We start from the raw sequence: 63,445 nt of genomic DNA, 5'->3' as shown, positions 1-63,445 counted from the left end.
TCCATTTAATTTATATTGTTGATAACATGGTGTGTGGTGTCACACAGAAGATCATGTTATCAGTTCCTTATAAATTATAAATAGTAGATCACAACCAAGATGGATTGGGACAAACCATTGGAATGGTTGTAGTGTAATTTGGTATTAGTTATCTTGACTATAAAATTACACTGGTACACTATGTGTGTATTGAGTAGGACCATTTGAGGCTATTCCTTTTATACTGACTGCATAGAAGAACATAACATCTGTTATTATGGATGTGTGTACTCTTAATCCCGATATAATAACAAGCGCATATACTTAGTATTTATTTCTTTAATTTATCAATGGGTGAGATTTATTCGTTAAATCAATAGGCCCGATAAGTTGAGAAATAATATTATTTATATGGTGTGTTATTGATTATAGAAGGAAACTGTGTCCTAGTTATCTAAGTTGATGATGTCCCCTTGAGGAGCTCATAAGGATTGTCATGTAAACCCTGCAGGTGGACTTAGTCCGACATGATAATAAAGTTGAGTGGTGCTACTCTTGGAGCTAGATATTAATTAATTGAGTTGTCAGTAACTCGTTTAATTAATGGACATTCGATATCTTAAACACAGGGAGATTAATGCACTCATGATAAAAAAGAGCACATAATGTAATATGGGATTGGTGTGGTAGTTCAATAATAACTCTTTAATGAGTTATTATTGATGAACTTAAGTTGGGTGTTCGGGTTGAACATAGGAAGCTCAAGCTCATCGGGAGGCCAAACCAATTCCTCCTCTCGGTCCCTGTTGTAGCCTTTATAAAGTCTTATATCCACCAAGTCTACTTCTTACCCAAGTAATGGGTCGGACACATCCTTGCTTGGTGCAAGGGGGTTGGCCAAGCATTAGCTTAGAGCCCAAGAAGTGGTCGGCCAAAACATGGCTTGGTGCCCAAGCTAAGGGCCAACCACTAGGATTAAAAGGGATTTTATTTTTATTAAAATCTTTTCTTTTATAGTCATCTACATGATTTTAAAAGAGAGTTTTAAATTTTAAAATTCTTCCTTTTATAGCTATCTACAAAGGGATTAAAAGAGATATTTTAATTTTGTTAAAATCTATCCTTATTTGTAGTATTTAAAAAAGAGATTTTAATTTTAATAAAAGTTTTATTTTTTGTAATCATGATTTAAAAGAAAAGTTTTAATTTTAATCTTTCCTTTTTTTTTGTAGTCATCTACAATGTTTAAAAGAGAGAGATTAATTTAAAAATTTTTCTTTTGTAACCATCACAATAGGAAATTTAAAAGAGAGAGATTTTAATTATTATTAAAATTTTCTTTTTTACCATGACCAAGGATTATAAAAGAGAGGTAGATGGTGCCTTATGGGGTAACACACAACCTAAGTCTCCTTTTCTATTCCTTGGTGGCCGACCCTTTTTCTCCCTTTCTCCCTTTCTCCCTTGAGGCCGGTGGCACCTCTCTTCATCCTTGGCGGTCGGTTGTTTGGTGGAGAAGAAGAAGGAGGAGGCCTCTTCACCTTGTTTTCTTCCTTAGGGTCGGTGGCACATCAAATGACATCTTCTTGTGGCCGGTTGCTTGGAGAGGAAGAAGAAGAGAAGGAAGTTTCCTATTTTGGTTTCCCTTGGTGGCCGAATTTCTTGGAGGAGAAGAAGTTGTTTGGGTGGATTTCATCTTGGTAGATCGTCGCCCACACGACGTCCAAGAGGAGGAAAGGAATACAACAAAAGATCAAGAGGTCTTTGTTTACAAAGAAAGGTATAACTAGTTCTTAATTTCGCAGCAAAACTAGTTTTTCTTTGTATGGATCATCAAATACCAACACAAGAGGCTAACAATTTCGTGTTCCGTTTTTTGTTTTTCGATTTAGTGTTTAGATCTTGTACTTCTATTGAGATCTTTGTAGTTAAACCTAGGGTTACTGTAAGAAGTTTAAATATCCAATTTCTTTGAAAGGCTTTGTCTAGGAAGTGGTGGATGATCTCATACCCAAGAAGGCCAAGTGTCTTGCCATGTTTAACCTGGAAGTCAATCCTTGAAATAGATATTTAATCAACTTCTGTAACATGGGATGAACTTGGATTAATAATGTTAAGTATCGTTTGCAATCCAAGTTTTAACTACTGAAGAACACATGAGTTGAACTTGAAGTAAAAATGTTAAGTTTCATTTTCAATTCAAGTTTAACGCATGAGGAACACATAGGTTATTAGGAAAGGCTTGTGCTTGTACAAATTTTTGTATAGGGGAAGCAGAATGGAATTCCGAGTAGCATCTCCACTGAAAATTTGATTTTCTGGCAAAAAGTTGAGACAACTGTCCAAAATTCATTTAAGGTTGGCCTGCCCAAAATGACGTTGTATGCTGATGGCGCATCTACCATGATGAAGGTTGAATGGTGCATCATCATTAGGGGCTCCTCCCCTAAGGATATGACCATCTTGATCTGACTGAGCGGTTGGACCTCGTTGCCTATAAATTCGTACAGAGGCGTCATCATAGGTTGGAGCTCATTTTTTTCTATCTGTAGCTGCTCGATCGCCTTCTTAAAGATAATGTTGACTGAGCTGCCTGTGTCAACAAAGGTACGATGTATATTATAATTGGTTATAACAATCTTAATAATTAAAGCATCGCCATGGGGTATTTACACCCCTTCCAAATCCTTGGGCCCAAAACTAATCTCGGGCCTTTGTGCCTGCTCCTGGCTGTAATTGTTAGAGTGTATTCTAAAAACCTAGCTTTTTGTAAACATTTATTTTAAAATAAAGAATCACATTGGTCAAATGCCTACATTTATATGCTAAGTGTAGTTGTTCAATTAATTTATATTTTAGATAACATGGTGTGTGGTGTCACATATAGAAGATCATGTTATCAATTCATTATAAATTATAAACAGTAGCTCACGACTAAGATGAAAAGGAACAAACCATTGGAATAATAGTAGTGTAATTTGGTATTAATTTATCTTAACTAAACAATTACACTAGTACACTCTGAGTGTATTGAGCAAGACCATTTAAAGTAAGTTTTTTTTATACTAACTACATAAAAGAACAAGACCTTTGTTATTATGGAAGTGTGTGCTCTTAATCATGATATAATAACAAGCACATATACTCAATATTCATTTCTTAAATTTATCAAAGAGTGTGATTTAGTTTGATAAATCAATAGGTTCCATAAGTTGGGAAATGATATTATTTATATGGTGTGTTGTTGATTATAAAATGAAACTGTATCCTAGTAATCTAGGTTGATGATGTCCCCAAGAAGAGCTCATAAGGATTGTCATATAAACCCTGCAGGTGGACTTAGTCCGACATGACGATGAAGTTGAGTGGTACTACTCTTGGAGCTAGATATTAATTAAGTGAGTTGTCAGTAACTCATTTAATTAGTGGACATTCTATATCTTAAACACAGGGAGACTAACACACTCATGATAAGAAGGAGCTCATATAGTAATATGGGATTGGTGCGGTAGTTCAATAATAACTCTTTAGTGGTATAAATTATTATTGATGAACTCGAGTTGAGTGTTCGGGCGCGAACACGGGAAGCTCAAGTTCATCGGGAGACCAAAACCAATTTCTCCTCTCGGTCCCTGTCGTAGCCTCTTATTTATAAAGTCTTATACCCATCCATACTCATCTTCTTACCCACCTTAAGGTGCCCGACCAAGCCTAGCTTGGAGCTCAAGCTAGGGCGGGCCAAACCAAGGTGAGTTGGTGACCGGCCTTAGCTTGAACTCAAGCTTAGGTGGTCGGCCAAAATAAATTAAAAGGATTTTATTTTTAAAATCTTTCCTTATGTGGAAGCCATGATTTTTAAAGAGTGTTTAAAATTTAAATCTTTCCTTTTATAGTTTTCTACAAAATATTAAGAGAAAGGTTTGATATATTTCCTTATTTGTAGTTAAAAGGAAGATTTTAATTTTTGACAAAACTTTCCTTTTTTATAATCATCCTCATGATTTTAAAAAGAGAGTTTTAAAATTAAATCTTTCCTTTTATAGCTTTCTACAAAAGATTAAGAGAAAGATATGCTATCTTTCCTTATTTGTAGTTAAAAGGAAGATTTTAATTTTAGAGAAAACTTTCATTTTTGTAAATCATCCACATGTTTTAATAGAGAGATTTTAATTTATAAAAGTTTCCTTTTATAACCAACCATGAAGGGAATTTTTAAAGAGAAATTTTTATTTTAAAAATTTTCGGAAACAAATTAGAAACTTTTAATTTTATGTTTAAAACTTTCCTTGTTTGGAGGAATTGAGGTGGCCAACCACATTGATAGAGAAAAGGAAATTTATAACCATCCTCATGATTTTAAAAAGAGAGTTTTAAAATTAAATCTTTCCTTTTTTAGCTTTCTACAAAAGATTAAGAGAAAGATTTGCTATCTTTCCTTATTTGTAGTTAAAAGGAAGATTTTAATTTTAGAGAAAACTTTCATTTTTGTAAATCATCCACATGTTTTAATAGAGAGATTTTAATTTATAAAAGTTTCCTTTTATAACTAACCATGAAGGGAATTTTTAAAGAGAAATTTTTATTTTAAAAATTTCTAGAAATAAATTAGGAAGTTTTAATTTTGTGTTTTAAACTTTCCTTATTTGGAGGAATTGAGGTGGCCGACCACATTGATAGAGAAAAGGAAAAAAAATTTTAATCAATTAAATTTTCCTTTCTATGGAAAATAAAATAAGGAAGTTTTTATTAAAACTTTCCTTATTTGCCAAGACCAAGGAATATAAAAGAGAGGGTAGAGGTGTCTCACCTCATAACAATATACACATCTAGTATTCCTCTCTTCTCTTCCTTATGGTGGTCGGCCCTCCCTCTTTTCTTCCTCTTCCCCTTTTCTTCTTCCTTAGCCGGCGGCATCAACTCTCTAGGAGACCCTTGGCGGCCGGATTTTGCTTGGAGAAGAAATAGAGAAAGGAGGATTTGTTTCTTTGCATCCCTTGGAGTTTAGTTGGTGGCCAAAGTTCTTCAACTCAAGGAGTTTGTTGTTGGCTGAAACTTGCTTAGAGAAGGAGACTCACACAACGCCCGAAATAAGAAGAGGAATACAACAGAAGATCGTGAGGTCTATAAGCTATAAAAGGTATAACTAATTATTAGTTTCCGCATCATAACTAGTTCATCATTTTTATTTAGATCTTGAAATACCAAACACAAGAGGCTAATGAATCTAGGTAATTGAATTTATGTTTTTCGATTTTGTGTTTCTTTTGTTTTTCGAACTTGTGATTCGATTGTTCTTTTTGGTTAAACCTAGGGTTACTATAAGGAAATTAAATATTAAATTTTGTTGAAAGGCTTTGTTTAGGAGATGGTGGATGCTCCCATACCCAAAAAGGTCTAGTGTCTCGCCATGTTTAACCTGGAAGTCGATCTTTGAAATTAATATTTAATTGAATTTGTAACATAGGTAGATTTGGATCAATAATGTTAAGCATCGTTTGCGATCCAAGTCTTAACCACTAAGAACATATAAGCTGAATTTGGAATCAAAAATGTTAAGTTCTGTTTGTGATTCCAAATTTAATTTCTAAAGAACACAATAGGTTGTTAGGAATGGTTCAGGACTTGTACAAATTTTTTATATAGGGGAACCGGTACGATATTCCGAGTAGCAACCTATAGTAGCCAACGACGTAAATCTTCAGTTGGCGAGCATGTGACTTTCTCGCCTAGATGGAGTTTCTATCGGTCGGGCCTCCTGCAATCATAACAATATCTCCCCGAGCTGTATTATTGCAGTTTCCATCTTACCATGTCAAGGGGCATTCTTGTTCTACTCGGGAGGGGACTTGACATGGTTATCTTGCTGTTGCAACGTTTGTCGACACCGTTTGGCACCTTGGTAGTCTCTTCGGGGTGACCTGTTCCGCCTCTGGTAACGCCGACGATGAGGAGACGACAAGCGCTAGCGAAATCCTTGGTTATTCTCCCGATGCTTCTCTTGATTGTAGTGATAATAATCTTGAGTGTTATATGTCTCTAACCGATGGTAAGTACAGAACTTGGGAGCCCAGCATGGGGGCTTAGGGAATCGTGTCCGCTTGGCTCCCACGTGATGGACAACATGAGGTTGCGGCTCATGAAGATGCGATTGGGGCCCTGCTCGGGGTCCTTTGTGTGGAAGAGGAGGGGGAGGAGCTCGACGCTAAAGACTGAGTGCTGGTGTGGTGACCTCTTTCTTCCAAGTGGATTGGACTTCTTCTATATTATTAATATACTTGGTTTCCCTTCCAAGAAAATGGTCGAAGTCCCTTGGGGGCTTGTTTTTTTTTGGAACAAAAAAACTCACCATCGATGAGCCCTTGAGAGAAGACTCTTACCAAAATTTCTAGAGTGGTAGAAGAAACATTCATGGCCACTTAGTTAAAATTTTTGATATAGGACTTTAGCGTCTCCTTGGGCCCCTGTTTGAGGGAGAATATGCTGAGTGTGGTTTTATGGTACCGACGACTACTGGCGATGTAGTGAAGGAATACCTTGAGGAAATTCTTGAAGCAGCAGATGGATTCAGTTGGGAGCCGATTAACCATCTTTATGCCGAGCTGGAGAGAGTTGTAAGAAACACTCAACATTTTACGCCATCTGTGTACTGGTGTAGGATAGCTGTGTTTTCAAACTTAAGGAGGTGGTCCTATGGGTCTATTGCCCCTTCATATTTCCCTATCGTCAAGAGTCGGAAGTGACTTGACAATTTGTCGTCCAGTATTTCCTGGGAGAATGACATGCTAATCCGTTCGGGAGAGCCACTAGGAATCAGAGCCTTTCACTTTTGTGGATCTCGAATAGGAGCATCTCCTGAAGATGATGTTTGAGGTCTTTCTGCTCTGCCCATCTCCTCGAAAGGCATGCCATATAATATCTAATGATATGCAACCGAGGATGGTGGCATAGGAAGCAAACTAATTAGTTGTGCAGGTGCTTACATGAAGCCAGTCATTGGTGGAAGAGGGATCAGTTGGAACCCAATTGGACTTTCTACCCGAGTCTCTCGTTCGGTATGAGGGCCCATCATCGATACAGCTGGGTCGTGCGGCAGAGGACTGATAGCTGCAACTTGTTGTTGTTGTTGTTGTTGCACTAACTTTTGTGCTCAGGTTACTATTAGCAACTCCAAATCTTCCTATGACAAAGTTGTTGGGACCGTTGGGCCGGCTAGAAGGGGGGTTGAATGACCCCTGCACAATTAAAACAAAAAAACCTTTCTCGGACTTAAAAAAACATTTACATAAATAAAATTAGAAATAAACCAAAAAGACGAGGTTCACAGATTTACTTGGTTACAACCGGGAAAGTTGTTAATCCAAGGAAGTTAATGTGCACACTAAAGATCTCCTTCAAGTGGACAAGCCTCTTTACAGCAATGAAGCACAAAAAATGAGAAGCTAAATGAAAACTAAAGTGTGTACAAGTGTTGTTTGGAAGGATGCTTGTTGATTTTTGCTTCTTAGACCAAGGCTATATTTATAACCTTGGTCGGGGTGTCTGAAGCACAAAAAATGATAAGCTAAATGAAACTAAAGTGTGTACAAGTGTTGTTTGCAAGGATGCTTGTTGATTTTAGCTTCTTAGACCAAGGCTATATTTATAGCCTTGGTCGGGCCACCTGGAAGAGTTCCAGGCACCTGGAGGGGGATAAAATTTTATCCCCTCTGCAACGAATCACGGTCAAACGTGATCTGGATAGAATCGGGTACCGGGCGCCCGGAATCGCTCTGAGCGCCCGGAGCCTTAAAGTCAACACAGTTGACTTTTTCGATCCGGGCCCTTTGCTTCGATTTTGCTCGCCTCGGCCCAGATCTTCTGCTTCGGCTTCGCTTGCTTGGGTGATCTCGGCCATCCGGAATAGGGCTTACCCGAACCCAATTTCCGACCTTCTCGAGCAACCTTCCGCTCCCGCATCTCATCCCTCGGAAACACCGCGCGCCTCCTTCTCGTCCGCCCGCGTACTCTTCCGCAGCACCTCGTCCCTCAGACACACCGAGCCCGTCGGCTTTCTCCCGTGTCGTCCTTCTCGCTGGCTACGTCTTTTGCTCGACTTCTTATGCTCCTAAGCTCCTGTACACTTAGACACAAGGTTAAAACACCACAGGACCAAACTTAACTTGTTTGATCACATCAAAATAACATTGGGGTTCCAACAATCTCCCCCTTTTTAATGTAAGCAACTCAATTAAGCTAGGGTAAAAGATATAAAGTTAAAACAATAAATTCTATAATAAAAAATAATATTTAATTTGAAAAAGAATCTACCTCCCCCTAGACTTAATTTTTTCCTTCTCCCTCTTTGATCACACAAAAATGGGGTACCAAGAAAAATCTAAGGGTAACTTTTATAAAAATTTGAATTTCTAAAAAAAAAATTCTAAGTAAACTCTGATTTAAAAATATTTATAACAATTTTGATAGTGCTAATAATGCAATAATTTTAGAAACATTTTCTAAGTAAAAATATTTTCTAAAAAATGAAAGTTTCCTGAGTTAAACATTTTTCAAGTATTAATTTTTGTAGAAAGTTTAGTGGAGTAAATCTTGAAAAAATTTCTAAGTAACAAAATTTCTAAGGAAAATTTTCTAAGTTTAAAACATGTTATTGGTAAAGCAAAAGAAAAAACTTTAAGACTTTAAGAAAGAAAATAAGAAGTTAAAACATTTTTGCATAGAAAAATTTAGAGTTTTTCAAAAAACATTGAACAACTATTCAAAACACTATCTAATTTCAATTTTAATACTTTATCAGTTAGTTAATTAAACATTTTATTTCAATATTTGACTTCCAAGCTGTGGCGAGACACTAGGCCTTCTTAGTTATTGGATCATCCACTTCTCGACAAAGTCTCATAAGGAAATTAGATGTTTAATGTACTGTCTGAAAGCCCTAAGTCCAATTTAAATTTTTTAATTAAGACAAGACTTTGGAAACCAATAAAGGTTCCTTCCAACTGAATTAATTAGAAATTTCTTAGGGATATATTTCTTTGAAATATTTCTAATTTGTCCTTTATGATATTTAAAATACCAGTTTAAATTATATCTTCTAATATTTGTGATATATGTGCATGAATGATTTTTCAAGTCTTTTATTTATTTATTTTTTTTGTAGATTGTCATTTTCTAACTTTAAGTTATCAAAATCTTCAAATGGGCAGGACTTTGCTAGAATTACTTTTAGTTTTTAAATTTCTTTTTCTAATTTACAACAATCTTTAAATAATAATTTTATGAATTTAAATATTTTATCGGGAGGAAGAGATCGTACCCGACTTACTTTGTCGATCTCGTTGTCCATGGCTCCCCCTGAACTGTTGCTTTCTTTCGATGTTGCTCCCCCTTCATCGATACTCTCGATGCTCATTTCGGAAGAGTTTTCTTTGCATTCATCTTGATGACTTGCCATCAACGTAAGCCCAGAGAATGCCTCAACTTCCAATTCGGACGACGTTTCGTCCTATGTCGCCTTTAAAGTCTTGTACTTGTTCATTTAGACATGCTTCTTTCCTTTGTCCTTATCCTTGTTCCTTAGCTTAGGGCAGTTGTTCTTAACGTACCCTTCTTCGTTGCAGTGATAGCATTTAATTATCCTTTTCTTTCTATCCTGCGGATGGTTAACTTTTCTTGATTTAAACAATTTTTTAAAATGTCTTACCATCATTGTCGTTTCTTCATCCTCGAGAGAAGATTCTGATTCTTGTTCATCCATCCTTGCCTTAAGGGCAATGTTGTGCGTCAGTTCCTTCTTCATATCTGCACATTTTGACTCATGGATTTCAAAAGTTGAAAACAACTATTCTAAGGTAACAATTTCTAGATCCTTAGAGATATAGTAGACATCTACTAATGATACCCATTTCATATGTCTAGGGAATGCATTAAATGCGTACCTTAGCGAATCTCGGTTACTTACATTTTCTTCGAGATTCGAAAGTCCGGTGATTAGCTCCTTGATCATCGAGTGAAGGTGGGCTATAGTTCCGTTTTCTTCAAATCGAAGGTTGGTGAGTTGATTGCGAAGTAGGTCCCGTCTCACAAGTTTCGCCTTCGAAGTTCCCTCGTGTAGTTCCAAGAATTTCTTCCAGAGCTCCTTTGTAGACTTGTAAGCTCCGATCCGGTTGACTTCTTGTGGCGGTAGTACACTCAGCAGATGAAATTTTGCCCTGCCGTTTCCCACGTAGTCGTCTTGTTCCTTCTTTATCCATTGATATTTTTCCTTGCCCTTGGGTGCTTCAAAACCAAATTCCATTATTAATGATAAATCAAAATCAGTTTTGAAAAATGCCTCCATTCTCTTTTTCCAACTCGCTAACTCCCCCTCGAACTTTGATGGGCAGATGCTCGGTCCAGCCATCGTCTTTGCTTTGATCAGTAGTTAGTTCTCCTAAAACATCCTAGCTCTGATACCACTTGTTGGGACCGTTGGGCCGGCTAGAAGGGGGGTTGAATAACCCCTGTACAATTAAAATAAAAAATATCTTTCTCAGACTTAAAAGAACACTTGCATAAATAAAATCAGAAATAAACCACAAAGACGAGGCTCACAGATTTACTTGGTTACAACCGGGAAGGTTGTTAATCCAAGAAAGTTAACACACACACTAAAGATCTCCTTCAGGCGTAGAAGCCTCTTTATAACAATGAAGCACAAAAAATGAGAAGCTAAATAAAAACTAAAGTGTGTATAAGTGTTGTTTGCAAGGATGCTTGTTGATTTTAACTTCTTGGACCAAGGCTATATTTATAGCCTTGGTTGGGGCGCCTGGAAGGGTTCCAGGCACCTGGAGGGAGAAAAAACTTTATCCCCTCAGTAACGGATCGTGGTCAAACGTGATCTGGATAGAATCGGGTGTTGGGAGCTTAGAATCGCTCCGAGCGCCCAGAGCCTTAAAGTTAACACGGTTGACTTTTTCCGATCCGGGCCCTCTGCCCCGGTTTTGTTCGCCTCAATCCAGATCTTTCGCTCTGGATCTGCTCGCTTAGGTGATCTCGGTCATCCGGAATAGGGCTCACCCGAACTCAATTTCTGACCTTCTCGAGCAACCTTCTGCTCCGGCATCTCGTCCCTCCGAAACACCGCACACCTCCTTCTAGTCCGCCCGCGTACTCTTCCGCAGCACCTCGTCTCTCAGACGCACCGAGCCCGTCGGCTCTCTCCCGTGTCGTCCTTCTCGCTAACTGCGTCTTTTGCTCGACTTCTTGTGCTAAGTTTTTGCACACTTAGACACAAGGTTAAAATATCATATGACCTAACTTAACTTGTTTGATCACATCAAAACAACCTTAGAATTCCAACAAAGGTGACTATTGTGAATCGTCCAGTCTCATCCATCTCTGCATAATAAATTTAGGTGAAGTTCCAACAGACGATGCCAACTTTGATCTTGTCTGAAAGTCATGGAGATGACGCGCTGAGTAGATGACTCTGTTGTTGACTGGGAGAAGACTCTGGACGGAGAAGAAATGACACTTGGCACTCCTCCGGGGCACTTCTTCCTGTGCACATTGCAAAGAGAGTAAAGGAAAGTGTTAAAGCGAGAACCAGGGAGGGGGTCCCTGACGCAGGAACTCTGATGCTCAAGTCAATACTGTGGCCAAGCGAAAAGTAGAGAATAAGATGAATAGGCATTTTTTACGTATCTTGCCAACAAAGAGACCCCCGTTTTATGCTGTCTCTCATAACCTTTGCAATTAATGAGGCGACAGTGAATATTTGTTGTTAGAAATGTTGAGTAATGAAAGATGTACAGTCTGGAGGATGTGCAGTTATCCTCCGAGGAATCTTTGGTTACATGTATATGAACGATCTTCTATAACCTCCGCAATAAATGACGCGGCTGAGAATATTTGCTATCAATTACTGGAAGGCATATAACCATGCTCATACGAAGGTTCCACTGTGGGTATAACGGAATATTCCTTGACAAGTAGCTGTTTATTTTTTTGTTGGGTTATTGTGATTCTTTGACAATGTTGTCCCCTAGAGATAGTCCACTGGCATAATAGCCGACTTGCTGTATGATGGGAGATTGACAATAGAAATGAGGAACTAAGTCCTTTCAGTATGACCCGCTCTTAGACTGAGAATTGTCTTAATGCTGAAAGATAGAGAACTATGCCGTGTAAAGCCGACCGACCCTTGGGCCGCCCGGCTATATGCGGAGAGTTGGCGTATTGATGCAAGGAAATTATGCCCTGTATACCCGACTAGCCCTTGGGCTGACTGACCATATGTTGAAAGTTGGGTCTTGTATGCCCATAGAAGCGGGGAGCTGGGCCTTGTATGCCCAACCGTTGCTGGAGCTTACCAGGTTTATTATGTGTATCTTAGCATTGAGGTTTGGAGCACTGAGTCACTTAAGTCCGACCGATTTTGAGGTTGACCGATTCCATACTGATTGTCTTAGCTTTTGAGGAATAAGAAGCTGAGTCTCAGTGAAAGTGATTTGGCTATCTATTTAAATTTCGATCTTGATTGTCATCTCATTCAATCTTGTTAGTCATGATCGTCACTTTAACTTTCATCTCACTACTAAGTCCACTCATAACACATCGTGTCACACCTACATAATCACAAAGACCATCCTCTTTAAAGATTCATTAGACGTGTTCATATATGTTGGCGAGTAAACATTAGTACACAGCCGATTTCATCTTCCACAGCGACCTTCTATGTTGCTTTGCTCAAAAATGCAGTTGAAGTTCTCGTGCAAATTAAATCTAGAAATACTTTTGAATTTATATTTTGCATGTTAAGAATCAGAATATAATTCTCTCCTCTCTTATTTTTCTCCCGCTTTAACCTTCATCTTACTAATCCTGACACTGCTCCAGCCATCACCATTGGCCCTCATCTTCATCAACCGCAACCATAATCAATTGCACTCGTTTTTATCGAGTGCCATCACGCCCGAGCCCATGGGCAGAACTCTTCCAAACTTGAATCTCCTAGAGGTGAGTGCAAAGACAGGGTTTCTGTACGAATCCGTGAAGGAAAGCTCTATTCTGCCCAGAAGAAAGATATCGGGAATCTATATATATATATATTTCTCTCATCTTCATCTGATTTCATCCGGGTAAACCAGCTGTGATAATTGTAAAACCCTCCCATACGTTATTTATTTATTTATTTTGGTTGGATTTGCAACACGACAGGAGTTGGTACAACTGAATAGGAGTGAGATTTAAATGGCTCCAAAAGTGGTCCGGCGATCTCCGCAGAAGTCGAGCCTGAAACACGCGGAGACAAACGAGCAGAGCGGAGCCATCCCTCCGAATCCAAATCTGCACCCGGATCCACGCCGAAGCCGAGAGCGACGTAACCAGTCGCTGACACCAAGGCGAGCACCGAGCGGGTCAGAGATAAAGAGAAAAAATGAGAAAAGAATGCCACCCAACAAACACAGATGGAGATAGCGCGTCGTCGCGTCCCCATCGCTCCAGTTGGCCTGCCCAGCCTCCCTATTCTATCCTCCATTCCTACTGCTCCTCTTCCTGCCGCTGCCGCCGCGAAACACGCACTACCTCCTCTCCAACCCACCACCCATGCCCACACTGCACTGCTGCCATCCCCTTGCCTGCTCTGCCTGCCACACCGCCACTGAGCCAATGCCGCTCTCGACGCCCGCGCCCGTTGCCCACTTGCCCCCACAGCAACAGATCCCGTCCGTTGCGGGGCACACCGACTACGCTCACTGCGATGTAATTACACCATACAGCTTTTGCCAAAATAAAAGTAAAGCTGATTAGTAGGGAGCTAAACTAAGCCCCATCGCTGCCTGCAAAAACAAAAAGGGCAGCATCCCATCACGCCCACGTAGGCAGGACGATGGCGAAGCGATGGTTCTTCTTCTCGCCGTGACAAGCTTGGCTGACGAAGCATCGCACGAAAGAAAGTAACGCGCCACTCTCCAGGAGGCAACTGCCAGCGGTCATGTCAGATCCCCTTCCCCTCCCCCTCTATGATTTGGCCTGTTCCTTTTCAGCTTTTGTGAGCGAGTGGACTAAAGCGATCGCCTTCTCATTTTTTGGGTTGCTTTGTCTTTTACCTCGTGCGGTCAAAAGTTAGTGTTGTCATGTTTTAATATATATATGTTTTTAATGGTCGAAGATGATTACAAAAAATCCTACAGAAATCTCAGACGCAGTGAACCTTTTAACTCTGATTGGAAAACCTCCTCTTTGGAGTTTACTACTATTTTGTAATTAAAAAGACTGGAGAAGAAGAAGGGGGCACAGCTAGCTACCTCATCGACACAATATGGAGATGGATCATAAAGGGTAGGGCTCCAGTAGCTCGTAAACGCACGAGAATGGCATCACATTCCTCTTTGACGTCAACACCCCGACACAGTTCTTACACCTCCCCACTGTCTTTTGTCGTCCTACGTGACTAGTCTTTTAGTCCCTGTCCTCTTCCTCGCCCACCTTTCGTCTTTTTTTTCTTCCCCACTCGCGTGCGCTCCTTTTGCGCGGCTGTCGCACCTCCTTCCCCTACCCTTCGCCTTTCCTTCCACTATATTTTATCCTACGGACCACCTTCTGCTCATTTGGTGAAAATTCATTCCGCTTCCTTGCATCTCGCTGTCTCTGCTGCTGCTACTGCTGCTGCTGCGGCGTGAAGAGCTCTGCTTTGGTTCTCAGTATCATCGGAAGGCCGCCGTAAGACTTCAATGATTCCTTTTCTTTGGTGTGTTTTGACTTGTTCTATTCCTATAACTCTGCATGCCTTGCGCCATCCGTTTAGTCTAGAAATTTATCAGACAAATCTATAAGCTGCTTTGGATGTATGGTCTACCAAAAGCTTCGTCTTTTCTTTGAGACAAAAAAATGTTGGAATGAACAATCTTTGATTTGGACAATTGTATGTTTCTGTGCCATTCCGAACTAATTTGTTATGTCTCCTCTAAACAAGTTTGGATGCTTCTTATTGGAATCATATGCTGTAGAAAATTATAACTTGTGGCGCAGCTGAATACAAAACAACTACCGTTGAATTCTTACTGACGATCTTGATCGGGTTACTCTGTAGGATTGAGATGTTAGCATAATTATTGTGTTGTCGAACCTTGCCCAGAACAGGAAAGGGATCAAAAGACTTTTAAAAAAAAAGCACAAAGTTATGAGTTATTGGGAGAGATGGCAATGGAAGTCAGCAAATGAAGGATAGACAGCGGTGGAAGGCCGAGGAGGACGACATATTGCGTGCTTATGTAAAGCAGTATGGAGCCAGGGAGTGGCACCTCGTTTCCCAGCGCATGAACGTTGCCCTTGATCGGGACGCCAAATCCTGCTTGGAGAGGTGGAAGAACTACCTCAAGCCCGGGATCAAGAAAGGGTCGCTGACCGAGGAGGAGCAGCACCTCGTCATTCGCCTGCAGGCCAAGCACGGCAATAAGTGGAAGAAGATCGCGGCCGAGATCCCTGGGCGTACCGCCAAGCGGCTGGGCAAGTGGTGGGAGGTCTTCCGGGAGAAGCAGCAGAGGGAGCGTCGGGAGATCATCGAGAAATCCTCTGCTTCGGCCGCCGAGCCAGGCAAGTACGACCGCATCCTCGAGGGCTTTGCGGAGAAGCTAGTCAAGGAGCAGCACGTCGCGCCGCTGTTGATGGCCACCCCTTTCCTCCCACCGTGGCTCGCGAACAATGGCGCCGGCGGCCACAGACCTCCGCCACCGCCGCCGCCATCGGTTACTCTGACGCTCTCGCCGTCAGTTACGCCTCCGTCTCCCAGGCCGTGGCTTCAGGCTGAACGGGGGGCCGAAGGTAGATTGGGTTTGGGTAACTCGCAGCATGGCATCGAAGGCGGACATATCATGCCGGAGCTGGTCGAGTGCTGCAGGGAATTGGAGGACGGGCACCGGGCGTGGATGGAACACAAAAAGGAAGCAGCTTGGAGACTGAAGCGGCTGGAACTGCAGCTGGAGACGGAGAAGGCATGCAAAAGGAGGGAGAAGCTGGAGGAGATCGAGGCCAAGGTGCGGGCGCTGAGGGAGGAGCAGAAGGCGGCGCTGGAGAGAATTGAGGTAGAGTACAAGGAGCAGATTGCCGGGCTGAAGAAAGACGCGGAGGCAAAGGAGCAAAAATTAGCAGATCAGTGGGCCGCAAAGCATATGCGGCTGAGCAAGTTTCTGGAGCAGCTGAGCGGCCGCCACTGGCTTCCGGCGGAGATGAACGGTCGGTGAAGAGAGACGCCGACCTCAGAGACTAATTTTTTTACTGGTGTCTTCATTGCTCTTTCATTTGCCAAGTCCTAAATCTTATCTTTAGAAGTACTACTGTTGCTGTTTGAATCGTAATGCCATATATACTATCTTTCTATTTCATGACTAGAAGAGCGACCGGCCATCTAGTAGCTCCTGGTTCGTGGTAGGAAACTAAAGGAATCGTCTCCAAAAATTGAAACCTCCAATATCCTCATTGGTTATATTTGGCCTATCATCGTAAAAAAAACAACTCGTGAATTAGAATCTAAGATATCAAAATTAAACTAAACCTGCCGAATGAAGTGTCCTCCTTCGATTTCTGGTTCAATATTTTTGTTTACTCTGACAGAAGGGGATTTTCAGAAGAAAAAAAAAAGTAAAGAGAAAATTTCCCTTTAACAAACAGCACCAATCCAATCAAGGTAGTTAATTTTGGCTGATGCAAGATCTAATTGCTTGAGCTTTATTTTATAATAAGATTAATTAATAGGCCAAATCTTAGTGCTGAAAATTGCAACAAACTCTGCTGAGCTAATCGGAAGCTCTCCGACGGACAAATGTAAATTTAAATAATTTCAGTCTGAACTCAATTCCCCTAAGAACACAGCAGTCAATGATTATGGGAAGCGAGAGACCTGTGATATAGGAAAATGGCCAGCTTTAACTACATTAATCAGGAGTGGGAGCACCCTGGTTCAACTCCGCAAATCTCATGCCGACCCTCATGGAATGCTTCAGAAATTTCTCAGCACAGCGTTTGATGCATGTTTCTTCTTGCTTGTCGAGAGATTTCCGCTTGAAGGAGTCTACACAGTCAGTAAAGCACTTCTCGACCAGTGAATTGTACATTCTTAAACTGCATGTTCGCAAAGAATAATCAGACAGGAGACCAGTTGATCATTGATAGAACAATAAGTTGTCGAACAGTAAATGAAATATCGAAATTCAAAGGATATACGCAGCCCAGTAAGAAACAAGCAAATCATAAGGCATGAGGTGTGATAGTTGACCAATAAAATATAAACGATGGCCTGATTCTAAAAGCAACTGCCAATACACTAGTAGCAGATTGTGTTGGTGCAATCAAATACAACTTGAACCAAATAGACAAGAAGGTCTGTGATTTGATATTTGAACAATATGTTGGCACAATCCAATTGTGGGCAATATAATCGAGGTAACTTTAAGGTAGGCCAATATGTTAACATTGACTAGATAGTTAACATTAGATGATGTCCAAATAGGTTGAGGTTAAGTGTTGGCATAGAATGTCTAGACAAGTTAAGAGGACTAGATGTTTAGCATTGAAAGTCCCAAGTAGGTTAAGGATGAATAAATATTTAGCAAGTGAGGAAGTCCCAACAGGTTGTAACTAGATATCAAACCCCTAGTGATAGTACAAACTTTAGGCAAACTCCTAACAATCCCTTAGTGGTGGGTTTCAAGTTCAATGATTTGAAAATTTAGGCTTGAGTTGCTTTCCAAAAATGATATATACCATACATTTATATACCAGATATCTACAAAATATTGGTGTTGGAAGTACCAACTAATCGAACCCGATATTGATAATGGCAAATGCTTCAAAGTTAAATTGTGTTGTGATCTAACAAACTTACCTAAATGTATAGCGCAAGACCTAGTTGAGACTAGGCAACGAAATCTTGGTAAGGGGATTGAGCACGAAGTCCTAGTCAAGGGATTGAGCACGAAATCCTGGTCAAGGGATTGAGTATGAAATCCTAGTCGAGAGGATTGGACACGAAGTCCTGAGCAGGTGGACTGGGTCTTAGACTTGGCAAATCGAGGACATCAGACAGAAGTCCTGAGGGTCACGTACACCAAGCGAAAGTCTAGGCGGATCAAGGATTGGGCGTTTAGCAGAAATCCCGGAGGTCAAGGTCAGATGCTAAGCAAACGTCCAAATGAGTATTTGGCAAAAGATAATTCTCCTGAGAGGAATAGGCGATGACACGCTCCCCATTGGGGGAATAGTAAGCGTCGACTTGACCTAGAATTTCATGAGAAATCCAAAAGTCAGAACCAAACAATCCCAAGACTGTCAAATTAATTAATAAATACTATTTTATATTGTGTTAACTTTATTTTACAGGAGCTGAAATACACAAGTTAGTCTCAGGTAAACAGTGCTCAAGGCGTCTTAGAGTTGCACGGAGGAGCCTCAATGTTGCACGAAGACTCCCTGGATAGGGCGAAGGCACTCTCGCACAGATAAACTTTAAGGATAAAGTTTTCACTACGGAGAGGCACCCTGGAATGCATTGGAGATGCCTCGGAGTGCCTGGAAGGCACCCTCGCACTGATAGAAATCGTGGTAGGTGGAGGTTATCGAGTCTGAGGCGCATGGGATCAAATTTTGCATTTGAAGGCGCCTCAGATAAAGTTGGAGGCGCCCTCAACACTTTATAAAAGCAATGTTCGGCAACCACAAAGAACAATTAATTCGCTATGAGTTTTGTACTTGCACGCTGCTCCAAAAAAACTCTCCACGACAACAGAACACAAATCCGACAAACAACACCAAAACCCAACATAAACACTCAACGAGTGTGACCCTTGGAGTAGAAGTCATTACAAGCTCTAAATCAAGTAAAAACGTGTTAGCTTGGTTTTTGTTGTTCTTCTTTTACTTCTTTATTTCCACTGCTTTTCTCTATTACTTTACAATAAAGGTGAAAAAGCAACAAACGCTATTCACCCCCTCTAGCGCGCTTTTCGATCCTACACAAAATACTATGTAAAATACATAAAACCTACAAAAAAAAAACTTGAAACCTGGCCCAAGCTGGGTTTTCTCTGAAAAATTCCAGGTTCGGGTTTTTTGAAACCCCCAATACTTTAGGTCAGCTTTTAGGAAAAACACAATAAATTCCAACACTTGAAAAGTTATTAAGAGTAGAGATCCATACAACCCTCCAAAATCCACAAGATAAGAAAAATAATTGATAAAATTTATTCGATCATGAATAATTGAAATTATCAATCAAAAGTAAATGGAATATCCAATGAAATGAATCTCACATTTAGAAGAGATGGCAATGAAATGAAAATATGTTTTTTGGGCTTCCTAATTCCTACATCAAAAGGCCAGTAAACTTCTAGGTTGAAAATCACCTGATCGTCAGAACTCATAGTCAAATGAATTTCAACCTCCACTCCTGTTGAACTACAGCACCAAAATTCTAACTAATGCAGGCAAACCGAGAGCCTGCTGTGTGTGTTTAGAGCTGGTAAGGAAAGTACAAGGTATATTTCTAGAATAACAACCAAACAAATCAGCACCTGACATGTGGAACAGATATGTATAATAGCACGCCTCTGCTAGCATTAGCCAAGGAAAAGAATGCCTCTTGTTCTAGGATCCCAGCCAACTAATCCCAATTGGTAACAACTTACAGACCTCATCAGGAGACTTATACGATAACTAATATTGGATCTCTTGGCTAAATCCTAACTTCCTTTGAATTGAATGTGATTAGTAAATTCATCACACTTCAAGCTAAGTAGTGCAGTAACTATTGTTGCATTCTAGTCGTTACCAAATTCTAAAAACGAAAGGAAAAAAAGTTCAGCATCAAATTCCTTAAACACCAGTCCAACTACTGTTCCTTCATGTGTTGAGCACTATAAAAAAAATTCAACACAGAAATTGCAACAAATGACCCTCTTATGCCAAAATTCTGTCTATCGCCAAAATTCATCTTGCTACATAGTAATAGGTCACTTCAACAGTTCGTAGGATTCAGCCATAACAAACCATCAGTAAAGACAAGCGTTCAAATGCACTTTCGAGTTACTTCTTATTAATAGATAAAGTAGCAACTGACATGTACAACCTCGCCACTTGTATTGACAATTGGGAATACTTGATAGTTTAATGTGGCATCGAGAAATAAGCATAAGAAGGAAACAATTGATCAACCTAGCCGCGTATATGTTTGCCAGTTTCTAACGCGCGGAGAGGAGATAGCAAACGGAGTCGATGATGAGTGTAGCACTGCTTAAAGCATTCTGACTAACGCTTAGTTAATTTACAATCTATCCAGTAGTTCGTCCAAGTAATATTAAAAGATCGAAAAAAAGACAAAAACCAGATACATAAATGAAATTTGCAATATAGCTCGAAATACCTATCGCGGATCTGGATCTGATCAATCATGGCCGACATTCTCATCTGGTCCTCTTCGGGAAGAGAGCCTAGATCTCCGAGCATGCTCTTGTCCATCGCTTCGCTGTAAAGAGGCAGACAAAGTGGAACGGAGACGATCAGATCTTACCTGTGAGAACCCAAGCAGAGATTATTACAAACCCTAGCGGCGACACCAGGAGCAATGCAATGCCTACGAACAAAGAAAAAGGCACGAAACCAAAAGCAAAACAAGGCTTGGCTTGGTTTAGAGAACTTACTTGGCTTTTCGCCTCGCGGTTGCTCGCTCGCTCGCTGCAGAGCCGAAAGAATCCAAAAATCGAGAGGAGGCGATTTGGTTCGGTTTGGTGAAGATTTATAGGAGGGGGCGAGGGTTTGTGGTCTGACAGGCTAAACCGGTGACCGATCCGCGTTGGTTTCTTTGATTAGCACGGCCCAATCCTTGTTTACGGGTCAAAAATTCCGTTGAACCGGTTCTCGGTGGAAGAACCGAATGTTCCGGTTGCTTCCCTTCTCACAGGCGGTTCGCTGTGCGCCGTCCGCCCGGCTCGAATCGGCCGGAGTCCCGTCCCGATGAATCGATCTGTCGTCTCCACCTCCCTCTCTGCCCGGTTCTTCAGTTGATACGCAGCGGATCGAGGAGTATTACGTCGAGGAATCGACTGTTTTAGAATCGATTCTCCTCTTCGACCTTGACTCGCTGGGATGGGGAGGTGGAGGGGTTTAGGCGATTCACAGAACCGATCGGCGGAGCAGTTCCAGTTTTTGATTCTTCCCTCCAGATGCTACAGCGAATTGTATGTATAACCGGATCAATTAGTGCAAGGGTTCACAGGTTTGTTGATTAGGGCAAGGATTTGTGATACATAATTTTCTAGGGTTTATCAATTATGGTTTCAATTGTATTCTCCCCCGCTTCTTTCTTACTCTGGTTCTCTGTTGTATCAGATGTTACCGGCTCTGTTGCTTGCGCTTCATAGGATGATTGGTTCCTCTATCGCTGATTTCTTCGAGGGTAACAGGACTGTATGTCGTATAACGAATATGTTTCATTCTTCTCTTTTGTCCACCTTCTTCATCATCATAGTGTTCGAAATGCGAGCAGACACAGAGACAAAGAAGTCTCTAGTCTCTACAGGAAAGGTTCAAATTGATAGGAACCCGGGGCCTATCACGTGAAAAAATCGAAAGAGAATGGGAAAAGGGGATAGGGTGATCGCTTCAAGGGGATCGGCCTCCAATAATCAAACGAAATTGATTAATTAAAAGGGAAATTACTTGTTTCCATAATTACATAACGTCTCGTTAAATAGAGACCTAAACTACCTTTTCAAAAGAAAAGGTATAAAAGAAAAATAAAATAAAAATACATTCTCAAAAGAAAATGTCTTATTAAAACTTATATAGAAGAAAAAAGAAAAAGTCTAAAACTTATTTTAAAAAAGAAATAAAGTTAAAGGATTTATTTGAATAAACCCATTAAAGGATCTTATCATTCCACCGCCCTTCAAAACAACCTTGTCCTCAAGGTTGTTTAGCAATAAACTCTGGAACATTTTCTTGAATGGTATCATATAATTTATAAGTACTGCTCCGATTCTAACTTCGGATGCATCAGGTTCAATAACAAATTGCTTATTAGGTAGTGCAAGAACTAGTGTTGTCATCATAACCTCCTTTAAATTCTGGAATATCTTTTTTGCTTCAAGACACCATCTAAATGCATCTGTGAGACCCAGAACATCACGTAATGCCTTGATACTCTTTGAAACTAGCACCTTTGAGGGATCAGTAGCTACTCCGTTTTGGCTTACAATATGACCAAGGTATTCCACATTAGTTGTCCCAAAGCTGCACTTAGCTCTTTTCACATAAAGCGAATGCTCACGCAAAAGAGTGAGTACTTTATAAAGGTGATGCAAATGATCTTCGAATGATGAACTATAAACAAGGTTGTCATCAAAGAAATTCAAAACAAACTGATGGAGGTAAAACCTGAAGATATCATTCAGCAAACTTTGGAATGTAGAAGGTGCATTAATTAAACCGAAAGGCATGACTAAAAATTCATAATGACCATCATGAGTCTAAAAGGTTGTTTTTGGAATGTTTGGCTGATGGATTCTTATCTGATGGAAGCCTGAGCGAGGATTCAACTTTGAGAATAATGAGGAACCTCCTAATTCAAGTAGTTCATCAATGATGGGGATGAGGTACTTGTCTTTCATTATAATTTTATTGAGTGTCGGGTAATCTATACATATTCGCCAATTTTTGTCTTTCTTTTGTACAAGCAATACTAGAGAAGAATATGGAATTATACTTGGGCGAACGATACCAGCCTGAAGCATCTCTTGTACAATCTTCTCAATTTCCCCCTGTATGTAAGGGTAGCGATAAGGCCTAACATTTGCTTTAGGATCTTTTTTGATAGAGAGTTGCATGAGAAAAATAGAGCAATCTTTCTTTAATAACTGCTCTGCCTGATAACTACTGATTGGTGTGATAGTATCTTGTTTCTTGCCTCTGATGCAAACTTCTTTTCCTTGATCTTGGAAGCGCATTGTTAGTTGAGAGAAATTCCATATTATATCTCCTAATGTTTTCAACCATTGTGCTCTAAGTACAACATCACATCCATCTAGGGGAAGAAGAAAGAGATCTGTTATTAATTCATAATTGGGTAAGAAAATTTTAATGCTATTGCACTTTCCTGGACTTGTAAGTGATCTTCCATCTGCCACCTTAACATCAAATGTAGATGCTTGCTCTATTTTTTGTTTAAGCCTGCTTGCCAAGGTTGAGTCTAGAAAATTGTTGGTGCTTCCTGAATCTATAAGTATCATTACTGGTTGTTTTTTAATGAATCCTTTTACCTTCATCGTTTGCGGAGTTTGTAGTCCTTCTAAGGCATGAACTGATATTGCCATTGAATCATACTGTACTTCGTTGATATTATCTTGTGTTTCACCTTCATCGAAATCATCTTCTTCCTCAGAGTTCTCTATTGGTTCAATCATCAGTATCCTTTTTTGCTTGCATTGATGACCACGGTGCCACTTTTCATCGCAATGCCAGCATAATTCCTTTGCCATCCTTTCCTTGATCTCTTCTTTTGTCAATCTACGAGGTGTTGAATAATGTGATGGGTTTTCACGAATTACCTTGTTATTTCTTCTTCCTTCTTCATTGATCTTCTCTTCTTGTAGTCGTGCAAAGGATAAGGCAGCCTTCATGGTGCGGGGTTGATTCATTTTTACTTCTTGTCATATATCAAGGCGAAGTCCTTCAATAAAAGTGTCCAATAGTTGCTTTTCTGACCAATCACGAGTTCGATTAGAGAGTCTCTCGAATCGTCCTTGGTACTCTAGTACGGTTGAAGTCTGTTGAATTTTGGCCAATTCTCCATCAACATTCTCATAACCGGAGGGACCAAATCGATTGATGAGTTCTTCTTTGAATTCCTCCCATTTTGGAGGTCCATGGCATGCTTCAAGCCAGTCATACCATTGGATGGCATCGCCTTCGAGGTTTATAGATGCTAGTTCTACCTTTGCATTGTCCGATGTGCTGTGGAAGCAGAAATATTTTTCAGCCCTTGAAATCCATCCAATCGGATCGTTGTTCTCCCAGCGAGGAAATTCCACCTTCATACGTGGATAGTTGTGCTCTCGATCTTCATTTGAGTTTGCACCTTGGTCATATTGTTGTTGTCGAGACTGCTGATTTTTTCCCTTTTTGATTAGTATGCTTGAACTGGAATCTACTTCTAAACGATCCTTCAATTCTTGCACTATCGTGACCAACGATGCCATAGTTTTTTCGAGTTTATCCATCCTTGTCTCGTGCTTAGCTTCAAATTCCAAAGCCCATTTGGCGTCAGGATGAGATCCTCCAGTCGTCATGTCAGAGTGAATTTTCTTCTCTTGAAGTCGGGTTAAGACCATGCGCTTGTTGAAGTTGCTGCAAGATACTATAGGGCAAAGATGAAGTGAACTGCTCTGATACCAAGTTGATAGGAACCCAGGGGCCTATCACGTGAAAAAATCGAAAGAGAAAGGGAAAAGGGGATAGGGTGATCGCTTCGAGGGGATCGGCCCCAATAATCAAACGAAATTGATTAATTAAAAGGGAAATTACTTGTTTCCATAATTACATAACGTCTCTTTAAATAGAGACCTAAACTACCTTTTCAAAAGAAAAGGTATAAAAGAAAAATAAAATAAAAATACATTTTCAAAAGAAAATGTCTTATTAAAACTTATATAGAAGAAAAAAGAAAAAGTCTAAAACTTATTTTAAAAAGGAAATAAAGTTAAAGGATTTATTTGAATAGATCCATTAAAGGATCTTATCACAAATTCTAGGAAGCTTGGAGGTGAGTAGCATTTTTTTTTTTTTTTGAATTCTCATATTTGGTATCAGATTTTCTAAATACTCGTTTTTTTCTGTCGCATTAGATGTATCGGTTAGCTGTTATTGGTTTTTGTTTTCAGTATAAGCTTTCCAGTCATGCATATTGTATTCAAATAAGGATGTGTGCTAATGAGCATGCTTTAGTAGACGATGGGCTCATAAGGATTGTTTAGTTATTGTTAATTCTTTCCATTGTGTTGCTACTTTTTGTTGATCGATCCATGCAGCAAATGGCTTACTCCTTTATTTGGTTGTTTGTATGTTTCCTTTAGGAGCAAATCCATTGTATGCACAATTTCTAATCTACTAAACAGACCATATATTATTTAATTTTTGTCGATCTAAGTAGTTGAATTTTGGTTTATAAGTTTTTTCAAGAAATTTCACTGGTTGTGAATTTCAAGATTATTTGGTTATGTGTGTGCATATATGAAAAATCAAATATATATACATCTAGACATCTAATTGATTAGTCTAAAAAACTTGCACATACTATCCATGAAAGTATGTAAAGTTTAACATTTCATTCCTCAGAAAAAAAAAAAGAATTTTCTATAGTAACTTTTGCTTCTTTTTTCTTTCGTTGTTTCTTTTTCAAATCAAGAGTGAAAGCATATTAGATAAGCTTTTAAAATTCTGGTGTTATTTCACATATTTTTTGAACTGTCAAATGATTGGAGTTCTGAGATCTCAATCATCGTCATCCCTCTGTTGAGATCTATGGATAATGATATTTAAATTAATTAAATGAATTTTCATATATTAAATCAAGTTCTCAGTGTATCCCTTCATCCCTTACACCTTTCACTTTTACTGATCTTCACTAACTATAAAATTTAGTCATTGAGCGTGTTCATACCATCTTTATTTCCCGCTCCTTTTATCATATATTGAATCTATATCTAATCACTCTCAGCTTTTTTTTTTCTTTTTAAAACTGTATTGAAACTATAAAGTGCAGAGCAGATTTTCTGTATCACAGATAATGAAGTATGCTTATATCTGTCTTATGAACTTTTTATTTTTAGGCTAAGGGTATACAATGATCACAAAAAACTCTAAAACGTTTTCTTCTTTTCAATCATTCTTTATTCTCGTAATGTTATCTTGATCGATATTTCCTTGATGACTAATAGATTTAAGATATCTAAAAGCTCTATGTTATAGGAATTCTATATTCATTCATCTTAATCATTCTTTCAATCATTTTCTTATTTTTTGCAACTACATTTCATATATTCAATTTATTTTACTTAGAAGTTCCTTTTTTGCATTATGACCAATTAGCAAAATACCATCTGAAATAATATGCAACAAGTGACATTATATTAGATAATGTGAAAAACATGGGTGCTGAGCTGACTCTTGATGTAAATCAATTATACACAATTCATTTATCAAACTCGCTATGGTTCTAAATACTTGTAACTACATTATCATTCATATTCTTATCAACATAATTACTTTATAGAAGCACTGATTACACATGTAACTTAGGAAACAAAAATACTTTCTATAATCACTAATCACACATGCCTAGAAACAAAAAGAAAAAGTAGGAAAACACTATGCTACTGGAGTGAAATCTAGATATAATTTCAGTCTTTTTGTGTTGGAGTTGTATCTGCCAGCATTAGCATAAAAGAGGTGTGTTTTTCAGTTTCATTAATACCCTCAGTTTCTTAGATGTAACCACAGAATCTATTTTTTGAATATCAAGAATCCAATAAACAGTCAAATATGGACAGCTGATAACATATTTGCTGGGGTTAATGGATTTATTGAATTTTAGTCCATTAGATATAGTTCAGTCATAATATGCAAATATATGGATGATGCAGTTTGGTCAATCGGTAGCCATCTTCTGTGTGCTAAACTTGCTTATTTGTTTTTCTGCTAATTGTGATGTGGACTTTTTTGAATGACTTTTCTAGTTTTCTGAATTGTGCTTTATGGCTTCTATTATTTTTGGATATAACTTGGCCTTGAACCTTAGTCTTCAATTGTGCCTCGTTTTACTAGTTGGAAATTCTTTCTCCGTTGCTTCTAAAGTTTGTCTTAATAGTGAAGTTTAATGGGACACCTGTTAGCTTTGCAAACAAGATTTTATTTTGACAGTATAAAAGTATAAACTTGAGACCTAAAATCAGATTAATCAATGAATTCATTGTGAATACTTTTTGTATTTTCCCCTTCAGTTATTTATATCTTGTTGACTAATCTGTTTATAATTGATAATTTCATGAATTTCAAGAACTATATTTTGCTTTAATTAATCTGCAGACCGGCAGCCATCTCTCCGAAAGAATCCTCCTCGTCTGAGTGCTCTGCTGATCTACTCGAACTGGATAAGAGATCCTCTGTCCCGAAAATACCGTGTCTCTGTGTCCCAGCGTCGATCAGACGGTGTTGTTTTAATTTTAAAAAATAAAACAAACATCATTAAAAGAAAAGGATAATAATTAATAAGGGCTCCTTTTTATTTTATAGCCCTTCTTTATTTTTCTCTAAAATAAAATGTGTTTTCTAATAAATATACGGATTAATTTTAGACTTTTGTGAATACAAAACAAAAGAAATGTGCTTTTAACTCCTACCCTCACGCCTTTGCAAGAACTAACATTCCAAAAAAAAAAAAAACAGATCTCGTTCATAAAATAAAAAATGGACCTAAGAATGGACCATTTATAATTATGATTGAATCGTGATTATAATTTTTGGTTGTAATTGGTTATGATTTTTTCTTGTGTCACCGTCCTTATTAGATTATAATTTGGAGGAGGGGACGGTCGGAAGCCGTCTAGATGCCATTAGAAGTGGACAAGCGTTTAGATTGTCGAGTGCTGAATGTGGGGTAGTCTCTGGCTACCCATTCCGAACAAATTATAATTTGGTGGGGACGAATCTAGGAAGCGATCGTAATCAATTGCGATTAGATCACGATTACAATCTGATCATAATTACGAGTAATTTATTTGTATAGACCAAAAGATCTGCTCCCCTTTGCATTCTTATATCATTGGGTCGCAATTTTAATTGGACATTTCCACTGCTTTGTAGTCGCTTCATGTCAAAGTATATTAGAACCCAAGAAGTTAGTACAAAACGCTCAAGAATTTCAATAGTAAACTACAGTAGTAAATTTTCGCTCATAAAAAAAAGTTAATTTTAAAATGTGGGAATTAAAGAAAATTATAATAGTGTATATTTTTTAATATAAAAAATAATCAAAAAAATATTATTAAAATTTTAAATTATTTTTAACTATAAAAAGGAAAAAATATTAATATAATTTTATTTTAAATTTTACTAAAATTAGTTAGTAAAATGTCAACATCTTACTAAATTAGTAAGATAATAAGATTATAACTAACTTTATTTCTCTATTCCAATTAATTTACTATCAACTTTTATATGCCGCACAGAGTAAACAAAGAGAAATCTAGCGCAATGACGAGTCAAAGTTGAGCAGCTCCATCTAGTAGGACAAGCCGCCCAAGGATAATTGATCATCCTATAGTAGAATTGTTAGAATCAATCAACCGATCAAGGTTCAATCTTGATAAAAAATGGAGAAAAATGTTTAATTTTGATGACATGCCTTTATTTTTTACATGACATGCAGGTTGAATCAACGTCCCTCTATTTATCCTGCAAATGCAATCCGGATCCGAGCCTGATCCCACTTGACATTGCTCATATAGATCTCAACCCGATTCTCATTCTCTTGTACCATACGAGCGTAGTATTAAAGTACCTTCTTGCAGTCCGCATACTGGAGGCTTTGTTCCCTTTCCCTCAAGACTTTGTGGAGAAGTGTTCGGCGACGGCAATATGACAGCAAAGCGATGGATGAGAGCATGCTCAAAGATCTAGGGTCTGCTCCTGAAGAGGACCAGATGAGAATGTCGACCATGATTGATCAAATTTATATCCGCGACAGGTATTTTGAGCTATCCGTAATTTTTATTTATGTATTTGTTGTTGTCTTCTTCTCAATCTTTTACTATTACTTGAATGAAGATAGATTATAAATCAACTACACGTTGGTCAGAATGCTCTAAGCAGTGCTACACTCGCATCAACTCTATTTGGATGAAGTGTGAATAAGTTGAGATTGACTACACATTTGATAATGAAGAAGTCCAATAAGTAATTGGCAGATGAAAAGTCTAATGAGGGTTGACATTGATGAAATTCCGAAAGATGCTGACATGTAAAAAGTCTAACAAATAGTTGACTAAAAATGAAATCCAATAAGTGTCAAAAGCAAATATGTATCGATCAAAAGCAAATGGAATATCCAATGAAATGTATCTGCCATTTAAAAGAGATGGCAAAGAAATGAAAATATGTTTTTTGAGCTTCCTAATTCATACATCAAAACACCAGTAAAACTCAAAATCACCTGATCATGAGAACTCATAGTCAAATAAATTTCAACCCCCATTCCTGTTGAACTACAGCACTAAAATTCTCACTAATGCAGGCAAACCCAAAGCCTGCTGTGTGTTGCTGTATAATAGCACGCCTCTGCTAGCATTAGCCAAGGAAATGAAAGCCTCTTGTTCTAGGATCCCAGCCAACTAATCCCAATCGGTAACAACTTACAGACCTCATCAAGAGACTTATACGATAACTAATATCGAATCTCTTAGCTAAATCCTAACTTCCTTTGAATTGAATGTGATTTAGTAAATTCATCATACTTCAAGCTAAGTAATGCAGAAACTATTGTTGCATTCTAGTCGTGACCAAATTCTAAAAACGAAAGGAAAAAAAGTTCAGCATCTAATTCCTTAAAACACCAGTCCAACTACTGTTCCTTCATGTGTCAATCGCCAAAATTCATCTTGGTATTTAGTAATAGGTCACTTCAACAGTTCGTGGGATTCAGCCATAACAAACCATCAGTAATAGGTCACTTCAACAGTTCGTGCACTGAGAGCATCCACAATGATTAAATCCTACTGTAAGTTTCTTCGTTGTCACATCTGTGCCACATCAAAAGTTAAAAATTCCATACCTCTTTTCACTATCAAAAAATCTCTCAACAACTTTCTTCATGAATCCCACACTTTTCATTATATATATTTCACTATCTCTTCTTCATATTTACATTTTATATAATTAAATTTTAATTATATGAAATCGATCATGTATTTATAAAAAAAATATATTAAAAAATTTTAATTATAACCATTGAACAACGACTAAAAATTAGTCGTTGCTCAACGGTTGTGCTCACTGAAATGAGAAGTAGGTACCAGACTTTTTGATTTTTTTTAATTATTAAAAAAATAAAAAAAAATTAAAAGACGAAGAAGCGGCTCTGCAGCGGCAGAGCCGCTTCTTCATTTTAATCAAAAAAACCTCCCTCCACTATGGGAGGGAGGTTTTTCACTCAGTCCATGTCACAGTGGGAGTTCGGAAAGAGCTCCCACTGTGGTTGCTCTAAAGACTAACTCCTTGGTTCTTGTTTTAATATTCTTTTTTGCTCTTTTTATGATGTGCATAGACTCATAATTTCCAACTCTAAGTCCTGCCTCCTCATCGGCCGCTCATTTACTCAGTTTTCAGATAAAATTATTCGAAATGCCTATTGCGGATTTGGATTTGATCGATCATGACCGACATTCTCATCTAGTCCCCTTCGGGAAGAGACCTTAGATCTCCGAGCATGCTTTTGTCCACTTACCTTATTGTGGTCAAAGAATACTTTTTCACAAAGTCTCGAGGGAAGAGAAACAACCCCTCTAGTAACAAAATCCTAATACGAATCACAAAATGGTGCTTTAATACTATGCCTAAATGGAACATAAGAATGACAATCGAGTCGAGATTCAATCGGATTTAGTTTGATATGAATAGTATCTAGTGGGATTAGAACTGGATCTGGATTAGCAGGAGGTTGACTCAACTTGTATATCCTGTAAAAAATAATTTAATAAAATTGATTTAATAAAATTAATTAAATTGATTTAATAAAATTTACAAAATAATTTTTAAAACTATATATTTTTTACGTTTTTTATTATTTAATTTCAATGTTTTATCTATAAGCTATTATTTTTTTAAAAAAAGTTATTACAGAAATTTTTAATTTCGTGTTAAGATCTCGACATTATTTAATCAATTGATCCAACGTTCCTAATCACTCTAGGGCAACGACGTAATTACGTTGCTCTCGAGTCCCTCTTTCGTGTGCCACCGCTAGGGTTTGAAATCGCCTGCTATTTAATGTTCTGTGTGCCGCCGCTAGGGTTTGTAGGCATCTCTGCTTGGGTTCTCACAGGTAAGAGATCTGATCGTCTCCGTTCCAGTTTTTTGTTTTTTTTTTGCCTCTTTACGTCTCGATGTTTCCTGTGTACGTGGTTTTCTTGTACATCTGTTGAATTAAACTTCTATCCGGGTGTAGAAATGGCTCCTCCTCAGCCAAAGACCGGTCTCTTTGTGGGGCTTAACAAAGGGCACATCGTCACCCGAAGGGAGTTGCCTCCTCGACCTTCAAGCAGAAAAGGGGTATGAATTTCATTTTTTTTATTAAGCTGATATTTTGATCTCTTGATGATATTCTAAAAATTATTTTCCCTCTTCATTTGCAACTGGAAATTGATGAAGTACTCGAGCCTCAAAATTTCTTTGCGATTATCTCTCGTCAGAGTCATCATCAGTATACGTATTACTATCAAGCTATGGGTTTTAGTTCAATATAGTCTCAATTTACGATTATCTCATATTGAACATATGAGATAGTCAAGCTATGGGTTTCACCTCAAAATTTCTTTGCGATTATCTCTCGTCAGAGTCATCATCAGTATACTTATCACTACCCTTCCGTTGTAAGCCAAATTTGCATGTAATTACTTTTTATGCCAGTTTGGATGTCATATTCATTATTTGCCCAATGTTTTGAAAGTCCTCTGAGTGTATAATTCTGGCAGCTGGTTTTGTGTGTTTGCATGTTGTATGTGTTTCCATATTCATGATCGTTCTTACTTTTTCCCTTCAATATTTTTTTTCGGTTATGTTAAGATGCCCATTGAAATGTCTTATGTCACTTGTCTAATTACATTAGATTAAACCTTCAACATGTTGCTTTCTCAGATGCATTCTATTTTTTGTTTGACTAAGGCACTTTAGCATTGTTGAATTTGAAACAATTATTTTCCAGAAAACTAGCAAGCGGGTTCACTTTGTCAGGAGCTTGATCAGAGAGGTTGCCGGTTTTGCGCCATATGAGAAAAGGATCACTGAACTTTTGAAAGTTGGGAAGGACAAACGAGCCCTAAAAGTTGCAAAAAGAAAGCTTGGCACACATAAGAGGGCAAAAAAGAAAAGAGAGGAGATGGCAAATGTTCTTCGGAAGATGAGGTATTTGGTTCAATCTTGATTCCACTTGTCCGGAATTTCATTGTTTTATTTTTACCTATCTTCTTGTGTGCTAAAATCATTCTTTTACATATTTAAAATTGTTTAATGACCACAATTAATAGAATGGCTAATTGAGAGAAATAATTGTAGTTCCATGTGTTAGATGGATCTATCATCTGGTATGTATGATAAAACCTTCTAGGTGTTTAATAACCATGTACAACTGATGTGGGACATCCACAAAACACATTAATTCTATGTTTAGTTCCCATGATAAATCATGATGCGATAATTATTCTATGTTTGGTTGAATACTGAGTATTGTTTTTAAATTCAACTTAATTTTTTTTCCCCAATTATTCAAGTCAGGATTATTTAAAAAGTCCAAAAAATGCAATAGAATTTTTGGTTGCAACAAGGTTTTTTGGAAATTATTTCTTATTGCTTCCTGCAAATGCAAATCAGACATAGAAATTTAACTGAGCAAATTATAGGATACAAAATACTCTTTAATTCTAGCCATTCTGACTTCATGAATCAGCGATGCTATTTCATAAATTTATAAGAACCTTTAAATTATTTGGTGGCTAAAGTAACATTTGATGGTACCTTTTTTTTGAATACCGAGTCATTATTTCCTTGTAAACTAGCCATATATTTGCTTCCGCCTTCAATTTCTCACGATGTTTGGTTATTCAGGTCTGCTGGAGTTAGCGACAAGAAGAAATGATAGACCCTAAGCAAGGCTACAATTCAGTATTATGCTGCCGTTTTTTTTTTTCTTGTTTTTGCACTTTATTTTAGCAATTGATCTGCCTTTTCCCTTCAGAATTGTAGTCGTAGCGATTTGAAAAATCTCCTGTATGTGGTGTGCCTGACAGGTGTATCCGTTTTCAGCGTTTTTTTAGTGAACCAATTAATTAATCATTCAGCTTGTATACTTTGATTGTTTCTTTCACAAGTGCGAGGCCATAAATATAACAAACCAAGTTGAGCTGTTTGATCATTTTCTCATCTCTTTAATAAATATCTGTTAATTCATCTAGTTACATTAAGATAAATTCGTAGAGTTAAAAGACTTGTTCTTTTACTCATCTGAGTTAATTTATCTAGTTAAGAGCACTTAAGTTTTACTTTAGAGAAAATAATTTTTCTATCTCTGTCAATAGAATTAAATATATCAAAAATTTATCTATTATATTATTTATATCAATACGAATATATCGAATTTTTTTATGAAAAATAATATGTTGGGAGCATGTTTAATATTTTTAATTAATATAATTATTTATAATTATGTTTTAAATTTTTTTAGTCAATAGCTTAGTGAAAATAGCTTAGTGAAAGGATCTTCAAACATAGCACATATAGAAATATATTAAAAAATTATCTTTTTTTTATCAACAATATTTTTTATAAAATTATACTTAATTTTTATATGTTTGTATTTATTGTGATATTTGGGATATTTCGAAAAAATTATTGTAACTTGATTGTCACAATATATTATAATATGACTCATTATCCTCAATAATATTTAGATATTTCGAGAATCTTTTTAAGCAGACAGTTTCTTGCACAGATAAATTGTCACCCAATTTATATTTGTGTAGTACTTCAGACTCATATTTGATTATTAGTAACACAGATTAAGACAATAATTTGTTATCCTTTTAAGATATCTAAATATCTTTTTCATCATTTTCTAGTATCTCGATCTTGAGTTTGACTGAAAACGTCTAACTAAATCAACAATATAACTTATATAAGGACGAATATACAACATAATGTATATTAAACTACTAATGACACTGGTATATGATTTTTTCTTCAAGAGTCTTGGGATACATATATTTACTCAAAACAGTACCTCTCGATACATGTATTTCTTCAATATTACAATCTGATATGTTGAAGTGATATAGCATTTTAGAGATATAAGTTTCTTGAGACAAACTCAAAACCCTCTTTGATCGATCTATCTTTACTCCTAAGATATGTTTTATTTCTTTCAAATCTATTATATCAAATTGTGATAAAAGTCACGATTTAACTTCTATCACATATTTGTCACTTCCAGCTATTAACATATCATCAGTATATAATGATGAGATCCTCAATAATCATTTCAAAATTATAAGACAAAATAACTTTATTAAATCATATATTCTATTGTCTTGACATTTGTTTTAGCCTATATATATAAACTTTTTAAGTTTAAATATTCTATTCTTTTGACCTTCAACAATATTACCTTATGGCCGTGTCATATAGATTTCCTCGTCAAGATTATCATTAAGAAAAACTATTTTTACATCCATATGATATAATTTAATATCAAAACATGTTGTATAGCTAGGATGACATGTATTAATACAAACTTCATAACTAGAGAGAATATCTTTTTAAAATCAATACCCTCCATCTGGATTGATCCGGCGGTAAGAATAGGGGACCCACTTCCTGAAGGGTCCCATCCTGAGGACGGATGGAGGGCTGACTAAGCGGGTAATGACCGCGTTAAGCAGTTGAGCAAGTCCGAGTGGAGTCAGAGATAACCCAGCCATAGGCTTGGGTTTCCGACGCCAAGGCAGGAAGACTGAATGGCCGAGCGGGTGTCTGCCCGGCTGGAACCGAAGGGCCGAGCGGGCGGTCCGTTCGGCCAGGGAAAAGGCGAGGATACAAAAGTTAGCCGAGCGGCCTATCCGTTCGGCTCGGGATATGGGATGTCAGCAAAGACATGTCTGATGATTATGCCGTATACAAGATTTCACGATAGAGGATCTTGCCGTCACATCATGGAGAGGTTGATACAGTAGCGGTATGGCCTTATGGATGCCCTTCTGACAGACCCATACCTGGGCATGGTCAAAGCAGGTGATTGCTTTGATTGACGCGCCCAGGCTTCTTCGAGAGGTCTATATAAGGTCTCCATTTCTTCACCGGAGGTACGCGAGTCTTCATCCTGCAGCCACTTTCTTCATCTATTCCCTTGCCTGACTTGAGCGTCGGAGGGCCGTCGTCGGGACACCACCCCCCCCCCCCCGGCTCGGTTTTGTTGCAGGTTCGCCGGAGCACTCGAGGATCTAGCAGGAAGCGCCAAGTCCCCAGCGTTCGTTGACCCCTGGTTCGGACAGGATCAATTTGGCGCCGTCTGTGGGAACGCGGCTGATCTGGAACGTGAAGATGGACGACGCCGGAGAGTTCTGCTATCCTCATGACCAAGGTCAGTCTTTCCGTTATCTGTTCACGGTTAGTTATGTGATCTGTAGTAGTTCTTCGAGCTAAGGCCACCGAGCCGTTCGGCCGGGAGGATTATATACGAGTCGTTCGGCCGGGAGGTTTATATCCGAGCCAGAGGCTCGAAGATGAAGGCCCCCGAGCCATTCGGCCGGGAGGTTGATATCCGAGCCAGAGGCTCGAAGACGAAGGCCCCCGAGCCGTTCGGCCGGGAGGTTGATATACGAGTCACAGGCTCGAAGACGAAGGCCCCCGAGCCGTTCGGCCGGGAGGTTTATATCCGAGCTAGAGGCTCGAAGACGAAGGCCCCCGAGCCGTTCGGCCGGGAGGTTTATATCCGAGCCACAGGCTCGAAGACGAAGGCCCCCAAGCCGTTCGACCGGGAGGTTTATATCCGAGCCATGGCTCGAGAAGACGGCCCCAAGCCGTTCGGCCGGAGGTTTATATCGGAGCCACGGGCAAAGACCCCGAGCGTTGCAGGAAGCAAAATGTTAAAAAACGCAATTGGCATTATCGGCCGAGTGGCCTATCTCCATAATATATAAGATCCGAGCCACCGACTTAATGGCGAAGACCCCGTGCCGATCGGCCGGGCGTATAATTATACGAGCCAAATGCTCGAAGGCAAAGACCCCGTGCCGTTCGGCCGGGCATATAAATTACACGAGCCGAAGGCTCGATAAGACCCCGAGCCGTTCGGGCGAGGTGTATATTATTCGAGGCACGATCGAGGTCAAAGGCCCCGAGCCATTCGGCCGGAGGTATAGTATCCGAGCCAAGCGCTCGAAGACGAAGGCCCCGAGCCGTTCGGCCGGAGGTATAGTATCCGAGCCAAGCGCTCGATGACGAAGGCCCCGAGCCGTTCGGCCGGAGGTATAATATCCGAGCCAAGCGCTCGACGAAGAAGGCCCCGAGCCGTTCGGCCGGAGGTATAATATCCGAGCCAAGCGCTCGACGAAGAAGGCCCCGAGCCATTATATCCGAGCCACAGGCTCGAAGACGAAGGCCCCCGAGCCGATCGGCCGGGAGGTTTATATCCGAGCCACGGGCTCGAAGCCGAAGGCCCCCGAGCCGAGCAGCCGGGAGGATTATATACGAGCCAGGGGCTCGATGGCGAAGACCCCCGAGCCGAGCAGCCGGGAGGATTATATACGAGCCAGGGGCTCGATGGCGAAGACCCCCGAGCCGATCGGCCGGGAGGATTATATTCAAGCGATCATCACCGGTTTCGGACCAGTTCAGCGGACCAGCACATCATATGTCTATATCCCCCGTTCGGGGTTGAGCGGCCTTCACTGGTCACGGACCAGATTCATGATCATCTATCTCCCCCGTTCGAGGTCGAGCAGTCGTCGCGGCCAGATATCTATTCTTCCGATCGACATCATTCCGGTCGCATGCGCGGTATCGTCCGCCCGACATTTATCCGACCGATCGACATCATTCCGGTCGCACGCGCGGTATCGTCCGCCCGGCATTTATCCGACTGATCGACATCATTCCGGTCGCACGTGCGGTATAGTCCGCTCGGCATTTATCCGACCGATCGACATCATTCCGGTCGTACGCGCGGTATCGTCCGCCCGACATTTATCCGACCGATCGACATCATTCCGGTCGCACGCGCGGTATCGTCCGCCCGGCATTTATCCGACCGATCGACATCATTCCGGTCACACGCGCGGTATTGTCCGCCCGACATTTATCATACCGATCGACATCATTCCGGTCGCACGCGCGGCATCGCCCGCCCCGCATCTATCCGTCCGATCGACATCATTCCGATCGCCCGTTCAGCATCTCCGTTGTTGTGTGCCCGTTATCGTCATCGTTCGCAGAGATGTTTTTGTCCCTCGTTCGGCATCTCCGCGGTCGCACACTCAGTAGCGCTTATCCATTCAGCTTACTCGTTGTCCATCATGTCGCTCGGTCGGCATCAGGTCATTTGCCTTGGTATCATTTCTCGCAGCTTGCTCATAATCTTCATAGCCATCTAGTCAGTAGCTCTTGGTCATTTGCTCGATCGCGCCGATCGCTTTGCTCCACGTCGCCCGAGCGTCTACTCGATATCACTCAGACTTGCTCGGCGCTTGATCGATTTCTTGACATCCGGTTGGCACCATTTTTCACCGCTCGGTCGGCACTCTCGTAGCCATCTGATTGGTACTGCTTGGTCGTCCATTCGGCCGTACGCTTGAACTAGGGCACGCGCTTGACATCACTCGGTCGCTCAGCTTGCTCGACATCTCACCTGATGTTGCGTCGCTCAGCGTCAGATCAATTATCGACTTGATCCGCTCGGCATCGTTGCTATCTCATTCGACACCGTTATTATAGCGACCGCCCGCTCGGACACATAGTCCAGTCAGTCGGACTCACTGCCTCCTTCGACTAGACTTGAAGGGGAGGCAAGTGATCCGGCGGTAAGAATAGGGGACCCACTTCCTGAAGGGTCCCATCCTGAGGACGGATGGAGGGCTGACTAAGCGGGTAATGGCCGCGTTAAGCAGTTGAGCAAGTCCGAGCGGAGTCAGAGATAACCCAGCCATAGGCTTGGGTTTCCGACGCCAAGGCAGGAAGACTGAATGGCCGAGCGGGTGTCTGCCCGGCAGGAACCGAAGGGCCGAGCGGGCGGTCCGTTCGGCCAGGGAAAGGGCGAGGATACAAAAGTTAGCCGAGCGGCCTATCCGTTCGGCTCGGGATATGGGATGTCAGCAAAGGCATGTCTGATGATTATGCCGTACACAAGATTTCACGATAGAGGATCTTGCCGTTGTTGGTTGCTACTCGGAAAACCTAGAGGTTCCACTGTACAAAAATTTTGTACAAAGGTTTGAACCTTTTCCTAGCTACCATGTGTTCTTTTAAATTAAATTTTGGATCGCCTGCGGAACTTAACACGTTTGATCCAAAACTTAATCTATTTGTTCTTTTAGGTTTTGACTTGGATCTCCTGCGGAACTTAACACGTTCGACCCAAGTCTCCTTAAGTTATTAATTCCATTAAATATTAATTTCCATAAAAGGTTCCCAGTACTGACGTGGCGAGGCACATGGCCTTCTTGGATATGGGAGCAACCACCACCGACTAGACAAAACCTTTAATAGAAAGCTAATATTTAATTTCCTAAAATAACTTTAGGTTAACCAAAGAGAACAATCAAATCACGAGGAAAAGAAAGAAAACAAAAGAACACAACATTGAAAAACATATTCGAAATACTAGAACGTAAGCATCTTGTATTTGGTATTATTTCCATAAATAACTAGCATGATGCGGAAATAAAAATTACTAGTTATACCTTGTAGAAAAACCTCTTGATCTTCTACCGTATTCCTCTTCTAACCTCGGACGTTGTGTGGGCAACGATCTACCGAGATGAGAAACCACCAACCACCTTCTTCTCCTCCAAGCAAGGTTCGGCCACAAAGGAAGAACTTCACCAAAGAAGAAAACCAAAATACTAACCAAGCTCCAAGAGATGCTAGCTTTCTCTCCTTCTTCTTCTTCTTCTTCTCCAAGTAGTATCCGGCCACCACAAGAGCTCCAAGGAAGGGAGAGAGGTTCGGCCACCACAAGAGGAAGAGAGGGAGAGGATGGCCGGCCACACCAAGGAACAAAAGAGAGAGAGAAAATAATAGAGGTTGTGTCTCATGAAGGCACCCTCACCCCTTCTTTTATATTCCTTGGCCTAGGCAAATTAGGAAATTTAATTACAATAAAATTTCCTCAATTTCCTTGACATGATTTAATTTAGAAAAATAAAATAAATTTTCCAAATCAATCTTCAATGGCCGGCCACATCATTGGAGAACAAATTGGACAAGTTTTAATCAACAATTAAAACTTCCTAATTTGTTTCCGGAAATTTTAAAAAATAAAATTTCTCTTTAAAATCTCTTCATGGTTGATAAAAGGAAATTTCTATAATTTTAATTTTATCAACATGTGAATAATTTTTAAAGAAAAAATAAAACATCTCTCCAATCTACAAATAAGGAAAGAGATCTAATCTCTTTCTTTAATCTTTTATAGATCTTTTACAAGAGAGATATTTTAATTCTCTTTAAATTATATCTTCCACATAATAATAAAAATTAAAATTAAAATCCCTTTTAATTTAATTTGGCCGGCCCCCACTAGCTTGGGTTCAAGCTAGGGCCGGCCACCCAATAATATACCTAGGCCGGCCCTAGCTTGGTTCCCACCTATTGGGTGGGTATAGAAGGTGGGTATAGGTGGGTATAGAACTCTACAAATAAGAGGCTACGATAGGGACCGAGAGGAGGAATTGGTTTTGGTCTCCCGATAAAATTAAGCATCCCGTGTTCGCCCCGAACACACAACTTAATTTTATCAATGATAATTCATTCCACTAGAGAACTATCATTGAACTACCGCACCAATCCCAAATTACATTTTTGGGCTCCTTCTTATTATGAGTGTGTTAGTCTCCCTGTGTTTAAGATATCGAATGTCCACTAATTAAGTGAGTTACTGACAACTCATTTAATTAATATCTAAGTCCAAGAGTAGTACCACTCAACCTTATCGTCATGTCGGACTAAGTCCACCTGCAGGGTTTAACATGACAATCCTTATGAGCTCCTCTTGGGGACATTATCAACCTAGTATCTCTAGGACACAGTTTCCTTCTATAATCAACAACACACACTATAAGTGATATCATTTCCCAACTTATCGGGCTTATTGATTCATCGAACTAAACCTCACCCATTGATAAATTAAAGAAATAAATATCAAATATATGTGCGTGTTATTATATCAGGATTAAGAGCACACACTTCCATAATAACCGAGGTCTTTGTTTCTTTATAAAGTCAGTATAAAAGAAACGACCTCAAATGGTCCTACTCAATACACACTAAGTGTACTAGTGTAATTATACAGTCAAGATAAACTGATACCTAATTACACTACGACCTTCTAATGGTTTGTTCCTTTCCATTTTGGTCGTGAGCTACTGTTTATAATTTATAAGGTACTGATAACATTATCTTCTGCATGTGACACCACAAGCTATGTTATCTACAATATAAATTAATTGAACAACTACAAACAAATGTAGATAATTTGACCAAATGTGATTCTTTATTCAAGACAAATGTTTACAAAAGCTTAGGCTTTCAGTATACACTCCAACAGCCGTCACATCATGGAGAGGTTGATACAGTAGCGGTATGGCCTTATGGATGCCCTTCTGACAGACCCATACCTGGGCATGGTCAAAGCAGGTGATTGCTTTGATTGACGCGCCCAGGCTCCTTCGAGAGGTCTATATAAGGTCTCCATTTCTTCACCGGAGGTACGCGAGTCTTCATCCTGCAGCCACTTTCTTCATCTATTCCCTCGCCTGACTTGAGCGTCGGAGGGCCGTCGTCGGGACACCACCCCCCCGGCTCGGCTTTGTTGCAGGTTCGCCGGAGCACTCGAGGATCTAGCAGGAAGCGCCACGTCCCCAGCGTTCGTTGACCCCTGGTTCGGACAGGATCATGGATATATCATTTTGCAACTAAATGAGCTTTATATTGATTAATCGATCCATCTTCTTTCTTCTTAACTTTGAGAATCCACTTATTTCCAATAACCCTTCGACCAGGAGGAAGATCGACTAAATCTCAAACTTAATTCTTTCTCATAGACTTCATTTCTCATCCTTTGCAATTTTTTATTTTTCTCTAACTGACAATCTCAATGTTTCTTCAACTGTTCGAGATCTCTTATCGTCAACGGGAAGAATCATCATACCTCATTCTCAAAGTGAAACATTCTCCGAGAAATAATATGGCGACTACTTCTTCGTAAATTAGATTGTTGAAAAACTGACTCATTCATCGATAAATCACTCCCACTATGTTGACTAGGACCAGACATTTCTCGTGATATATGATTTGTTGATAAAGGAACATTATCCTCCTCTATCACAAATAAAGGAATTGTCTTATTAATTTCACCTCTCATTGGAAACTCAGTTTCAAGAAAAGTTGCACCTCTAGACTCTATTTCATATATGGTTTCATCTTATTGCTCACCAATGAAAATATAACACTTAGAAATATCATAATAGCTTACAAAGATACACTTCTTTACCCCCGTGTCCTAATTTTTCATATTTGTGAATTTTATTATAAACATAAGCAACTGACCCCTAAGGTTTCAGATTACTCAAATTTGGTTTTCTGCCTGTCTAACATTCATATGGAGTAAATAGAATAGATTTAGAAGACACTCGGTTAAGTATATAGGTTGCAACTAATAATACATCTCCCCAACAAGAAATTGACAAATTAGCTTGAACCATTATAGATCTAACCATATCTAGAAAAGTTTGATTTCTTTTTTCAGTAACTTCATTTTTGCTATGGAGTTCCAAAGATAGTTTGTTCTCTAATAATTCCTTTTTATTACATATTGTTTTGAACTGATCAAACAAATATTCACCTCCATGGTCAGTGCGTAAAGTTTTAGTCTTACATTCCAATTGATTCTCAACTTCGTTCAAATAACAATTGAAGTAATCTAATGTTTCAGATTTGTAAGAAATCGAATACATATGATTATAACGTATGAAATCGTCAATTATAATAAAATAAGAACTTCCATGTCTAGCTTTCACATTTATTGGACCACAAATATCCAAATGAATTAATTGCAATGATGATTCAGCTCTAATAGTCTTACGAAATGGTTTTCCGATTACTTTTCTAGTAAGACAATGCTCACATATACACAAGTAAACTTTAGTTTGAGTGTCAAACATACCCTCTTTAATTAATCTATTCATTTATTCTTGTTGTATATGTCCTAATCTAGCATGTCAAATTTTATTATTTACATTAGCATCGCTAGTAAGAGTAATGTTAGAAAAATAACCATTATTACCACAATTAATATCTAATTCTACATCAAGAATCATGAACCATTCGATATATAACCAACTCTTATTAACACAAAGTTAATTCCTAGTTTCACACAATGACTGTAAAAGTTTATACAATAACCCAAATCAAGAACACTATTAATGAAAACCAGATTCCATCGAATATCAGGAGTATACAAGTCATCATTTAAAAACAAGGTATGTCTACCACGTGGCTTGAGTTTACAAGTATAAACTCATTTGACTTCAATCCTTGCATTGTTTTCCCATATATCCATTTTTTGCTAAATATATCCAATGATACTTCACATATATAGCTCGATCACGAGCTACATGGTTCGTTGCTCATGAATCTATAATTCACAATGGATAAGAATCAGCTAACAATACTGAACTAGCAATATAATGTTCATGGAAAAAGGATAAATATATATCTATCTTTTTCGGCTCAGTACATTTCCAAGTAAAGTGACCATTCTTGCCACAATTATAGTAAGTCGGCTTACTTTTAGTTTTCTTTCAATACTTCTTTTCTTTCTTCTTGATTGGGCCTTGCCCAGTAGCACCACTACCATTTTTTCTCTTTCTCTTTCCTTCCTTAAACTATCATTTCTTATTCTTGGAACCAAATGCTCCAACAGAACCTTTAACTATAAAAGATTATCCAGAAATCCTTGCAAATTTTATTCTCTCTGTCTCCAGTTCAACATGAGGTGAGACATTAGTGGAAGTCTTGATACTTTCACTGTGAGTCAGATTCTGTTTCATTGTTTCCCAAAAATCTGGAAAGGAATGGATAACTGCCTAAACCTATTATTCATCAGTCAATATATAATCAACTGCCTTTAAATCCTGGAACATATTTTCCATTTCTCTCACATGTCGGGCCATGGTAATTATATTCATGTACTTTTTGTAGCTGTCAAACTTGATTATCAACTAATGAAGTTTGCTTAAACTAACTCCACTGTACTTTTCTCTCTAGGCAACCCAGACGACATGAGTTGATGGTAATGGCTTATATTCAAATATTAGGTCGTCTATCATTAAACTAATCAATATCCCTTAGTAGTAGAGTCATTTTTCTTCCATGCCTTGTAGGTATTAAGATCATGTTTATGCTGTAATATAAAACTATCAGTAGATTCTTCCATAAACTAATTTACAACATCTAGAACTTCTTGTTTCTCAAGAACATATTGTGTTTTGAGATGTTATAATTTATAATTATCCTCATATAGTTTTTCTCCCTTATTGAGTTCAACTATAATATTCTTAGTTGTCATGATCTAATATAAATAAATATATTATTTAGTAATTCAGTGCAATTCATATATATATATATATATATATATATATATATATAATTTATAATTGACTCAACGTTAATTTGAGTTGGTTTACAAAATTAAGTGACAACTGTATTTTTACTTATCATTCGTATGATCAAATTTAACTAATATTGATCAATTATATTACACATATTCCATCAAATGAATTAATCATTAAGTGAACAAATTATGAAATAAACTCATCATTTAAATTGAACTAATCATTCTTTTAAGACTGTTAACACAACAATTTTTTTCATAAAATATAGCACTGTTTGTACATAACAATAATTTCTACTATATTATTTTCATAAACTAAATGAGTTAATACTATTCGTACGTAACAACAATAAACAAACCTCTAATAAGCAAGATAAGCTAACTTTACTCCCACGAAAAATATACTAGTGCAATGTGCAGTACTATCCTGTTCATACCGAACTGAATTAGGACAATCTCAAGTAGAACAGGTTCAGGATTCTCTATTTGATCCACATTTGAATCTTCTTCTCAATCCTCCATAGAATCTTCAGGATTTTTTTTCTGGATTCTCCTCAAACTCTTCAGAATCCTCTTTTAGATCATCATGGTAAAATAGCTCCACACATAACTTTGAATATGAGATGCGCCCTTCATAGCACCCCCATACCTTGGGATGCCCCAACAATGATGAAATCAAAGTCTAGATCCTATAGTTATCCAGGATTGAAAACTCTTCCTATTCGAGTTTCCAGAACAATCGATCGAATTATCCAATATTTCTTTGGAGTTCGTAAACCGGGCCATACTCTGTCTCTTCAATCGACTACCTCAGCTCATTTCGTCACACATCGTGACGAGTCATCATGTATATCATCCTCGACATCTGAAATTGAAAATAACAATGTAAGTACAAAACTGATAAATCAGTAATAAAATCAATTCAATTCAATTCACACATATGCATAGAATAAACACACAAAATCCATAAACAAATAAAAATAATATATATTTTTATTTGAGGAGCTCTAATTGACTAATACACGTGGTTAATTGGAAATCATGATCCTGAGTATTAACTTAGTCCCTTGTCCTTATTAGAACTGATCTAATTCGGATGTACTATTGTTATTGTGTAACCTAAGCTCATTTAATTCAAACTCAGATCTATTCATCAAACCAAGTCATTTGATCAATTCTGACCCATTGAAGAATCCGGTCTAATTTTGATCAAATCTGACCCATCAGAATAAATCTGACTCATTTGAACAGATCTAGAAAGATCCAGTCCAATAAATCAAACTGACTCAATTCTAACCAATTTTGATTAGCCCAGATCCATTTAATTAAACCATTCTAATTAGATTCAATCTGATTTGATTGAATCAAACTGATCTGGTTAAATCAATCAATGATTTAAACTAGATTAGGATTTAAAAGGATCAACTTAATTTGGTTAAACCAATTAATAGTTTGAACTAAACCATGAATCTAATTAGATCAAATTGGTGTGGTTAAATTAATTAATAATTTAATCAAACATGGGTCTGATTGAACCATACCAGTTCAAACCAATTGAATTAGATAGATTCAATATAAATTTTTTATTTTTAAAATTTTTAAATCAGTCCCTCGTGTAATCGATTAAACTTACAAGTTTAATCGATTAAAAAAATAATCAATTAAATCTTACATCCATTTTTTCTTTGATTTAATTAAATTAAGCTTCATCATTTTTCTACTTATGCCAGGTTTTATCCGTAGTAACAAAAACAATGGCCGGTCGATCCCCAGATTTCCCACGTGGTCGTTGGCACTCACGGGCGACGGACGCCCGTCGCTACCCATCTGACCTGGTTGCCGCCTTGCCGGTGCCCACGTCAATCTCAGCGACGGAGAAATACGCGACATAGTGACTTTTTCCCAACGCGACTACTCGGTCTCTACTGCGATGTGATTGCAGGAGGGATTTCTCCTCTCGCAAGCAATAGGCTCTGATATTATCGTTGACATGATAGTAAGATAAATTTATACGAAATGAAAAGACTTATAATAATTGAAGAAAAGAATTATAAGAAAAATTTGTAGTAGGAAGAAGCGATCACAGATGAATCGAAAAACTCCTTAAAATTTCATGAATCAAAACCTTTTGCTTGGTCTAGATGTTCTCTCTTGATCCGAATTGATCATCTTTCACTGATTGACTTAGACGTCTCACGTCTTTTATATATAAAAGGCAAGCAATAATTATATTGTGCATTAAAGAGGAAGGGGGAAGGGGGAAGGTGGAAGGGAAAGGGAAAGGAGCGCCTTTTTTTCTTCTGCGCCATGAAGGGGCACTCTTAACCTTCTCAGTTCAAACAAAAATAAAAATTGTAGACCATTTGTGAATATTATAGATTCATTCAAGTAAAATAATTGTTTAGTATTATAAATATTTACATATCTATTATAATACAGAAACGTGACAACAGATCTTATGATGACCCCCATTTGATAACTATAATGATTCAACCCCTTTAGCCGAAGAAATCCCTCATAAGTCATATCAAAGTTTCGTTGAAGGCGAAAAAACAAGAAAAAATAGCAGCAGATTATGATTGATGGAAAGCTCAACGAAGTGGCTTGAAACTTGAAGGTGAAGAGGTTAATGGAATCACTTGGGAGGAACTCGAATGCTGCTGTTGCCCTTTGTCCTTGGTCCATCCTATTTTTATAGAGATGAAAGATCCTTCTTCTTCTTCTGTGATTTTTCTTGCTTCTTCCGTCAATTTCTTTCTCTGTAGTTTCTCCTCAGCATCCTTCAGAAATTTGAACTTTGGAGGCGGAGAGGAACACATCTTGATGAGCTCCTCTTCCGTCAATGGCTCAAACATAGGAGTCAGAGGAGGAGTGAAAAAAGGAGGAGAGGAGAGAGGCGTCAGGAATGGAGTGCTTGAAGTAACAAACAAATCGCTCAAGCTCTTCCCTCTTGATCCCTTCCTGCTTCTCCCGTCCTCTGATTCCAAATCCTCCTTGGTTTCCTCCTCGATGGTGAAGAGAAACCTCGGAGGACCTGCAAGACTCTGCAGCCTCTTCAGCTCTGCTTCCACTGTGCCATCTTCTTCCTCGACTGCCTTCAGCGGATTAGAGATCTCATGGGGATTGATGGCTGTGGTACTCAAGGAAGATGGATTCCTCCAGCTAAAGAGAGGAAGGAAAAGATTTTTGGCAGAGCAGCTCCTGTAGCCGCCGTCTTCCCTGCCTCTGTTTGTTCTGTTCTTCTTCTTCCGCCAAAAGAGGTAGTAGAGCTCTGCAACAAGAGCCAGGAAGAGGAAGCCTGAAACAAGGCTCAAACAGACGCCTAAATTGCTCAAACTTCGCATCTTTTTTGCCTTACAATTTCAACTCTCAAACCTACAAGAAGATGGCAACGAAAAGGAAAGCACACATTTCAACTCTCGAACTGATCGCTCACACAAATCTGGTGAAAGTAAGTAAGAAAAATCACATTTTTAGCATAAAATTACTCTTATAGACTGAGCAGCGACTGAAAGCAGATAAATATGTAGCAATAGGAAAGTCCAAACTCTCGGATTTCCGTAATCGGGCTCAGCTTTTGCTCCAAGAGAGGACAGTGCGGGGCTGCTGTATGTTCTTGGCAGCTTGTTCGCTTCCTTTGATAAGAATTCGGCAATTCCAAGAGCTGGGCCGGAATTGGATGCGGTGGTGGATTTATGACTGATCCGCATCCAATTATCGAGCGACAAGTGTAATGGGTTTTGAAATTGTCGGACAAGCATCTTTTCTTTCGTTTGCACGTTGACCGAAAGCACTCGAAATCGAGTGTTGTTTGAGTTGGTAAAGGTGCAGTGGATATATTTAATATTACTTTTTTTTAAAAAAGAAGTCTAGCAGAGATTAGAGATGTTCATTACAGTCCTCCGCCTTAATTATCTTCTCTCCTTGGTTGGATCGATAAGTGGAGATGAAGAGGAACGAACGATCGCACGTCTTCGCCGTCGCCGTTGGCCGAGATGGAAGAAAGAGAGGACGGAGAGGAGAAGAGCAGAGGAGGAAAGTTTCTTATTTTGGCAAGATAAATTAATATTCTGTACTTTATTTATTAATTATAATCCGTTACCAATAATATGAATCGATTTGTCTTCGCGTTAATGAAGCGGGTCGGAGGAATGAGCTGTTTACTTCCGACGTCGGATTCGGGCGGATGCCGCAACGCATTTTAGTTATTGGAACCTTCTTATTTGTTTCGATTCGTCCGGAAGGGAAATAGATCAGACCGACAACGCGACGCGGTGCGAAAGGAATTAATTTCGGGATTTGGGAATCGGGGAGAGGAAGCAAGAGGGGGGAAGGAAGCGATAAGGTACGAGATTTCTCCTTCCGGAATAGCTTTATCATGTTTTTCTTCTCATCGGTGATCTTTTCCGAGAGATCGTCGTTGTTTCTCGATTCCTTGATGTGTTTGCGTATCTTTCAATTACCTTCATAACGATTCTTGTTTTTTTTTTCTTTTTCTTTTTTTTTTTCTGTAAATTTGTAGCGTTTTATTTGTTTGGTTGAGATCGAGTGTTATTGTAGTTGGAATTATGAATTGGTGGTGATTTGTCCCAGTTCCTACGATGAATATTGTCATCCTCTTTCTCTTTCCTCGTTTCGAAATTCTCCGGCACATCGGATTTATTTCGGTTGAGATTGTAATTTTCTTAAACTTCACAAGGAACTGGACGAAAGGTTGCATTGATCGTATATTTTTAGATCTCCGAAGTGCTTCGGAGGGGAGAAAAGAGTAACATTATAGAGGAGACTAAATGCAGACTTTTGGTGGAAGTTTCGAACTTTGGATGTCTCTTTAACGAGGAGTAGATCCTTCTTCATGGTGATTGATATCTGTGTTAAGTTAGAAAGGTCTTTTTTTTCCTTCTTGCATCCAGCTTTGCAGAATTTGTAGTCTCGGTTCTTAATTTAGTGGTAATTTGTATTCATTAATCCTGCGTTTCTTTTCTTAGTTTACATTTTTTGCTTTGACTATATTTACCTTGTTAATCTTGTTTCCAATAGATTAAGGTTAAAATTTCATTGACATTCTTTCTCTTGGTTCTTGCATGAATGATTTCTTCTACACATGTTCATCCTATATACAATTGATTACAATGGAAACTAATATCAAGACTCATACAGTGGAGATCTTTTTAATAGATCCTTTAACCAGCGATGGCATCTTCGTTAGAACAATGGATGAAAGAGTTCAACGAAGCATCAAGGCTTTCTGAGGAAATTAGTGTTATGCTTTCTGAAAGGGGCTCTTTGCCTCCATCTGGGCCTGAGACCCAACGCCAATTGACTGCAATGAGGAGGAAGATAACAATTCTCCGGACCAGACTGGAGAACTTGGAGTCGCTTCTTTCAAAGCTTCCTAGCTTACAGCCAATGTAAGTGTTGCTGTTCCTTTCAGTGTAATATTATTCTAAAACAATACTGTATTTTTTTTTTTTCTGTATTCAGAACTTTGGTTCTCTTCCTCTCCTTCATTTAGTGTAGGTAATTTTAGAAACCGTCCCACCCCCCCTTCTCGGAAGAATATATACGAGGATGAAGATCTTTTATTTATGTTTTTATTGAATGATCCATTGTATCTGCTCATTTACAGGTTTCTTCTCTGTATGCTGCTACATTACTTACAGTCATTATTTTGCTTAATTGCAATATAATTTGCTTGATACTATACTATCCTGTGCAAGTCAAAGGTTGCATTATTTTCCCTCTATACATACAAGGCATTGTTATAGAATCTTGGAAACTAAATGGCTTTACTTTATTCACTATGAGCTGAGTTTTATCCATTGATTGCTTTTAGGAATATTACCTATTTTTTGTGCATCCTAATTGCCTTCTTAATCCAGAAAGGATAAGAAATTACATAATACCTCTTTTTTTTACATCCTAACTGCCTTCTTAATCCAGAAAGGATAAGGAATTACACAAGCGCCAAGAGATGCTATCAAATCTTAAATCTAAAGCAAATCAGATGGCATCCACGTTAAACATGTCCAACTTCGGGAACAGGTTAGCATGACATTTGTATGTCAGTTTTCTGTCTTTATAAAGATATATATTGACACCTCTCAGTTTTACCATAATAGAACCTCTGTTTCAAAATTCAATCTTTAAATTTAGTGAGTGATTAGGATTGCATGTTTGCTACCACTTGAATAATGCATTGTAGTCATTTTTTTTTACTTTAAATTAAGTAATCTGTGAAACATAGGGAGAACTTGCTTGGAGATGGTAAAAAACCAGTTGATGTGGCAACAATGGTCGCTGGGTTGGATAATCAGGGTATTGTTGGTTTGCAGAGGCAGGTTATGAGAGGTATTTTCTAGGTTTTCTTCACGTTTTAAGTCAAATTTTAATTTAACGTACTATATAATTTATCCCATTTTATAGAGCAAGACCAGGGTCTTGAACAACTGGAGGAGACTGTGTTAAGCACCAAACATATTGCATTAGCAGTTAATGAAGAGCTGGATCTGCACACAAGATTAATTGTATGTAATACTATGACTGGTATAGGCTTCTTTATTGTGCAAAATTACTGAGCAGCAGCTTCAAGAACTCAGCGTTAATTGAATGCTTTAATGATGATACAGGATGATCTGGACCAGCAAGTTGATGTAACCGACTCAAGGTTACGGGTAATTCCAACCTCTTCATGCTGTTTTTTACCAGTTCATTGACTTAACACGGCCCTTTTTAGAAGTTCACATTATTCTTTGATACTTAGGATTTGAGGCAGGAATACCTGCATTTGACTCAGAATACTTGTGAATGTATCACGTTAATTCTTTGTGGACTTCATGCAGAGAGTTCAAAAGAGACTGGCAATCCTCAACAAGCGCACAAAAGGTGGCTGTTCTTGCAAGTGTCTGCTCTTATCGGTCATCGCTATTGTAGTTCTCATTGTTGTAGTTTGGTCCCTCATCAAGTACTTGTAAAAGGGCATCAGGAATGTAATAATGCTATTTGCAAGTGTGCTACAATTCTGCTAGTGTTCTCCCCAGAGGCACTTAATCATATTTTTTTCTTCTTTATTTGTTGCACTTGCGCTTGGTGTGCTCCTGTAGGAAAGTGAGGTTTCTTATATTTGATCTGTTTGATGTAAAATTGATCTAAAATTTGAAGCAACACCTTTTCCACATTAACAGGTATTGGAGCTTATTGTAGTATATATGTTGTTGCTTCCTTTCATCCATCGTATTAGAATTTACATTATGGGATTTGTTAATTGCAGCAGAGTCTTCCTTAGTGAGTGATAGGTTAACTCATGTCAGTACTTATAAATTCAAAATAATATTGGCTGTGTTATCAGTTTTTTTTAACACACACATTTGAGTTTAAAAGCTGATCAAAAGTTGGCAAGAACTAGCTCGTTGTATCCATCATTTGAGTTCATAATAAATTAAAAGCTGTTCCATGTTTACTCAGTTTATAGTCTCGATGCATTGTACAAGGAGGGAGTACTCATCTATTAGCTGCATTTCTTTTAGCAAGAGTTATTGCATTAGGAAGATAGCCAGGCGGATTCGTTGTTAATTATCAACACTCTCCACCAAATTTGTTGTTAATCCCAACCCCAGTTTGAGATCGACGACGCTGTTCTCCAGCGGCGCCGGCAAGTTCAAGTCCAAGACCACTCCCCTCATCCCTTCCCGCTCCACCGCCGCCGCCTCCGCGCCGCGCTCAAACAACGACGACGACGGCACCCTGTGGCGTCGCATGTGTCCGCCCAGCGCCTGGCCGACGGCGAACTCGAGCCCGCAGACGGAGCACTCGTGGCTCCTCGGCTTCTCCGCCTCGTCGCCTGCGGCGACCAGCCGCGGCTTCTTGTGGCTCGCGCGGTGGCCCCCCAGCGCCTGGTACGACGGGAACCGGCGGCTGCACGTCTTGCACTCGAACACGCGACTCTCGTCGCCGGCCCCTCCTTCGCCGCCACCGCCGCCGCCGCCGCGAGATAAGAGCATGAGGATGCCGGCCATGTCGATGCTATCGATCCCGGCTTCTCCTCCGAACCGATACGACGATCTCTTCATGGCAAAATAATAGTTAAATTGCAGATGAAATCCAAGAATTATAATGTCACAAAGTCATTAATTATAGGCCTAGTAGAGTCGTGGTCGTGGATGAGACTCCAATTCCTTTTTACCCCTCAATGTTTGGGACACAGATCGAGCAAGAACAAAATTGTAGATGGATAAATTGAGATTGACATTCTGGAAACTTTTATGGATGAGAATGGAATTGGATGAGTGACGGAGTTGACACGAAGTTAAAGACAGGTGTGTTCGCTGCGGCAGCAATGGAATGAGACAGCGATCGAGTGAGCAGCAGAAGAAGGCTGTTGCTATTGTTTATATATACTTTGTACTTGGAGTCTTCAACTAGGAACACAACTGCTACTGTCCTACAATCCTACTGCCTAGGATATATATATATAAATAATATCATAAAATTAAGTAATTGATAAAGAAAATTATGAAATCCAACGGTTTAGGATCTGATTAAATATACAAGGGCTTAATTAACACTCGATTTACAGAACAATTGATGAATTTATGATAATCCAATTGAGTTTTTTAAAAAATTAAGACTTTCGAGTCTTAAGTTAGGCTGCAAGCTAGGGCTAATTGAAGATCAAATAATTAATTTAAGCCAATATAGGCTTTGATTTTAATCACTGGTGTGGTAATGCCCTTCATAAAAGGGTGTTTAATTATAATCAGTGTTTATGCCTTGTCTTCTCACCTGGACCTACCAGAATTTTCTTAACTTTCTTGTTTTAATTTATATTTAAAAACAACTTAATTTTGTGAAAAATTATATATATAATATATATCCAATAAAAGTTGGAAATTAAATAAAATTAATTTAGCATCACGTTCTAAATATAAAATGACATGGAATAACCCCCGGTGATGCACTGATGAAGTCCTTCACTAAATAATCAAGAGACTGTTGATGGCCGATAAAAAATAATATTTATGGAATCAGACCGATCACTCTCAAACAATTAAAATACCTCATGCCAATTAAAAAATTAAATATTAATAATACTAGGATAGAATGGGTAACAGTAGTTAGTAATACTGTGGAAAATTACTTGTCACTGTACTGAGTAGGAAATTAATAATAATTTATCGGGGTGGATTTTTTTCTTTCAGAATTTAAAACTGAAGCACGACGATATACGTTCTAATTAAATAAAGAGATACAGGCAAATTTTCATTTTTACTTAGTTTTTGAGTGGACTGAGAATAATCAACGTGTAAATAATAAACTCACCACGCACAGCTCTTAACTTCGGCTACTCAATTAATTTAAGGAAGCGTAGAAAAAAAATCTAAAACAAGGAAGAGAAAAAAGCGTTTAGGTAATCTTTAATTTGAAGTCACCGGAAATGTGAGGAATACGATGGGGCATTAAATTTAGAGAGACGACTGAAACAGTGGCGTTCATTGAAATCTAAGACCAAAAATCTAGAAGGATGCATACAACTTCATACAAGGGACAAGATGCATGTCAAAATGACTACCTTCTCACGTAAATATAATCGATAGGGAGTCCTTTCACTGTCAAGGTGAGAGTACAAGACATTTGTAGTTGATCCGATTCGAAATCGGAGGAAATGATTCAGCAAAGTAATCGCGGCCAAGGCCAAGTACTTTCGACCGGTTAGATACCAATCAGGTTGGGCTTCTTTCAAGTCTGTCTGTGGCGGGTCGGGATTCCTTCAAGTCAAGCCTCAATAAGGTCGGGCTTCAATCAAGTTGAGCTTCCTTCATATGAAAGTCCCTAAAAAGAGAGAGAAAATTGAATTGTTTACCTTAATATTATAACGGATTACCTTTAAATACAAGAGTGAAAGAATGAACTCGATTCCCAAAAGACATACCTTTTTCCCTTTTAACGGAGAAGACACACCTCTTATCTCTTGACTGAGAGACACATCTTTTTTTTTGATAGTGGAATTTCAAATAATGACGAACTAAATTTTCATGTGACTCGGATGAATTTGACTCGAGATCTTCTAGTGGGGTTGATTTGACTCGAGCTCAATTTAATCGGACCCGAGCTTGTCTTGATGGAATAGGAGCTTAGTTTGATCGCATCCAAACTCATACTTCCAACTCAATTTGACTTTCGACTTTTGACTTAATAGTTATCCACAAGAAAGAATAGATGCTTTGTGGAAGAATAGGGTGCCCAGCAGCAGTTAGCATTGCTGAGATGGGGATGTAAATTGACACTATGTTTGTGGAAGAGTAGGTTGTGATGGTAAGAGTTTATTGATTGGTTCGGCCGAACCAGTTGGGGCCGATTGAGGTGGATCGGTCAGATCAATCAAACTAAGTAAAGTGGGTTAGTTTTATCCTCTTCAAAAAAGGGAGGGTGGAGAGATGGGGATGTAGTTGCTGTACTGACTGGCTGTAGACTGCATTCCGCTCTGCAAAACAAGCAACGTCAGTGTCGAGCTAGGGAAAGGGTCCCGACATCGCTCAAGTCAGTCACCGGAAGTGTAGAAGAAAGCGGAGCAACAGTAACACAAGCGCAAACAGTAATCAGGCGTACCTCCGTTGGTCCTTGAACCCTTTTTATATAGAGCCCTAATGGACGATGTGCACGCTCCTCGAGGTGTCAAGGGCAGAGCCAGGTTCACAAGTACTCGGGTTGTAGCTCAGGTACCAATGCAATAAAAATGAAAAAACACAGCTTGAATTTACTACAGAGAAAGGAAGAAAAATGAGAAATAGTGGAAGTTAGCCCAGGGCGTTAAGCGCTCGTAGCCCACAACCCGGGTAGATCACCCGGGCTGGCTCCGCCAATGCGAGGCGTGAACATGTTCTCTAAGGTGTCCCATGAAAGGACATTCTGGAAAGTATCTCTGACACTATACCTTAATAGGACATACATATCTCTGACAAGACAGTAGAAGCCTTCGTCGTACGATCCACCTATTGACCATACCTCGTGTCAGCGGCACTATCTCCCAAAAGGATATCGAGAGATATAACAAGGGTCCCGCTGCTTAACCGAGCGAGGTAGCGGCTCGACCGGGACTCCTTCGCTCTGTCGGCCTCAGTTGCTCTTCTTTGCGGTGACTGACATAGTAGCGTGTCCATCCCGCTCGGACAAGTTCTTCAATCAGCGTCCTGCCGCTTCGCATTGAGCGTTTGACTGCCTTACTATATTAGCCCGAGTTGGACGGTTGGCCTGCTCGGACATTGATCAACCTGACCGGTCGTTGCAGTCTCTTAACGATCGGACATTGATTTCCCCGACCGGTTGTTGTAGTCGACCTCTTCTCAGACACCATAGGTGAGCCTTTTGATACCTTGGCGTTGACTATCTTAACTTTGACCTCCACCTCGGCAGTTGACCCGTGTCGGACGGCCCCCCCTTTATTGCTGCATCACAAGCCTCCCCTTCAAATCTAGTCGAAAGAAGCTACCAATCCAACTGACTGAACCAGTAGACTCTTTGGTGACTTTCATTTTCGATCGAACCTTGCATACGATCCCAAGTCTCTGATCGGATCACATGTCTTCTCCATTCAGCTCCCTTTCACGGGTTTGGTTTTGTGACTGCCACACGGATCATACCGCCAAAGGCAGATGGTGCATCGCCCACTTGGCTGTGTGATAACTCACTCTCTGTTCTGATTGGGACAATGGGCGACAACACTTTGGTGAAATTTCTCCTTTCCTTGTGCTCCCATGTATAAGTGCCCTTTGATAGTAGCTGGTGTCATCTAAATTTCTCGAAGACCGTGTAAATCTCTGATTATTATGGTCAAACATGCGGCCATACCTTTTAATTAAGGCTCATTAATGTGTTCTGTTAGTTGAACGCCACGTGTCCCACTTTCTACCGCTGCGCGTTTGACGTGATAGGCGAATATCCGTTGGCGATGTGATAGGCGCCTTTTCTAATTCTACGACCGGATCTTCTCTTGGTTTTTTGAACCCTGGATCGGATGGCTTAGGGCGATTAAGCGCGAGGGTTATAAACCCCACTTTGTGTCGTAGTCGTTTTCATTTCGTGCACCTTCGTCTTCGAGCCTTCTCTACGACGCTTCACCTTTCTTCTTCTCCAATGATTGTTCCCTGTAAGCTTCTTCACTTTTTCTCTATCTGAATCCCCTCATTACTCATTTCAAATCTTTTATCTTCAATGGCAGTTCTTCGTAGTCCTACATCCCTGTCCGTGGACTCTGGTATACTTCCACCGAGTTCAGGTTCGATGAGAACGACATTAAAGGGATGAAATCAGCCTACCACTTCTCATCTGACTATCAAGTTACTATTTAATCTGGGTACAATTGGCCACATGAGCCACCGGTGGGCTTTCTATGTTTCTTTAAGATACTTCTATATTTCCCTTAATCCTGGTGTCGAACTCTTTTAGACTACTATACAGAGTCGTTGTTTTGTTCCGTCTGCACGGTATTCCCTTGACTACTCAGACTTTTCATTATTTTTATTATCCTAAATTGTCCGAGTCGGGGACTTTTTTGTTTCAAGTCCGAGTGAGCTTGGTTTTTTTCGATAAGATGCAGTCCTCCAATAAGCATTGGAGGGAATACTACTGCTTTCTTTGTTTTCCAGAGCGGTCAGACTTCTCTGTTGGGATCTTAGATGGCTAGAGGGGGGTGAATAGCCTCTTAAAAACAAAAACAAAATTTCTACACAGAGATTTGTTAGCACAACGGAAATAATCAAAACAAACACTTATGTAAAGAAGAAAACACACCACCACTAACACAATGATGTACGAGGTTCGGGGATAACTTGCCCCTACTCCTCGGCGTGTCCGTAAGGTGGACGATCCCTTGATCTTTCGGTAGATCAACCCCCGGACAGATTCCGGCTAAGTATTTCTCCTTCTCGGTGGAGAAACCTCCCACAAAGTCTCAAAACAGATTTAGAATGAAGCACAAGACTTAGACTTACAGAATTTTGTGACTACAATGAATGCACAATCAACTTACAGCCACAATGAATGCAGAGAGTGAAGAAGAAGTAGATTCACAGCCAAGAGCTTCACAGAACACCCTTGCTTGAACGTCGACAGAGAGTTTGCTACAAAAAAAAATTGCTTACCAAACCTCTCTTCTACCTCCTTCTTATTTCTCTGCTCTCTTGCTGTCTTCAGCCAGAGCCAAACCACTGCATCGAATCACGTCAACCAGTAGTGTATCACTGTCGCCGAACCAGGCGTCGCCAATCACGCTTCTTCCTCATCTGATTATCTGAGCTCACACCAATACCATCCTTGGTCTTCACTGGTGTCTCTGAGCTCGAACCCATAAGGAAGAGTCAAGCTGATTGCAGCCAGTGAGCCAACTGAACAAGCCAGTGAACGTTGACGCTTCTTTTGCACAATTTGCAGCGATAACCAGTGGAAAAACCATTTTGTTTTATTCCTTTGATAGTCATTGATTTGAATTCAAGCATCACCATGGTACCTGCAACCTGTTACTCAAAAAGCTCACAAGCAGATGTTAGATCAGACGCATCAGAAACGAATCAGAAATCAGCAGAAACTGACAGTGTGTGCAGACAGTGTGGTGGATCGGTCAGCGGACCGATCCACACCTTTGGATTGATGTCTGATCGGTCGTGAGGACCGATCAGGGTATGGCCTGATCGGTCTACAGACCGATCAGGGATTAATGAGTGCGGTTCCTTGCACTCCTGAGATCGTCACCTGATCGGTCTCAAGACCGATCAGGATATGACCTGATCGGTCCATGGATCGATCTGGTGGACCGATCCCCTGCCTTTTTCCTTCTCGCGACATCATCTCTGATCGGTCTCCGATCAGTATACACTCAGTGAGCTATTGAGTGTTTCTGATCGGTCTGCCGATCGATTACCATGGGTGCATCGGTAGCGATCGGTCGCCGGACCGATCAGCAAACATAGTTTCACCGGATCGGTCTGTGCACCGATCATAAATCAATCATCGGATCGGTCTGCTGACCGATTCAACGCCCATGTGACATTAGGATTGGTCTTGAGAACGAGCTACCGAGCCCTCTCGACCTAGTCCGGAGAACGAGCTACCGAGCCCTCTCCGACTCCAGTCCAGAGAACGAGCTACCGAGCCCTCTCGACCACTCCGTGCCAAGTCTCCATACTTGGACTTTTCCCATGCCAAGCTCCCTGCTTGGACTTTTCCCGTGCCAACCTTCCTGCTTGGATTTTTCCCTCAGGTCAACTCTCCTCGGATCAACCTCGATCACGGGTTGCACTCACAATCTCCTACAAACTTAAATCGTTGTCAACATCAAATACAACTTTTCTGTTCAGTCAAATTTTGTTTTACAACACGATTTAAGTTTAGATCAGAATTGTTCAAATTTTCATAATTTTAGGGGAATCAAGATCCTCCCCCTAAGACGGATACCACATTATGTGAAGGTCTTCTAAAATCAAATTTGCATTCATCTAAACCTAGTTATCTTCTTCCCCTTTGTCAAACACCGAAAAGGTGCGAATAAGGTAAGATAACTTAAAGAACTCCCCCTTAACCCTTACTGTCTGTTTCTTAAAGCACTTAGAATTCCCTCTAAGTGTATTATGAGACAGTAATAAGGAAATAAAAGACAAACAAGACATGCAAGTGAACAGCATATTAATAACCGATAGAAAATGAAACATAATAAAGAGCAAGCAAATATAAAACTGAGTAGCATAAATACATGAGTAGTATCAGAAGTGCAAACATCCAGGTCAGACATAAAGACTAACAAATAATATCCAAAATACAGACAGACAAGGTGACACACAGACTATATCAATCAACGTCCTCAACACGAGGAGCATCATCATCATCGGCAGGAGGGGTGAAATCCTGAGGCGGCACGCTGGAGGATGGATAGCCTGGGTAAGACTGCGGAGGCGGGTAGCGTGCTATCCATCCGAGTAGCAACTGCTGTGTCACCACCTGATGACTGCGCATATCATCGAAACGCTGGTCAATATGCCCGCACAGGTCATCGTAGCGCTGGTCTATCCGAATACGCAGGCCATCCAGCTCAGCAGATATCATCTCATCGTGCTGATCAAAGCGGCTCTCCAGCTCGGCGATCTGCCAGCGCAGATCAGGATCCGCCTCGCCATATGCAGCAGCAGCAGCAGCAACCTGTCGTCGAGGTAACTCACCTAGTGCCCTCTCATCCTTCCACCTAACCGCCCCAACCTGTCCTAAGATTCCAAACTTAGAAAACGCACGTTTCCCAAGTCGACAATCCTGCCTAACCATCTTTACTATCCTCCCCTTAGAGACGTCAATACCCAGGGTCTCAAGCCAGTCAGTAATTACATGCCCAAAAGGCATATAGATGGTGTAACCGCTTGGCTCGCTATGGGATATGATAGAAGTATAGACACTCGACATGATATCAAAGTCAAGACGCCTACGCAACCCATAAAGCATCAGACAATGATACGGTCGAATCTCTGCCAATGGTTTAGAGGTAATAGGTAGAAGACAGTTCGTGACAATTTTGAAAAGAATGTAATCAGGAGCAGAAAGGCCAAGGGCTGCAAATGTAGGAAAATCGACATCTAACTCATCTAATCCATCCGGTCTCGGATGTCCAAAGAAGTACTCATAAATCGAGTCAGATGAGACATCAAGAGGATGAGGCACGGGTTCAGGCAAAGCAGGATAGAATGAGAACACCGTCCCCGAACACATACGACAGCCTAAATAACCAAAGAAAGCAATTAAGCTGAAATCAATGTTTTGCTTAGCCACTCTTGATCTATAACTACCATCAATAGTCTGATGAAGGTTGTTATAGAATTCAGAAACTAAGTCAAGGTTGATATCCCTCTCTAAATATACCAGGGAATCATGTTTATAGTAGGCTATGGTCTCCGTAATCGCTGGACAAAACTCATTCATGTAGTTTTTATCGACTGATCTACATGGGAGCAACTTGAAGGTCCTTTCCTTAAAGGATTTTTCAAACTGTTGGTTGAGGAATCTCCCCGAACTGGACGGTTGAGGTCGAGAGGGAGCAGGAGCTTTGGATTTATCTTTGGACTTGGAAGTACCCTCACCTACTGGTTTCTTTCTAATGGGACACAATGGGAAAAAGAAGAGCACAGGAGCCACCCGAAACACAAAGCCACAGATATGTGAGAAATGAAATCGAAATGCCAAAGTTCTAGAGAAATAGGAGTTACCTTGGTGCCATTGAACTCTTGGCTAGAGCTTCGGAGAGCTAGAACTGCGATTAGTGTTCCGGCGTGCAAAGAGAAGAGAAAGGGTGAGCTGGTGGGAAGAGTCGGCTAGGGTTTCGCGTGAATGAGGAAAAGAAGGGATCGGGAGGTTTTAAGGGTTTAGATGGGTGTACAGTGAAGAAATGATCGGACGGTTGTCCGATCAGAAGGTATCAGAAGCCTCCTGATTGGTCTCCAGACCGATCCAGGAACATCCTGATCGGTCCACGGACCGATCAGGAGACGATCAGTGGCTTTTGTGCCGAATTGATCTGATCGGTCTCCGGACCGATCAGGGAACTCTCTGATCGGTCTGTAGACCGATCAGAAAGGGATCAGTAGCGGGCTCGAGCGTTCCAGGCTGACCTGATCGGTCCGTAGACCGATCAGTGTCTGATACTAGTATCTCCCGTAATTTCAGTAACTGAAAATAGTAATTTTAGTAACTCGTGTTTGATAATTCGTGGAAGTTTCTCTAGGAAAACTTCCAAGTTCAGAGCCTAGAACCTGGAGGATCTACAAGCATAACTCTTACCTAAAGGTTATGGTCTGAACTTGTTTATGGCCTTAAGGTTGCAGACATTTAGAAAACAAACAACTTAAGGCCTGTAAATTGAAATTTTTCACCTTTGTTATGTATAGTTTCAAGTTTGTCAAAATATATTCAAAATGCTTGAATTACTTCAATAGCCTGTCTTATTTTTCATTCAAAATCATGAACAGCCATATCAAACAACCCATTAATCAAAATCAGATCAAATCTAGGCAAGGGCCCAACCAAGTTTCCTTGGTTGGAATATATGAGTAAGATCTAGGAGCCAAATACACATGAATTATGTAATGGCCTTCCCCATACTCAATTTATGTCTCTTCAACCTAATTATTCAAGGGATGCATGATACATTTTGAATAATTTGGTTGATCCTAGCATCTCACCCCATTTCTAGCAAGCAAAAACATTTTGTTCAACCTTATAGTTTGTGTGAGATGTTCCCAAGTTGCCCAAAATCATTCCCAATTTCTCTTGTCATTTTAATTGTCCTTATTGATCATGATGAAGTCCTAAGGACCTAATGAGCCAAACACATCCCCAACTCCCTCCTTAAATGACTAAATTCATTTTCCGGAAGGGGTTTGGTGAAAATGTCGGCTAGGTTTAACTTTGACTCCACATATGTGAGCACAATGTCACCCCTAGCTACGTGATCTCTAATGAAGTGATGACGCACTTCAATGTGCTTGGTCCTTGAATGATGGACTGGATTTTTAGTTAGGTTGATCGTGCTAATGTTGTCACATAGCACTTGTACACCCTTATAAGAAAGTCCATAATCCTCTAGGGTGTGTATCATCCACAACAATTGTGATACAGTCTCTCCCATGGCAATGTATTCAGCCTCGGTCGTGGAGAGAGCAACACAATGTTGCTTCCGACTTGACCAACTAACTAATGATGAACCTAAGAATTGACAACTCCCACTAGTGCTTTTCCGATCCAATTTACACCCAGCATAATCGGAATCGGTATAGCCTACCAAGTCAAAAGACTCTGTACGAGGGTACCATAGACCTACTCGAATTGTGCCCTTAAGGTATCTCAATATTCTCTTAACTGCAATTAAATGAGATTCCTTGGCACAGACTTGATATCTAGCGCACATGCCCACAGCAAAAAGTATGTCAGGCCTACTAGCTGTGAGATATAGAAGACTACCAATCATGCTTCTATACTGCGTTAGATCAACTGGTTTTCCACTCTCATCATTGTCAAGGCGAGTGTTTGTCGCCATAGGAGTGGATACTTCCTTAGAGTCACTCATGTTGAATTTCTTGAGCATCTCTTGAGTGTATTTCGTCTGATGGACATAAATGTCATCTCGAGTTTGTTTGATTTCAAGCCCAAGGAAGAATGTCAATTCTCCTACTAGACTCATCTCAAACTCACTCTCCATGTGAGAAATAAAATCATTCAAATAGCCCTTGTTATTTGAGCCACAAATTATGTCATCGACATATACTTGGGCTACAAAAATATTTTCACCATCTCTACGCAGAAATAGTGTTGGGTCTATTTGGCCTCTCACAAAACCCTTTTTTTAGTAAATATGTTGACAACCTTTCGTACCAAGCTCGTGGTGCTTGTTTAAGCCACATAAAGTGCTTTCTTGAGCTTGTACACGTGGTTTGGAGCTTCGGTATTCACAAACCCCGGTGGTTGTTCAACATAGACTTCTTCTTTAATAAAACCATTTAAAAAGGCAGATTTAACATCCATTTGATAGAGTTTGAAACCTCTATGTGCAGCAAAAGCTAGCATCAAACGAATGGACTCTAATCGTGCCACGCGAGCATAAGTCTCATCATAATCGAGACCTTCGACTTGACTATAGCCCTTGGCTACAAGTCTTGCCTTGTTTCTTACAACTTCTCCCTTTTGATTTAACTTATTTTTGAAGACTCATTTAGTTCCAATAATGGTGGTCTTTTTCGGTCTAGGAACCAAGTCCCACACTTGGCTCCTTTCAAATTGACCTAATTCGTCTTGCATAGCTATGATCCAATCAGGATCGTGCAATGCTTCATCAACTAGTCTTGGTTCAATCTCTGAAATCAATGCGACTTCATTAGACTCATTTCTAAAAAATGACCTAGTCCTAACCCCTTGTTGGATATCTCCCACAATTTGGTCTTGGGGATGACTAGTGATTATCCTAGATTGTCTTGGTGTTGGTGGTGCCTCATGAATGGTCTCACTAGGCACAAGCAAGGACTCAATATCAGGCAAGGGATCAACCGGAGCCCTTTGTTGCCTTTGCTCATCGTCATCAGAGTCAACCTCGACTCATTCTTCATTTTGATCATTCAAACTTAGATTTCTAAGTTCAAATTGAATTTCTCCTACATCCCTTGATTGATCATTTGAGTTGGGGATTTCTTCAAACGCTACATCTGAGGACTCTTCAATCAATTTAGTCCTATTGTTGTAGACTCGATAGGCTTTGCTGGTGAGAGAGTACCCGACCAGTATCCCTTCATCAGCCTTAGCCGTGAACTTCCCAAGATGATCCTTTGTGTTCAAGATAAACACCTTACAACCAAACACCCTAAGATGTTTAATTGTAGGGGGTCTCCCAAACCAAAGTTCATGGGGGGTCTTTCCTAAAAACCTATGTATCAATATTCGGTTTTGCACATAGCACGCTGTATTTACAGCTTCAGCCCACAAGTAACTCGGTAGTGAGTACTCATTAAGCATGCTTCGTGCAGCCTCTTGCAAGACTCGGTTCTTTCTCTCCACAACCCCATTTTGCTGTGGGGTCCTTGGAGTTGAGAACTCATGTCTATACCCTTTTGCTTGACAAAATTCTAAGAACCTATGGTTTTGAAATTCACCACCATGATCACTTCTAATGGTTTTAATTGTTGTTGATTTTTCATTTTCAGTTCTTCTACAAAAAGAAATAAAAATATCTATGGTTTGATCCTTAGTTTTCAAAAAGAAAGTCCATGTGTATCT

At 39.6% G+C, this 63,445-nt stretch overlaps 6 protein-coding genes and 1 long non-coding RNA gene across 13 annotated transcripts; 4 read left to right on the top strand and 3 right to left on the bottom strand.

The window, feature by feature from the left end:
* Nucleotides 1–14,473: 14,473 nt before the first annotated feature.
* LOC122015373 (transcription factor AS1-like) lies at nt 14,474–16,346 on the top strand. 3 transcript variants are annotated; one of them, XM_042572253.1, is made up of 2 exons: nt 14,474–14,685; nt 15,106–16,346. In XM_042572253.1, the coding sequence occupies exon 2, from the start codon at nt 15,183–15,185 to the stop codon at nt 16,203–16,205; it is 1,023 nt and encodes a 340-aa protein (XP_042428187.1). In that variant the 5' UTR covers nt 14,474–14,685; nt 15,106–15,182; the 3' UTR covers nt 16,206–16,346. The 3 variants fall into 3 exon arrangements, with proteins under 3 accessions (XP_042428187.1, XP_042428178.1, XP_042428170.1); XM_042572244.1 differs by having other exon boundaries at nt 15,101–16,346; XM_042572236.1 differs by having other exon boundaries at nt 15,056–16,346.
* Nucleotides 16,347–16,663: 317 nt separating this feature from the next.
* LOC122015393 (mitochondrial import inner membrane translocase subunit Tim9) lies at nt 16,664–20,794 on the bottom strand. Of its 3 annotated transcripts, none has more exons than XM_042572272.1 (3): nt 20,655–20,794; nt 20,378–20,479; nt 16,664–17,082 (listed from the first exon to the last, which is right to left on the bottom strand). In XM_042572272.1, the coding sequence occupies exons 2-3, from the start codon at nt 20,470–20,472 to the stop codon at nt 16,896–16,898; spliced, it is 282 nt and encodes a 93-aa protein (XP_042428206.1). In that variant the 5' UTR covers nt 20,473–20,479; nt 20,655–20,794; the 3' UTR covers nt 16,664–16,895. The 3 variants fall into 3 exon arrangements, with proteins under 3 accessions (XP_042428206.1, XP_042428198.1, XP_042428214.1); XM_042572264.1 differs by having other exon boundaries at nt 20,378–20,524; nt 20,655–20,782; XM_042572280.1 differs by lacking the exon at nt 20,655–20,794 and adding an exon at nt 20,557–20,630.
* Nucleotides 20,795–20,842: 48 nt separating this feature from the next.
* LOC122015414 lies at nt 20,843–27,440 on the top strand. The gene is made up of 3 exons (XR_006120886.1): nt 20,843–21,229; nt 21,343–21,420; nt 27,094–27,440. It is a non-coding gene; the product is annotated as an uncharacterized LOC122015414 (long non-coding RNA).
* A 3,532-nt stretch (nt 27,441–30,972) lies between these two features.
* LOC122015366 (60S ribosomal protein L36-3-like) lies at nt 30,973–33,111 on the top strand. Its single transcript, XM_042572225.1, has 4 exons — nt 30,973–31,105; nt 31,229–31,332; nt 31,985–32,184; nt 32,884–33,111. Exons 1-4 carry the CDS (start codon nt 31,051–31,053, stop codon nt 32,912–32,914), a joined length of 390 nt encoding a protein of 129 aa, XP_042428159.1. The 5' UTR covers nt 30,973–31,050; the 3' UTR covers nt 32,915–33,111.
* A 12,929-nt stretch (nt 33,112–46,040) lies between these two features.
* LOC122015342 lies at nt 46,041–47,001 on the bottom strand. The gene has a single exon (XM_042572182.1). The coding sequence runs from the start codon at nt 46,999–47,001 to the stop codon at nt 46,249–46,251; it is 753 nt and encodes a 250-aa protein (XP_042428116.1). The 3' UTR covers nt 46,041–46,248.
* Nucleotides 47,002–47,343: 342 nt separating this feature from the next.
* Nucleotides 47,344–50,727, top strand: LOC122015348 (syntaxin-52-like). Of its 3 annotated transcripts, XM_042572203.1 has the most exons (8): nt 47,344–47,482; nt 47,599–48,002; nt 48,836–49,068; nt 49,601–49,702; nt 49,905–50,008; nt 50,084–50,184; nt 50,287–50,331; nt 50,500–50,727. In XM_042572203.1, the coding sequence occupies exons 3-8, from the start codon at nt 48,851–48,853 to the stop codon at nt 50,629–50,631; spliced, it is 702 nt and encodes a 233-aa protein (XP_042428137.1). In that variant the 5' UTR covers nt 47,344–47,482; nt 47,599–48,002; nt 48,836–48,850; the 3' UTR covers nt 50,632–50,727. The 3 variants fall into 3 exon arrangements, with proteins under 3 accessions (XP_042428137.1, XP_042428146.1, XP_042428129.1); XM_042572212.1 differs by lacking the exon at nt 47,344–47,482 and having other exon boundaries at nt 47,518–48,002; nt 48,818–49,068; XM_042572195.1 differs by lacking the exon at nt 47,344–47,482 and having other exon boundaries at nt 47,520–48,002.
* Nucleotides 50,728–51,048: 321 nt separating this feature from the next.
* On the bottom strand, nt 51,049–51,893 carry LOC121998788 (zinc finger protein ZAT7-like). The gene has a single exon (XM_042553844.1). It carries the CDS (start codon nt 51,724–51,726, stop codon nt 51,226–51,228), a length of 501 nt encoding a protein of 166 aa, XP_042409778.1. The 5' UTR covers nt 51,727–51,893; the 3' UTR covers nt 51,049–51,225.
* Nucleotides 51,894–63,445: the final 11,552 nt, after the last annotated feature.

Source organism: Zingiber officinale, chromosome 1A (genome assembly GCF_018446385.1).
Source record: "Zingiber officinale cultivar Zhangliang chromosome 1A, Zo_v1.1, whole genome shotgun sequence".
NCBI classification, from domain to species: Eukaryota; Viridiplantae; Streptophyta; class Magnoliopsida; order Zingiberales; family Zingiberaceae; genus Zingiber; species Zingiber officinale.
This window is presented reverse-complemented; position numbering and strand designations above follow the sequence as displayed.

What these genes read in the sequence shown, in the direction of transcription:
- LOC122015373 (XM_042572253.1), top strand. Translation starts at nt 15,183, where the DNA reads ATGAAGGATAGACAGCGGTGGAAGGCCGAGGAGGACGACATATTGCGT.
- LOC122015393 (XM_042572272.1), bottom strand. Translation starts at nt 20,472, where the DNA reads ATGGACAAGAGCATGCTCGGAGATCTAGGCTCTCTTCCCGAAGAGGAC. An exon ending in CAGATCCAGATCCGCGATAG is followed by an intron (nt 17,083 to 20,377) that starts GTATTTCGAGCT and finishes GCGAACATGCAG; the next exon opens with TTTAAGAATGTACAATTCAC.
- LOC122015366 (XM_042572225.1), top strand. Translation starts at nt 31,051, where the DNA reads ATGTTCTGTGTGCCGCCGCTAGGGTTTGTAGGCATCTCTGCTTGGGTT. An exon ending in CTCTGCTTGGGTTCTCACAG is followed by an intron (nt 31,106 to 31,228) that starts GTAAGAGATCTG and finishes ATCCGGGTGTAG; the next exon opens with AAATGGCTCCTCCTCAGCCA. An exon ending in GACCTTCAAGCAGAAAAGGG is followed by an intron (nt 31,333 to 31,984) that starts GTATGAATTTCA and finishes ATTATTTTCCAG; the next exon opens with AAAACTAGCAAGCGGGTTCA.
- LOC122015342 (XM_042572182.1), bottom strand. Translation starts at nt 47,001, where the DNA reads ATGCGAAGTTTGAGCAATTTAGGCGTCTGTTTGAGCCTTGTTTCAGGC.
- LOC122015348 (XM_042572203.1), top strand. Translation starts at nt 48,851, where the DNA reads ATGGCATCTTCGTTAGAACAATGGATGAAAGAGTTCAACGAAGCATCA. An exon ending in CTTCCTAGCTTACAGCCAAT is followed by an intron (nt 49,069 to 49,600) that starts GTAAGTGTTGCT and finishes TTCTTAATCCAG; the next exon opens with AAAGGATAAGGAATTACACA. An exon ending in TAACCGACTCAAGGTTACGG is followed by an intron (nt 50,332 to 50,499) that starts GTAATTCCAACC and finishes GACTTCATGCAG; the next exon opens with AGAGTTCAAAAGAGACTGGC.
- LOC121998788 (XM_042553844.1), bottom strand. Translation starts at nt 51,726, where the DNA reads ATGAAGAGATCGTCGTATCGGTTCGGAGGAGAAGCCGGGATCGATAGC.